This window comes from Lonchura striata, chromosome 6, assembly GCF_046129695.1.
Source record: "Lonchura striata isolate bLonStr1 chromosome 6, bLonStr1.mat, whole genome shotgun sequence".
Classification (NCBI taxonomy): Eukaryota; Metazoa; Chordata; class Aves; order Passeriformes; family Estrildidae; genus Lonchura; species Lonchura striata.
In genome coordinates this window covers 61,620,154-61,692,242 of record NC_134608.1, presented here as the reverse complement: position 1 = coordinate 61,692,242, position 72,089 = coordinate 61,620,154, and the positions used below count along the sequence as shown (strand labels likewise).

Below are 72,089 nucleotides of genomic sequence, written 5' to 3'. Positions count from 1 at the left end.
CCCATGGGAGTCGGATATTTCTCTAGTCAGGGCAGACAGCTCCATGATTGATCTATCACCAGCTAGACCTGAACCTTCCAGCAGGACCTGCAGCCCAGCAATGTTTTCACTCAGCCATTTACTGCTATTGTTTCATGCTTTTCTCAGACTTGTTCCAAGCTTGACAAGAAGGAAAGTCTTTAAGTTTCCTCACACATCATTTTCTGCCTAAAAGGTGTTGAAGCATTAAGTAACTACTGCTAGGATAGTTCAGGACAAGCATTTTTGTGTACATGGTGATAGCAATTGTCACTGTTTCTGAATGTTGAACTCATAGTGCAATGAGCCATTACATTTTTTCCCTTTCTGTTGGGTATTTGGAAATACTTGGAAAACAAAAATTGTCACTGCATTGGGTTTGCATGGCAAGCTTGTGGCAGCAGAGGGTCTGCAGGGGTGGCTTCTCTGAGAGGATGGCAGAATCCTTCCCATGTCCAATAGATCCAATTCCAGCTGTGTCCCACTGCTGGCCAAGGCTGGGCCCATCAGCAGCTGTGGGAGTGTCTCAGGGTGAGATTTAAATGGGGGGAAGCCCCAACCAGTGCAGCAGCTGCTGGACAGGAGTGAGGATGTGGGAGAGGAAGGTCAGTGCAGGAGGAGGGGCAGGAGATGCTCCAGGAGCAGGAAAAATGTCTAAGGAGGAGGGAGCAGCAGGGACAGCATGTGATGAACTGACCACAACCCTGCACTGCTTTGTGGGTAGCAGGCAGAGAAGTCTGGAGTGAAATTAAGCCTCTTATTAAGGATTTTATCTTATTACCCTACTCCAATTTTATAGGTAATAAATCAAATTCATCTTCTCTAATCAAGTAAGTCTATTTTGCCTATGAAGGTAAAATAGATATATAATAATATGCTGAGTGATTTTTCTGTCTTTGCACTTTTCCCCAAGATATGAAGTGCATGCTGCTCATATGCCAATGGTAGCTGCTATGAAGTTGAAAAAAATGAATATATTTGGAGTATACTGAGTGATACAATAAGCCCCAAAAGCTTTCCTCATCCATGTCATCCACCAACACTGGCATGTTTTGAAAGTGGAACATAGAAAAAGGTGGAACATGAAAAACACAGAAAATGCCTGGAAGAACTGGGAGAATTAAAACATAACAACAAAAAGAAAAAAAAAAAAAAAAAAAAAAAAAAAAAAAGAAAAAAGTGGAAAAACTAACATTTTGAATAATTCTTTGCTTCTTTCAACTCTTATTGCAGTATTCCTTACAGTTCTTCCACTTGGCCTTGGTCAAATCATCATTCTCACTGCAGGAAGGACAGCAAAATTATTGCTGTAAATTAAAAGGCCATGGACAAGGAATGGAAACAAAAAGAATATATCTCCAGGAGCTTCCTCACTGTAGATGAAGCTCACTCTACAGAGAACAGCAAGATGCCTTCCTCCTTTTGTTTGCTCCCTGTTTCTCACCTCCTGCTACTTTTTCAAAATATTCTTTTCTGAATGTTCTGAAGTTTATCCTGTGATTGTTTTGTCAGGTGTGTAAATTCCAGCCTACCAAAGAAACACAGAATCGATGTCTAAATTGACTTACTAGAGTTCAACACATCTGGGGAGATTCCTCTGAGGTATTTTTACTTTATTTTTTCATTCAGTGCACCTCCAAAGGGTGGAGGGCTGGCAGTCACTGTTCTAACAGGCACAGCAGAGTAATAACAGATGATCCTGAACAAAGTTGAGAGGTCTGCAGTCCTCTTGGCTGGAATCTGAAGTGCAGGGAGCTCTCAGGACTTTGGGCCTGTGAGCCAAAGCTTAGAATTAAACCCAGGTTTTGATCTGAGACCTTGGAAAAGGCTCCCAAACTGAGGTGCTAGAAGCGAGAGTGTGGATTTGTAGTTTAAGGCAGAGACACATTCAGCTAAGTAAAGGAAAGTTTAGAGTTTTAGAGTTTAAGATATAGAATAAATAAAAGTAGTTACAAAGGTAACAAGGAGTTTAGAATGCAGCACTGTAGGTTTGTTGCCATAACAGGATTGGCTAAGAAAGTTGCAGGGGTCCATAAGACAAAATATTTAAGGATGGGGTCAAAAACATAAAGATCCTTTTTGGCAGTGTTTTATTGGTCAATAAATCCTTAAAAGGTCTTGTAACTTAGGGTCTTGTGGCCTTCTGAGCCACGCAGTGAAGATGTGAGCCCAACTCACCCTTCCTGCCTGTGTAGAAGATAAGAAAAATAAATCCCATCATCAAAAACAACTCAGGGATCCCATCTCTAACTCATTCAAAACTCCCACACTCCTCAGCACCATGTGGATTCAAATTTGTAACAGTTTTGTGACAGGCCTGTAGGGACCTGAAGGCCCTTCTCTCCCCTACCCCACTGCCCAATAAAATCTCCAAAAATACTTCTGAGTGTAGAGGTAATTAAACACTCAGGTTAAACCCACTGAAAGCAGCTGCAGAGGTTAGAAGAGAAATACTATTAATATGCAGTGCTACTCCTATACCAACAGCTGATAAGCCCTCAGAAAAACACAAATAATCTAATTAGAGACAGAAAAATCTTCAGTGTAACGATGCCCAGTCAGGCACCGCACCACCCTCTTCGATAAGCAAGGGGAAAAGGAAGTGAACACAGTTTCACTTTCAGGCATGTCAGCCTTTGTCTGGGTAGCTTTACCTGTTGGTATGAGATGGTGTACACAAGCCAGTTTGGATAGCCAATTACATACAAATTCTATCCATCCATCTGCACATTTTTTATTTTTTTTTAATTCATGAGAGCTGCAACAGTTTATAAATTCCCAAAGGAGTGTGTGGGAATGCTTGCCACCTGTGAAATAATACTGTAACAATGAAGTTTTCAATGCCTACAACAGAACACTGAAGTCAAGTCGTTGTACAAAGCAAGAGCATCTAGTATGATTTAATTGCAGTATTTCTGCTGTTGATTTCAAAATTTTGCAATGCTTACATTTCCTGGCTTGTATGCAAGATTACTAACCAACTTTTAGCTGAAAGGGCAAAAATTCTTGTTAAATCTTATGTATCAGACAAGGGAGGAACAGGTGAAAAGGGGAAAGAAGAACTCTACAAGATCTAAGAGATGACTCTTGCAAGATCAAGCATGCATATGGATGTATGAACATGCATCTGCCTCTTTCTGGTCATTAGATTTAATGACCAGATTTAGATTTAATTCTCTTCAGATGGAAGTTTATTTTGTTCACCTCAGTTTCTTCCTTTTCCATTTCAACACTCCCATCACAACTCAGGCGTGGACCAAAGCTGGGTGATTCAGCTCAAAAGCACACACATGAATTGCACAGTCTTATTAGCAGAATACTTGATTTTCAGAATAAATTGCAATACCAAGGTATTCAGTAGTCACAGTAAAAGCAGAATCAAAATATAAATGCTGCAGTTCAGATCTTGTGCTGTTTTTATGCAGAGATGCAGATTAGCTTTAATCATCTTATTAGTGGTGGGTTTAGTTTAGGTCAGGATGTGCTCTGACAAAGATCTTCATGGGATATTAGAGGTATAGATATTAGCAAATTTTGTAAAATGAAGAAAGCGAAAATCTAAAGCAGAAAAGTGATTTCATTGCTGAAGAAATAGCCAAGATATTCTCCCAGCTATAAGTACTCCTAAACTCAGAGATCTGCAAAACTATAATTGTATTTTTTTCTTGTCCACCTAGGAAATATAGTATATATTCTCAGTGATGGGTAAAAACTGGTTATTAACTACCTGCAACTTTTCCATTGGCTGTGGAACCACAGTGCCAAAACCTCCCCCAAGTCTTTTGCAAAGTTACTTAGTGCTCAATAAAATTAAAACCAATGGAAGATTTTAAATTTCATAAAACTTCATGCACTCAAGATTTCAAAACAAGGAGAACTGTGAAAACCTTGAAGGAACACATTAAAGAATAAGGTAGGGACTCTTTTCTGCATTCACCAATAATGATTACACAACTGTGGAGGGAAAAGAAGTGTGTTAGCACTAATAATCTGCCTCCCATTAATTGTAAAAATCAGCATAAACCTCTCTACAGCAGAGGAAGAGCACTGATTAAATATCAATATCAAATATTGGACCATTCATCCCCTCTCAAGCTAGGAGGTTAGGGAATGTGTTCTAGCAGACACTGGCAGCAGTTGGAACATTCCCTTCATCTTAAAAAATATCTCAGGCACCCACTACTATCATCTTTACATTTATAGTAACCTGCCAGTTTCTATTTTTATTTAAAGTAAGTCCTAATTGTACATGAGATTTTAGGTCTCGGTTTAAATTTGAAATATGAAACAGTATTCTCCTACAGATTTTTCAAGGAAAGCTGAGAAGACACAATTTTTTAAGAATACAAGTAAAAGAGATGGGAAATAGAAAATCCTTTTTTATTTTTTCCTCAGTGTTGGGAGAAGAATAATTTAAAATAGAGATGATCATGAGTAGTGCTTGAAAAAAAGACAGTTTCATTCATAAACTTGCAATTGTATTTTTATCACCCAGAATTTAAAAACTTGCCCCATGAATTGCATGATTTATTTTTTTATCATTCAATATTTTAATATAAAAAAATTCTACTGATAGGAGTATGATATTATTTGCAAAAGAAGCTCTTTATTCCCCTTGGGTTTTCCATTCCAAGCAGGGAAATATGCTGCTAATATTTAGTTGAGCTCCAGAAGAGGAGCAGACAAATATCTGGATGGGAAAAGAGTGTAGACAATGGGATCAACACATGCATGCACCTACCTCAAAGCAGCTCTTGCAATACCTGTGTTTGTGCTGTCCCTGCTGCTGCCCACTCCAATGAACAAGTCCTGCTCTTCACCTTGGCAGCTCTCACAGCATCACTGTGCAGGGAAGGTGCTGCTGGCAGCAGCACTCCTGGCCCACAGAAGGATCTGTCCATTCTGCTTCTCAGGGGTTTAGCTGACAGCAAACTTGTAGAATTAACATACTGTGGGTTTTATTTCTCACAAAAGAGAATATCGGATGTTTTCTTCATTTCAACAGGTTCCACTTGTCCTGCTAGCTCCTGTGAGAACCCCGTTTGCAACATATATTGTAGCTTTTATCTATAGAGATCCCATACAAAAAAAAAAAAAAAAAATCCCAAAAAAACCACCACCATCACCAACAACAACAACAAAAAAACAATCAAAGCAAACAAAATGAAAGGATTGAAAAGTGAATCCAGATTTTGACATGGCTAAAATATCCTGGTTTGAGGTAAATGGTTATCTCTCCTCTTTACCCCTCTTTAACAAAAAATAATTAATCAGTTTTCACTGCATGGTATTCAGAGTCAGGACACCAGGGAAAGTATCTAATAGCCTAGGAACTGGAGTTGCCTTTAAATAAATAAAGGTAATTTAAAAAAATTATAACAAGACCAGGAGCTTGGGGAGAGGGAGCTCCACTGAACAAAAGGTCCCTACCTTATCCTCCAATGCTCTTTGTGGCTCATGGAAATACAAGTTCTGACCCCCTTCCTTTCACCTGCTGAGAGCAGAGGTAGAAGCAGCACATTTCCTTATGCCATGAGGTTCTCACTCATCATTGTAATTTTCCAGGTGTAGGTAATATATTTGATTGGGATCATGTGGCCAAAATTTATATGAAGGCAAAAATAGAAAAAAAAAAAAAAATCAGTTGTAAAGTTTGGAGAATTGCCTCAGAACTTAACACCACAGTCTACAAAATATACAAGCCCAATAATATAAATGCTATATTGCATTATGTGCCCAAGCTGCTTAGCAGGGAAATAAACACTCCCATATACCTTATTGTGTATCTTATATCTATACTTGGGTCCAAATTTGCTGAAGACTATTAAACACCATATGGGATTTATGGGTTTCTATACATTGTCCAGCAAGATGCATTATCATGTAAAATATTGCCAGGTCTTTATCCCCATATTACTAAACAATTTTTATACACTTACTTGCAGCATCATGGAATTTATCAAAAAACTCACAATGTAGTAGCCAAAACTGAAGAGGCTAAATCTCAATTTAAAGACCAAAAATGACATGAAAGGAAGATTGGGTAAAGTTTAAGCCAATGAAAGTATGAGTCATTATTATATAACAAGCAAGTTGGATATATTTTAAGCTGAAAAAAAGATAGGTTGAGAGGGGAAGAGAGCACAGAAGTGGGAGTCAACAGGGGAACTGAGGTAAAGTAAGTGGGTATGTAAAAGTTTATGAGCACTATTAGCAACTTGCATGTTCTCTTAATTCTTGTTTACCTCCATTCTTTAAAGTCTCAGGTAGGACTGGTGCAAAATGTTAACAGTTTTCATCCCAGGGGATGGAGAACCCATTCAAATCGTATCAGTGTAATTAATTGCCACTGGGTAGCTATTAGGCAACTTTTAGGTAACTTTGACAAACTTCTTCTGTTCATAGAAGACACAGCTGGGTAGAAATTAGTCTCTAAAAATACTTTCACACAACCTGCTTGTTTTCTAGTCACTGTCTTCTTATGTTATGCTCATTCCATCTGTCAATAGATATGAGTCACACATTCGACCTTTCAGTTTCACTTGCGCACATAAATTTCTTCCAATTTCCTGTGAAACAAACACTTTTAACTCTTCCTGGGCCAGCACATCACACGGACAGCAGGCTGGCGTAGCTGAGCCAGAAGGAAACTTTCCTGGTGATGCTCTTATTTTTCCAGCCTGTACTCCCTTTTCGGGGTAGATTGTCCCTGCGTTTTGCTGATCACCCTTCTGCCCACACTACCATGACTTGCTCTGAAAAAGCAGCAAATAACATGGGACTCCAGTTCAAAGAAACACGGTCTAACTGTACTTTCAAAGAATGCTAAACAGCAGAGGAGCAGATCCAAGTCACTCCTGACAATACCAGCCATGACCAGCAGATTCACTGGAGTAAAACTGTAATTTTACGAGTAAAGCTATAATTTTACAGTTTTTAAACCTGAAGCAGTCAACATTTGATTCAAAGCTAACCTAAAAATAGAGACTCATGCTTGCCCAAATGCTACCCACTGACATAAATCATGATGCCTTTACCAACTGATCTACTTTGTTCTTTCCCAAACACTATAAACACCTCCAGCATGAACAAAGAACAAACATGGCCACGAAAAACACAGCAAAAAAAGTGAAAGTTGGAACATTATTTTGGGATTTGAGGGTTTATTACCTGACTTTCTTTCAGGCGTGGGGCACAATTTAATTCAATCTTTCAGGAAGCTTTAAGGACAAAGGGGAAAGAAATGAGTTATAAGAATCACAAGGCTGGACTATGGCGGGACCAAATTCTGCACAGTGACCTGGTAAAGGATGATGGAGACTTGAGGGGTACAAATGGTTAGCACCTCATTGGAAAGCTCATTTCACTGACAAGTGCAGGAACAGCAGCTCTGCAGCTTTCACAGAACAGAAGACTCACAGTCTGTCCCAGTTAAGCCCTATAACAGTAGACAAGGCTTTGGCATCATGGTTCCTGCCAAAACACACCAGGCCTGGAATATTGTCCCATCAAAACACCCAAGCAAAGTTGCTTTTCTGCTCTGTCTGAGATTTCCCTATTGCAAACTGTAATTTCCCTATTTTCAGCTGTAATTGGAGGACGGTTTTAAGGGAGAAAATAGGAGTACAAAGTACAAAAGTAGAAAAGCACAAAGCCCAGGGCTGCAGGCAGGGATGAGGGGATGAGCTGTGGCTGGGGTGGCACTGGGGTGGCCCAGGGTCCTCTGCCTGTGCTCCAGTGTCACACCTAAAGGGGACACAAGTGAGGAGAGGCTTCAGCACTGAAAAGCAATGTAGGAAAAACTCTAAAGGTGGAAGCACCCAGAAAAACTTCTACTCACTTAGGGATGAAGACTTTTTGACCTTGGGACGCTGGCACATTAACACAAACAGTAAAACAGTGTATGCTGCTATTACAGATATGCCCCCAGTCACTTATTTAAGTGCAGACTAACCAAGTCAGTCCAAGGTGACAGCATAAATGTGCATATCTGGCCTTTGTGTTAAAAATCTTCTGTTTCCTTACAGAAAAAAACTCACTGAAAGGATTGATTTTACTTCTGATGACTTATTCTTACTGCACACTTTAAGAAATAACTAAAGAAAGAAGAATTTTCAAGTAGTACTGAGGTCACTAGCAAACAGGAACTTTGTGCATTGGTTTCTGAACTGAAAAAAAAAAAAAAAAAAAGCATATATGGACAACCAGAGCCAAAATTAGCAATAAGCAATATTAGTCACCATTTTTTTCTTTTTGTTAAGTGGGGTGGGGTGAAGTGGAACAGTTGTTATGTTTTTTTATTGTGTCAAGAACCATTCAATCAGAATTTGTATCCTGATATTTTGGTCATCATGTGCCAGTGGGCTAAATTAAAATCAGCAGTCTTCAGGTTCTTTATATTTATTAGTTCAGATAAACAGCTGCCATTGGCACACAGCTGACAGTAACACCCACAGTGTTAAAAAGGAACCAAAAAACAAAAAAACACCAGCAAAAAATCTGTTAAGTGACTGCTCAGGCAGTTTTAGCAGGCAGATTTTGTGTCAAACTTTATCTTTCAAAAATATTTATGATACACGATCCATTTACAGATGTACAGCAGCCTACTATTGCTTCCTTAAGGCTTTAAAATCTCTTGGCATTTTCCTTCAACTTCCTAAAGCATGTATGTCCATTATTGCTTAAATTTCATCTCACTGAAGTCAATTGAATGTAGAAGTTGAAATGTTAATATGAAAATTTAAAATATTTTTTTCCCAGGAAACCATTATTTATTTATAATGTCCAAATTTATTGTTAATTGTGAGACTATGACCTGGTACGGACTGTAATTTAAGGCTAATTTTAAATACAAATAAGTACCATTTATATTTTAATTAGTTGAAGTCAGTGGTCTTGAGATTAAAAGAAATTAAGTTTAAATATGTATTTTAAGTGCCTGATTTAACAACTTTTTTTAGTTACTAGCAAAATCCAAGACAATCAGTACAAGTAGAATGAAGAAAAGAATTAAATACACACAAGAATTAAATAAACACAGTCTGAGCTTAGTTTTTCTTAATGGGTGCTTCCCAAAAACCCAAAGTGGTCCATATATTGATAACAGTAACATGAAGAATATTAATATTATTGTTATTAATATTATTTAATATAATATAAATTTGCAGATTCTTTACCAGATATGCATTTCCATCAGTTGAAACATTCCTTGATACAAATTTTGCAGCAGATCTGCAGAGATCCAGTAACTGTAGTAATTTATTTGTGTCAGAGAACTCCTGTCTAGGGAAAGTAAAATTTAAGAACAGTCTTTTGGTTTGAAACTCTTATCTGAGGCAGACACCACCAGCCTTTAATTCCATAACCAGGAATTAGAAAACTATTCTGCTATTAGAAGTAATTATAGTAAATACAGTCAAATTTACCATAGTAAATATCTGCCATATTTACCAGAGTAAAACTATTCTGCTTTTAAAAGTATTATAGTAAATATAGCAAATTTACCATAATGAATATCCACAGTACTGAAATTCTCATAATATTTCTAAAAACATTAAATTTTAAAAATAAACTGAAAAAGTTCATTACTGTGTGTTCCTTCTTTCCTGACAGTTGCATAACAGGCAGAACCGGTCCAAAGCAGCCCAAAATGGCCAAGTGTTGTTTCCAGCAATATTTCCAACCACAGCCACCAGAAAATTTATTAACTGATTGCAAACATATAAGGAAAAACTTCATCCAAATTTTTAAAGAGCAACAAATTTCACACATCATTCAGTTTCTGCAGGTTGATCTGGAGCCTAAAGTTTCAACAAATGATGAGAATGTGAACAGACTGCTTATGATTGAGCATACTGATATGGCCAGGCTCCTTCATCTGTATGCTGCAGAGCTGTGCAGCTACAAGCTGCATTAAAATTGCTGAAAGGCAATGTAACTCCTCTTGGATGATTCTGTGAATCTTTGAGTTAACAAAACAATGCAGCATTTCTAATTTTTGTTCACAGGGAAACCTCCCAAATATTTTGCTGGTTTTATTTAATGAAATAATTTTCTCCAAGTAACTTGATTTCCTGCTTTGATGCTGATTCACTATTTCCACTCTTAGCTCATTACATACTCTACCTGAGGACTACAGATTAAGGCACTGTCAGGTTAATAACAAAAAAATTATTTGCTAAAATTAAAGGATATGGGAGGCGTGTAAAATCTTTCAAGTCAGATGTTGTAAAATTCTAGAATGAAGGATGGCTTAGAAAAACCCTCCCCTAAAATAAATGAAGTACATTTAGTGATTCATTATTACACGTAGAAGACAAAGTTAGACCTGTGTGCTTGACAGATGTGTAGAGGTGCACTGCAGAGGAGGAGGGTGACATGCATGGGGTAGCAAAGAGGTTTTGTTTTGGGATGGGAGGGCTGCAACTGCTCTGCATGCCTTCATTACACTGCAAAGGCACTTGTGCCCTCAGTACTAATTAAACCTTGGGGAACAATTTGTTGAGGTAGCTGGAGAAAATTTGGATGAGAGCAAGAGAAGAATTTTAATGTTTTAATCCCAAGTAGGAGCAGAAGCATCCAAGTTGTAATATTCTGGGGTTCCAGCAGAGGAGCTCCCTGACTGACACTGCAGAGAGGCAGAAGTCAATTTACCAATGTTTGCAGCACTTTGCAGAAGTGAATCCTTTTAATGCATGTACATTATTAAATGAAAAAGAAATTTATAACTATCCTTTTATATAGTTGTGCTGTCACAAAACACTCTTCAGTTCATCAGGGTGGAATTGGAGAGTTTATGGTTGATTTCTAGAAGTACCCCAGTAGTGGCTTTGAGCCACTAAATATTTTCCTGTTAATTTTTCTAATTCTTATTAACAAATGAAGGAACCACCACTCTTCCAGCAAAAAAGTACCTATTGTGATTGGAGGTTTTTTGTCACAAACAGGATGGGACTGCTGGGGTACAATCCTTGAGCTTTATTGCAGCATCAGCCTCCTCACATGGCTGAGACAACAGAAAGATGGCAAAGCTCACACACAGCCAGCAGCAGCCAAAGATTTCTTTCTTTTGGAGCATTTTAAAAATTTCTAGCCAATAGCACATTGCTAAGGCTTACAGACAGTTGTTCTAACCAGTCACTAAAAGCACACACACACCTGCTGCACACAATGATGGCTTGTCTGCTCTCTATTTACAATATAGCATACCATTATAATACCATTACCATTGCTATATTATTGTTACCAATGCCATTACCATTGTTATATTATTGTTACCAATGCCATTAGCAATACCATTACCATTATTATACACAATTCTCCATTATTTAGATTTAAACCTTCTCCTATCTTGCTAGGCATATTTTCCTGCAGTCTTAAGGTCTATCTTAGCCAAGCCTAAAACTCCAGCTGTGGTTTCATGTCCTTGCTTGCTGTACCATTGTAACTTTTTCTGCTTTCAGACTTTGCATCTAGTTCTCTGTTCTTTCTGTTTCTGAGGCCTTTCCCAGCTTTCTAAAAATCTTACCTTTACCTATTACTTCTATTTGCTTTCACTAATGACAGCAGCACCACTGAGGGCTGCACTCCCATGCTCTCACATGAGCTTCTATCAAGGATGGGCTGCCAGCACAGCTAATGTCTGATCCCTCACCTAAATGTGAATTTAAGCGATGGCTGCTTTCTCCTCTAGGTCATAGCTTAGAGAACTGAGCACAGATAAAAGCCAAACAGGATAAAAGAGACTGCTTGTTTCTTGGCTGACAGAAAAAGTGGCAAACTGGGAGGGTGTCTAGGGATCAAATTAAAAAAAAAATCAACTAGCAAGACTTCCCCGCCAAGGAAGGTGAGGAGGGATAAAAAGGGAGGAGAAGGTGTTTTCTAGATTGGCTAGCTGAGTTAGAGCAAGCAGCTGTGAGATACAAAAACTACAACTTTGTTACAGATTTTAAAGGGGTAAAAACACCAGAGAAGTAGAGTGAATCATCTGCGGCCAGGCAAGAGAGAAACAAGTGTACACAGGTTTGTGTATTTGGGGACAACTTCTTGCTCAGAAAATACTTTATAACACCAGAGATTAAAGAATTCCCTTTTTTTTTAGACTTGCAAGAGCCTCAACACTTTATAATCCAGATAAAGACAGATAAAGCAGAAAAAAATAGTACAGTTGAATTCTTTGCTGGGAAAACCCATGGCAGAATAACAATTAAAAAAACTAAACAAACCAAACAAAAATTTTCCTTTTACACACACAGGTGTCCCTCCCCATTTGGACTTCTCAGATACTTTTAGTTGCTAAAGAACAGTTGAAACACTGTAGTTTACCAAAGCCCATTGCTCTGTTAAAGTAACCTCTTGTGGGTTTCTTTCTTTCCAACTTCTCTTTAGCTTCTATTTACCTCTACAAATCCATCACTCCATGCTCTTCTTCACAGTGCTGCTGTTCTTTCCTCTCAAATTGCATTTCTACACACACCTCCTGCATTAACCTTCTCCCCTCAGCTTCCTCCTGCTATTTCAGACTGCAGCCATCCTTCCTTGAATAAGATTCCTCTTGTTCCTTAAGAGAACAGTGCAGGAAAATGACTATATAGTATAAGGATCACCTCAGCTTCTGTTCTCACAGGATGAAGGGCCATACTAATGATTTTTAACAGTATGTAGGAAAAGGTGGTCTGTAAGTTTGCTCTTGAAGTGAGACCTTTCTCTAAGTTTGCTCTCTGAGACATTTTCTGTCTTAAACTACATTTGATATTAAGAAGAATTTTCAAAATAATTGGCATACATGTGCAACTAACACATAAAATATGTTTCATTTGTTTTGAGGAAGGAAAATAAACCACCAGAATCCTGAACACACACATAAATAACCAAACTCAACCTTAAGTGATGCCCAACACTAAAACCCTCAGGAGCTTAGTGGATACTTAGCAATTGAATCCACAAAATACTTGCTTCTTCATGTAGAAGAAAACCACCTAAATATTTCTCCTTTAATGTACTCAAATATGTTTGGGGATTCTGTCAGCACCTAGAGGCTGCAGTCTGCCTGGGCACCAGACAGAACAAAACACTGTTTTATTTCAGGTACCTAAAAGTTTTCGTGTCTGGCCAATAGCTACATCTATCTAGAGTTTTAGCAAAAACTACAACCACCCTCCCTCCAGAGAACCCCTCTCCTCACTTCCTCAGGAACATAAGAGCTTGTTCATTGAAATGCTCAGAGGACCTACTATCAAATAATTGCAATTTATAGCAAATAATCCAAGAACTTGTTATTAAATTTATTTTTAAACGAAGATTGTGCTCTAAGCTGGGAAAGCATAATGCCTCTTATGCAGAAAATAAGCTGAATCTTTTTTGTCAAAAGAAGTGAAGGATGCACTCCTGACCATAAAGTTGTTTTCTGGACTTCCAAGATGCAAACTGCCTTTTAGTTGTCATCTTCCACAGAACCCATGCTCAGAAAACCCAAAGCAAAATGGCAATGAAATAAATTAACAGGTGCCTCAGAAAGCAAGGAAGAGACACTTCAGAACTTCAGCATTATGAGATCCATAATGCCATTCCTCTCAGCAGAAAAAGTGCAGCCAATAGGAAAAAAAATCTGGTTGGTCTCTTTCTCTACAAAATAATTTATTACCGTGCCAAGGTGCTGCATATAACTTTTCTGACATTTAAACCTTCCTTTGAAGGTTCAAATGATCCATAATTATAGCTCTTTACAGAAAGAGGAAGAGTAAATCCCTGGGTGATAAAGCCTTTTGAACTAATGTTTAAGACCTCCTCTCATGGATACTCATGGATATCATTTGTCTGTTTCAAGAGATCAAGGGTAACAAAAGAATGTGGAACAAATTAAAAGCCCAAGAAATAACTGAAAAAATATCAGTAAAGTTGGAGAAGTTATGAACATTTACCCACCAAAAGTAGTTTGGCAGAAATGCCCATTCTGTTCCCAGAGCTAGAATTCAAAAGTTTGAGCTCATTTCAAAGCCAGCACTTCTCTTTAAGCATGTTTTCTTGGTGCAATTAAAGGGTTCAAGGCAGCAGGCATTTGGAGCTGGGCTGAAGATGTGCCAGGACTAGAAGGTCTGCAGAGAGAGACAGGTGAACCAGAACACACCTGCATTTCTCACAGCAGCTGGATTAACCTTGTCACCCTCGATTGAAATTCAGAGGCCTCAGAGAGAAAGAGCTGGTCCCAGCAGAAGTTAAAGCTGGGGCTACCAGCAGGGCTGGGATCAGAGGGAGGATTGTGTTTATAGCAAGGCCTTTTGAACCACTGCCCAGGCCTGTGCAGGAGACAAGTGATTACAGCAAGTAAATAGGCAGACAAGTGATTTAATATAGAGACAGAAAGGAAACAGGGCTAAGATTTGCTGTTTAAGAGAGCCCAGGCTGAGAGGGGAGCTGAGCTGCTTGGAGGAGGCTCTGGGCAGCTTAGATAGACACTAGAAATAGAAAACAGGTCATGGTAGAGCCTGGCATTGGGAGGTGTCGAAACCAGACCCAGGCTCAATCAGACTTAAAGCATAAATTATAAAGCATAAAGTAGGATTAGACTTAAGAGGACGAAGAATCTTGATCCTCCAAACTGGGGGATCAGTTCATCCCACAGGGATCCCAAAGCAGATTGAACACTAGAACTGATGCAGATTACTAAAATCAGGCCTAGGGGTCTGGAAACTTAAAATTAACAAAAATCAAGATGCACTGACAAGAGTAATGCTTGTTACTCAATCCCACAGGGTAAGGCAGGGCACTAAGAATATATCTATGGCTGCAAATAAATTTTGGAAGTGCCAAGAGATTAGGATGAAGGCTGTAAATCACTTGGGAACTGGATTACATCCTGTGTGGGCAGAAGTTCTCAGGTTGCATGGTTGAGGGTAGGGACAGAGATAATGTTGTGAAATTCAGGGATTTAGAGCTAGATTTATATCACAGTGCTGATGTGGCCCCAGGTCTAGGACAAGACTTCATGCTGACAGAGGCTGGGATTAAGGTTGAGATGGGCAGAAATCCCTATGCTCATCTAAGAAAAAAATGTGAGCTTCTTAAAAAGATTTAAGGCACATACAAGTTGTAAATTGGTAAAAGAAGAGTTTAATAGAGATTTGAAAGCTCCAGGAGAACCAAATATTTTGGTGCAAGGCATAACAGTGTGATACATCTCATTAGCCAGGGAAAAAGACCAGTAAAAATTCAAACAAATTCCATGAGCACCTAAAAGAATGGAAGCAAACCCAGGGTTACCACATGCCTTTAAGAGCATTTATTCTGCAGGTGGCCCATTTCCCCAAGACAACTCCTTGTAGGTGGAGAATAAATCCAGGAGTCATAACAGCACTGCACAAGTTATGGCCCAGAGCTCAGTGGGACTGTTGTAATGAAATCCCAGGTCTTGATTTCTGCATTCTCATGTCCCAGTCAGAGACTAAAAGAACTAAGGCATGCAAAAGACTATTTTCAACTTTTCACAAAATATTTATATTAAAATAAATATCAAAAAGTAAATATAAATGTAGCTTAAAGTAAGGAGAACATAGTCTCTGTCTAGATTAGGGGAATGGAGACAATACAAGGAAAATTGGTAAAAGGAAAAGCATTGCAGGCAAAATTACATGTTTATTTTAAGGTTTGTTTTGGTTTGTCTTTACTCAGAGAAGTAACAACAATAAGCATCATAGAAAATTACTCTTGAAAGATGTTTTGGGTTCTTCTCGCTACCTTTATGCACTGTTTCTGTGTTTCATAAATCAGATTCATATGAGGATAAAATTTCTGTATATAAATTCTGTTCTAACTAAAACACAAACTTGGCTTTTAAAGTCAACTTTAACTAAAAGGAAACAGGCAGAAGTGATTCTCAGCTAAAAAAATAAAGTTAATTTTATTTAAATGCCTTAACATGCAGAAAAGATTTCATTAATGTTCCACATTTTCATGCTCTCTGTATCGTTTAGAAATTGTTTATTGAGGAATGTTACTGTTTAGAACTTTTAAAAGCATAGTTCCTGATCTGACAAGCTTGAGAATAAACACCAAAGAAAAGACTTGCACCATCTGAAGTCTAGCAAGCCTGTATAATCAGTAAGACGAATTATTTGAAAGAAAGGAGGAATTAAAATAACATGAAGTTCCCACAAGCAGGGCAGGATATTTTTTCCATTTAAAGACCCAGTCCAAAAGCAAAGCATCTCAAATTAGTCATAGATCAGTAGTCAGGTCCTGGGTGTTTACCTCACCCGTGTGATAGTATAAACAGCTGCATGTTCTGCTTCTCCTGTGAACCCCACGCCTGAAAAAAGTCTGTTACATCAGCTGTGAACAGCAATCACTCCAGGGCCCAGCTCTAAGCCAGTCTGGGCTCTGATGAATTGTTTTTGTCCAAGAAATGCACTGCCTTAGAGCCTGGCACCCAACATCACTCTTTCTCCACCTACATAGCATTTAGTCAACTGGTGAATCACCAGATCTCATCAGCGTGGCTTGGCAGCATCTCCCAGGCACAGCACAGCTGCAGAACACTGCTCAGGCCACATGGTGTGAGAAAGAGAGCCCAGAAATTTCCTACTAATGCCTTTGGGGCCAGGTTAGGAGCCTCTGGGGCCAGCAGAGCCCTTTCGAAAACCCTGCAAGTGAGTGTGAGCACTGCAGCAGCAGGCACAGAACATCCCAGAAAGCACTTTTAGGAATAAACAGTCAAATGTCTTCTCTTTCAGCACTTGTAAGAATAAACAGTCTACTTAGAAGAGTGGTGGAAAACCCAACAGAGCTGAAGGTAATACTTCCCCTCAAATACTCCTGTAACGAAGGAGGCAGCTGGGGTGGAGGAAAGAGTAGGAGAAGGGCATGCAGAGAAAATACCATTTTTGGTGGGAAGAAAGAAACAACAACAAAAACGAGATAAAATGATCAAGCTTCAGCCTTCTTAGAAGTAGAAAAACCTTGATCCTTCTGCCAAGAGATTTCCTGGGTAAGGCAGGCTTGGTTTGCAGTGTCCATGAGAGAGCTTGGGCAGTTCTGGCATCACTCCACTGACATCTGGCTGATGGACAGTCTGCAGTGCAAGGCAGCTCCCTGCCGTGGCTCACTGGTGTTCACTGCCTGCAGCCGGGACAGGACATCACTCCTGCTCTAAACTCATGGAAGATGTCTGATTTCTCCTTTCTGCCAACTGGAGCCTGGTAGTCTGCAGTTCCCCAACAAACCCTAAACACCCCAGAAACTTTTGAACAACCTGCCACTTATCAGCTGTGCTAGGGATGCTAAGATTTTTAGCTTTTCTATTTTTCACATTCTGTGCTGCTTTAGTGTGCACTTCTGAGCTTCCCATGAGGGGATGCTGAGCTCTCTGCACAGAGCAGGGACACAAAACAATTCCTGCTCCAGCTGGGCACCAAGGACAAATGATCCAAATCTCAGCCCAGGAGCACAAACAGCGTGGGCTGGAGAGAGAAAAACAAGCAGGATGGGGCTGCCTGGGCTGAAGCTGGAATGGGACAATGAACTCCAAGGTGCCAATGGAGCAGAACTGATCCCAGGGAGAGCCCCCGGGAGCGCTCGTGCATTTTGGGACCATTTTGGGTCATTTGGGTGCAGCCCTGGCTGGGCTCTGGTGCTGCCCAAGGTGGATCCATGGAGGAGATCCTTTTAATCAATCCCTGCTTTATTCTTTAGCTCTGTTCTAGTCTCAGTTCTAATTCAGTCTTCTCAAAGCATCACTAGAAATAAACATTTGAGCTTTGGTGCTTTAAGAAAGGGACCTGCATGTCCGTGGTGAAACATTTTTACTGCTAGAGCTGATTAAAAAGGAACAAACAAGGTGTGAGGGGTCAATAACTAAGCAAGTTCTCCACATCTGACTCATTTACACAGAGGGGGTTTTTGCTATGCTGCAGTCAGTACAGAAAACTAAGGAGTAGTTATGACTATACACTACACACATGGCTGAATGGAAAAACTATTCTTTATTCCCCATTTTTTACCTTCTTCACAAATGCAACAAGAGGACACTTTGGATAAATTTAAGGTGTGGGTTTGTGACAGTCAGACTTAAGCCATCTTGACGACTACCTTGCTACAGAGACAAAGTTCTGGATGCTTTAATTCAAAGGTGGACTGAGTTTACATCTTAAAATTTTGGCTTTTGACAGAGATAGATCCAACTGACATGACTGAGTCCTAAACCCTCGTTCACTGGCAAGTCCATGAACCACCCAAATTTCTAAATGGTTCCTAAGTAGAGGACTCATTTCTGCATTGGCCTTAATTTCATTCTGGCTGACCATAGGAAATAGCTCTTTAATATTTGTCTAACATCTCAGGTAAGACATGGAACATCTCCAGAGCATTCCTTCAGGTAACAAATTGTTGGGCTGCTTATATTTCATGCTTTTATCTCCATTTCCTAAGTGGGAGTCCCAAATTTAGAGGCCCTACTAGCCAAGTAAATTCTCACTGCCACAACTCCGACGTTTAAAATGTGCAATTATCCTCTTACCTTGAACCAACAGCAAGGTCACATATGAGACTTGGAGCACAGAAAACATATTAAATCTGAAAAGACAGAGTAAGCCATCTGACCTCTTCTCTAGCAGTGCCAAACATCTCTCCTGTTACTCTGCCTCTGAAGGAAGCTTTGCTTGAGAAGCCACTTCACACCTGCAGAAATATCTTTCCTGAATGATGGGGTGGTTAAAAGCATAAAATATTTTTATTGCTCAAGTTTCCTCACAGAACCAGCGTCTGGCTGCAGGGCACTTCCACCTACAGACCGACATAAAAAAGATCCTGCTGTATATAAGCTGTCCTCCCCCACTGGGCAGGGGTAATGGGAGAAGGGAATTCTTTAGTTACTACTCTGCCTCACTGGAAGACAGACATTCCCGTAAAACTGTGTGTGGGAGCATTTCACACTGAAACTAAAACAGTGTTAAAAGTAAATTCAGCGAGCTGCTCCTCATGCAGCGCAGCTGCTCTGTGGAGAGATGAAGATATTTTATTATACACACACCGACTGCCAGACACCAGCCCCACTGCAGTGCCAGGGAGATGGCTCTCCTGCTGCTGTCCAAGGGATGCTGCTCTTAAGGCTCTTGGCCAAGGCACACCTTCACATGCCAGCCCCAACCTGTCCCTTCTCCCCCCGAGGAGCCGAGAGCAATGGGCTGTTTCTGATTGCAGCTGTTTTAATCCAATTAAATTCGTGTTTGGGGACTACACAATCAGCAGAGTAAATTGACGTGACGCCCCTGACTTTGTAATTACACCAGATTTATGCTGCTAGGAGAAGGAACATGGGCCAGCCTTAAAGCATGGCCATGAACCTATTGTGACAAATCTGCTTCACGGGAAAAACCCATTGCAGCTCATTGCTTCATGCAGCACTGCTCCAAGGACATAGTGATGCCAAAAACAGGTCTTACTGCAGCCATGAGGCACCACATTTTAAACAGAAAGATCCTGCTGTGATGGTTAGGTACCTGAGTGACACAGGGTAACATGGATTGTTTTGTTTTGCAGGTTTTTACCTCAACATGGGAGAAGAGGAATGGTTTATTCTCTGTATTAGACTAAATTGACAACATTGAAATACTTCATGTGTAATATAATTGATTTTCCACCTACCAAGAGAATAGTTAAACACTAAAAATCAATGCCAATCTCTAAAGTCCTACCTTTTTGATCACATTTGACTGTTCTGTAACAAGTTATATTGAAAAGTGTCAAGCTAAAGGGAAAAAGGTAGCCAAAGATATAATGCAGTCAGGACCATCACACCCTTCATAATAAACAGAATATCAAAATATTAATGACAAAATAATTCTGCCTGGAAATAAAACTATGTTGGCAGTTTAGGAGACTGGTATCCTATAGCTGGCCTGTATTCCTGTTTCATAGCAAAGGTGAAAAAAAACTTACAACATTGCAATTCTGTGAACATCAGTGGAGTACAATTCTGGCTTCGTACTTTGCCTGGGCAAGTCCAACTTCTGTTTATCTCAAATTTCTGGAATTGCTAGCCCAGGAAAACCTACTTTTCCATTAACTGCCAAGGGAACTTCCTGTCTCAAACATTTGCAGCTCAGATTTCTCTGTCCTTCAAGGCATAAAGATTATTATTTGCAAAGAAAACTTGAAGAAATTTTGACTTTTTAAACTCTAGTGCCATTACCAAACTATATTCATAGGACAATCTAAGAGAATGACACCAATAGTGAGGTACTATTTATAAGGGATGCTTGTTTTTGGAAGGTCATTGCCCAGGTCATATTGGAGATGGTGCTAAAACTTTAAACATAAGAAGGAACAAATAGATATTAGATATTAACATTATCATGATCCTTTACAAACAGTTCACCCACAACATAATGAGCTTTGTATAAGAAAATGCTACATACTCTGTGTCCATGACACAGTTTCATCCAGACAAACCAAGAGAAGCTTCAGCTTCTACAATTTTACAGCTCTGCATCATTGTCTCTGCATGGAAATCCTGTTTTCATAAAGAATGCTAAAGCTGCCATCACACCCTGGACACGTTAACCAAGTAGCAAGCCTAGAGCTAGCACAACCAGTTAAGAAAAGTCAGTCTTCCTCATTATTATCAGCATTGGATAAAGATACTTTTAATTTACATCAAATGTTTGAGAGTCCTTTATTAGTTAATAAATGAGCATGTTACTTGACCCACTGATTGGTCTTTGTTGGCTTGTGTATTGACTAACCCTAAGGAGCAGAAAACAACCCAAATTTTGGATTGGAGTGGGGATAAAGCAGAACTTCAGGGCTGTAGACACCCTGCACTTCTCCCCAGTTTAAAGAGATGATGCCAGAATGGAACTTGTGCCACCAGCTCCAGCCTGGGGCACTTCTGTCTGAAAGGTATCACCACTGAGATTGGGATGCTCAGAGCCATCCATGCCAAGCCCACTGAAGCCAAACCTCCCTGCTGTGCCAGTGGAAACTCCAAACAAAGGCACTCTTTGAGCAGAGCTCCCAATAATCTTTACAGGGAACTGGGTCAAAGAAGCCCCAAGGCCTCTCTGAGCTGCCCGAGCCAGCAGAGGCCTACAAAGGGATATTTCTGCAGCTGAGAAAGCCTTGTGCAAAAGAACAGCCAATTAAGGGTCTTTTCCAGGCACACCCGTGCACGGGTAGCAGGAGAAAGGCAATGCCCCAGCCACTGCTCAGTCCCAGAAACAACCCGTGGGCTTGCTGGGCTAGCTGGGGGCAGGGAAGTCTCGCCAAAAGAAATCCCAGTGGATGCCAGAGAGCCTCAGGCTACCCTTTGACACCAGCAGCAGCAATAGCCAAGGATTTTACCCACAGGGGACTGAGAGGACACCAAACTAATCTAAGAGCTGTTACAACCTCATTGCAGTTTGGTTGCAGTGCCCTACATGGAATTTTTAACAGCAGCTTGCAGTTGAAAGGTTCTCTAACCACTGTCCAAGTCGTGGGATAGCCAGCAAACTCTGTTTTCTTACAGCAAGCTATGACACACCAGGAATTTTTCAGACAGCTTAACGGAGAGATAGAGGAAAAAATTTATTTTAGGTATGACATAGAATGCACTTGCTCAAATACTATTAATGGTAAGAGTGCATAAATACAGCAAAACAACTAGGAAGGAACACGAAATACAGCTTGGCATGAAGGAAGAAGCAATTTTCTTAGACTTCAGCATCTTGCACTGCTCCAGTCAAGACTGCAACCTGGGTACCAGACTACCTGTGTGGAATGATACAGAGGGGCACTAATAGTAACATAATACCTAAATATATTCTCTGGGAACACTGCTTCCTACACACCAGTCAATTGTATCAATAGACAAATCGTTTAAAGCCTTTTTTTTTTTCCTAAATTAGCCCCACCAAGCACATCTTCCCCACAATCATGAGCACAAAACTCCCATAAGAATCTCTCATTATTTTAGAAAACACAAAATGGCCAGTCCCAGGTGAAGATGTAGCAATGACAAAACCTGTGGCAGGTTTGTATCCAGACCTACCCAGCCCTTCTTTCACAGCACACAATTGTGTGTGAAATCATTCCCACCCTCCTGCTGCTGCTCCTTCCCAGAAGTTTTAGGTAGCACAAGGGCTTTCTCTGCTCCCTCTGAGCAGCCCCGATGGCTCTCTCCAAAAACACCCAAGAGAAGTTTGAGAAGCAACTTTCCCCCACATATTTATGCTTGCCAATGCTGAAAAAACAAGAGGGCAGCAATCTGAACTCAAAGATGTACAGGCTACCTATCCTTCCTCATATTGTTATTAACATTCAAATTCTGAATAATTTTGGAGTCTAGGCATAGAAAGAAATTAGGCAGTAGGAATAACCACAAATAAAGAACCCTGAACATTCTGAAAACTTCACTTTTTCTTTAATTAATTTCAGCTGTATTTTGAACATGTAGAAACAGCCAGGCTGCCCTCCTCAGTCTCTCTTCCCTGCACTCCAATATATCCCTTTTCCCACCATATTTATCTTTTGGAACACTTTCCCCTATTGCCCTGATGTGCCATTATCCTAATTTGCAACAGTCTTACTTTCTTACCTAGCTTTTAGTGGCAGCTGTATCTGATTTTTTTTTTTTTTTTTCTGTTAATCACTTTAAAGAAGACATTTTTTCCTGTTCCTCATATGAATGGGGCCTGGCACAGCAGACTCTAGTTTCAGATCATCTGCTAAATAATACATTTTACCTGGGTTGGATTGGATGAGGGGAGAGCAGTGGATATTGTCTGGCTGGACTGGAGCAGAGCTTTCAGCACCCTGTCACAACATCCTCATGAGCAAGCTCAGGCAGTGTGGGCTGGAGGAGCAGACATTTCAGGGACTGAGGAGTGGCTGCACAGCAGATCCCAAGGGCTGTGGCACAGGGTCTGGCTGCAGGCTTGGCCCTGGTGCTGTCCCCAAGGTTCTATACTGGTCCCAGTATTGTTTAACTTACTCATCAGTGACTTGGACAAAGGGGCAGATGCCCCCTTTGCTGATGATACAAAGATGGGAGAAATGGTCCCAGAGTGCTGTGCATCCCTTCTGAAGGACCTCAACAGGCTGGAGAGATGGACAGAGAAGAACTGTGTAAAATTCAACAGTGGGAAATGCAGGGTCCAGCACCTGGGGAGGAATAACCCCATGCACCAGCATGGGCTGAGGACTGACCTGCTGGAAAGCAGCTCTGTGGAAGAGGAGCTGGGGGTCTCTAAACCCATTTAAATCTATAAAAGAAGGGATTAGTTTTTTTCATTTTCATTTATTCTAACCAGGCACACAAGCAAAAAAGCCTGATGATATCCTCTTGACTCCCCCTATCCCTTCTGCACACTAACAGGTGGGGCACAGGACAAACTGACTAGGAAGAACAGGTGAAGCCTTGTGGAAATGTCACCTCCTGACTGCACAGAAATACTCTAAAATCTCCCAGAGAGGGGTGGAGTCTCCTCACCGGAGATATTTGAGAACCACCTGGGCATGATCCTGTGCATTGTGCTCTGGAATGACCCTGAGTGAGTGGGGAGGTTGGACAAAACCTGCTGTGGTGCCTTCCAACCTGACCTATTCTGTGGAATTAATGGGGAAACTTCCTGGTGGAATAATAGCTCAGTATGGTGAAATGTGGGACAGCAATGTCATTAAATACTCTGGCCTGGCCATGCAGAAATGGTGGGAAATTGAGATTTTGGGGTTTTTTTTAATACAAGGGGTGGGGTGAGGAAACGGAAGAAAAAGACATTTATGGAGTTTTGAGAGGCAATTTCTAAAAGTATTATTTGTAGGCTAGCTACTGAGAAGAAAGTGACATGTTCTAAAAGAAGAACATTACAGAGGTAAGTAATGTTAAAACAAAATGAACACTTGATCAAATTTATAGGAATGATGTGGTCAGGAAACTGCCTAGACACTGGTGACATCAGGGCTCCTGCCATGAGTAGTACCAGTCATATGTAGCCATAGAAGGAGTTACCACAGAATTTCTGGGGGTTTATTTGCAGGTCTCACTTGAGTCTTAACTCCAAACATATGGGAATGCTGCATGCCACAGTAAGTTCCTATATAGAATAAATAAAGTTCCTTTATAAAGACTACAGAATGAGAGCAAGGACTTACATCACATCATAGATAGCAGTAGGTAAAAAAGATGCATGTTAAGTTTCCTTAGCCATGGTAGCCATACAGGAAGCAGGAAGGACTAGCATTGTACAATATTCTACAACCTGAGAAACACAAACTTCAGCAATGCCAAACAAACAGAGCAAAGGATTACTCACCCTGGTATTTCAGCAGCTCCCACTACTTAACTTCATATCTGCACGTACATGCCATGCAGGTCTCCAGACATCCAGAAGCCCAAATTTTTCAAAAACCAAAGCTGTACAAGCAACACAGTACTGCTGCAATTCCTCATTTATCAACATCAGGAAAAAGACAAGGAAAATCACATATGTTAAGACTGAATTCAGAGTTCAAAAAACCAAGGAAATTAAAAAAGTGTTGTGCTCACATGCTCTGTAATCTGATCAGGAGTACAGATTGGGTACAGGTGTAGGCAATTGGTTACAGGTGTCACTCATCTGAGACCTGACCCAAAGGAACATGATGGCTTTCATAGATGCCTCTGATTCTTGCATTTGGGCTGACCTGAGTATCTGTTTAATCTTTTTGCAGTTGAAAGAACACAGTTCAGCTATTGACATTTTCTTATCTGAAGTTGATAAAAGTGAAAAAAAAAAAAAAAAAGAATTTTAAAATTAAGTGTACTCGAGTTTTAAGTTGCAGTGCACAGAAAATTTTAAAAAAAGTAGCATGTGCTTATACACATGTCAAAGCCCAGAAAAAGAAGTAATTTTCATTGGACTGTACCTAGGGATTTGGACTTTTTCATTTTTATTTTTTGTTTTAATGTTATAAACTTTAATCTGTGACTACTGACAAAATTCAGTGGAACGCTGATTCCACCCAGTAAACACGCTCAGAGCCTCCCCCCACACTCAAAGTCTCTTGATTCAACTTACAATTAGATGAAGAGCTTGACAAATTCAATGGATTTTGTTCCCGTTACAATCCTTCCGAGGGAATGCCTAGGTTTTTTTTGCAGCTGGTGTCTCAATAGTCTGTCTGTTTAGACTCTGTGCTTTTACCAGAGATGAAACACTCAGCATCCAGCTGCCCATGCAGCCTCAAACCTCCAGTTCTGCACTTGCACAAGCCATGCCAGGGAGTGGCAATTACCCTTCAATGACTTTATTGACTACAAATGATTAAGACAAGCATGACTGACAAAGCCATACTGACCACTTTTATTTTTAACCCAGCACCATTCCGTACCCATCCAGAATTAGCTCCCTGTGATTCCTGCATGAAGCAATGCTTCACCACTTCTTAAGTCTCTGGGGCTTTTTGTAAAAGAAGAGTTATCCTTTCATAACAAGTCACAATGGCTTTTGGAAACTTCTCATGGCTTTTCAGATTTTGGGGTAGCGCAACAGAACTCTATTGTTGGCAAGCTATAATTTTTTTATTATTTTCTTCGTTTGTATTAACTTATACTGCCATCATGTGGGCAGGAATAAGAACAAACAATTGTTCAGCGAAATCTCCCAACTTGAAAGTCTTCTTTTCCTTTTAAAACCTTCTTCTCATGACCAATATGAGCACTTACTCAAGGTTATTGAAAAAGGGGGAAGACAACCCCTGATTCCTGGTTTGTTTCTGTTGTGACCCCACCAAAAATGTGTCAGTGCCCAAGGACCCAGTGGAAGGAGCTGTGTTGGAGCTGGGCAATAACTGAGTAGCACAAGTGGTAAAGATCTCTCCTTGATGCCTTGTGCAGGCTGCCCTGGAACAGAGGCTGGACAGAGCTAAGGAATAAAGCAGGGATTGATTCAAAGGTTCTCCTCCATGGATCCACCTTGGGCAGCACCAGAGCCCAGCCAGGGCTGCACCCAAATGACCCAAAATGGTCCCAAAATGCACGAGCGCTCCCGGGGCTCTCCCTGGGATCAGTTCTGCTCCATTGGCACCTTGGAGTTCATTGTCCCATTCCAGCTTCAGCCCAGGCAGCCCCATCCTGCTTGTTTTTCTCTCTCCAGCCCACGGTGTTTGTGCTCCTGGGCTGAGATTTGGATCATTTGTCCTTGGTGCCCAGCTGGAGCAGGAATTGTTTTGTGTCCCTGCTCTGTGCAGAGAGCTCAGCATCCCCTCATGGGAAGCTCAGAAGTGCACACTAAAGCAGCACAGAATGGGAAAAATAGAAAAGCTGGAACCTGAGGCACCATCCTGAGCACAGAGCTCCAGCTGCTCTTCCTGAGGCCCTTTGTCTGTACAGGACACAAGTCATGGGGGGCAGAAATCCCAGAAAAGCACAGAGCAGGCAAAAGCCAGGCAGGGCCTGATGCAGCATGGCAAGTACAGAGTGCAAACAGAAGTGCCAGCACTGACAGGCTTCCAAGCCATGCCAGGACTCAAGAAAGCAATCAGACCAAGGACCAGCTCCTTTCCTTTCTCTCTCCCAAGGTCTGTGTGTTCACCCTCTTCCCTGGGTGCTGGAAGAATCGATTTATTCACCTTTTTGAGTATTACAAACTTCACCTGCTGTTGAGTACTGTTGAGGATAAACTTGGAAATGACAAAGAATGACCCTTTTTGTTTTACAAACAAACATAATTTGAAAGAAAATGACCACAGAATTTTAATTATTTTATACATTTCTTATTATTTAGAATAATTTAATCATTTTGGCAAAAAAAAACTAACCCTTCAGTTGTCAAACAATAATTATCTGTAAGGACTAAAGTTACTTAAAAAAAAATAAGACCTGTACAGTTTAAAAAAAGTAATATAAACACATTATAGTGCCAAGAACCCCAGAACACAGACTGAGATAAGAATATGCTGGAATTACAGAAATTATACTTGAAAGACCAGCAGTTTTTTAGTTTAACTACATGATAGAAAACCAGGGCTGGGATGTTTGCATCCATATATATATATGTGAATATATACCTCTCAAATGTAGCTTACCAAAAATCTGTAACAGTCTTCATTGAAGTAATAAATTGTCACAGTAAAGACTGAATTTGCCAGCTTCATGCTCTCTCTCTGCACAGCCCTTATAAGCTGTTTTTCATGGCCCCAGTAAGTGGCAGCAGCCCTCACAATGAGCAGCACTGTATTCCAGAGGGTCCCACTGCTCACCCTGGGCTCAGCACAGCAGCATCCAGCAGGCAGCAGAACATAAATAACATATTGATTTCCTTGCTAGAGAAGCTTTGAAGATGGATGCCCCAAAATCCATGGAATATTCTTATTCAGGAATCTAACCTATAGCAGAAAATAACATTTAACACAAGAAAACCACATCCAAACTGTACAGGACCCAAGCCTGTATGTCACAATCACGTTGTAAACAAACTTATCTTGTCTAATGTAAAGAATGTACACAAAAACATCCATGTACTGCCACACAAGGGTTACTTGAGAAATCAATCTTCACTAAGACTGAAAGAGTATTTCCTCTGCATTTAGGTACTGTGGTTACCATAGCTTTTTTTCTTTCCAACAACTATTAATAACTGTTTTATTAGGACATGTAGATTATAAAATCTTGGTCAGTTTAATAGCTCCATGATTGAGCTTTTTAACTATTGAATGTGCAGGAGTAACTCCATTCGTTCATTTTCCAGGTGCCATTTCCCCCCTGTGTTAAAATCAGGTATATTCCCACAGCTGTTCTGGGGCCTTCAGAACTTGCTGTGTCATATATTTCTGTTATACATGTTACAGCTAGAGGTGAGAGATAATTGAATTTACACCAGGTGTACTTATTATTGTCACATTGTAGGCAATAGGTAATTATTGTTACTTAATGTAACAATAATTATTTCCATTTCATAGCATTATTTATATGAAAGTCAGGTTAGTTCTCTCATTCATTAGAAGCGACAGCACTGTTCTCTCATTTGCCTTTAGACACAAGCTTGACAAACTAGACTAAAGGAGAAAATAGATTAGGATTAATAGATTAGATAGATTAGATTTTTCAAAAAAAGAAGGTACAGTTGCAAAACCAGATGAGAATTAAAAAAGGGAGGTATGCAAACTCTATACCAAGGATTCCATCAAAGAAACTGACAAATTAGTTATCTCCAGTACATAATTAATTTGCTATGTAATGGCAAATTTTTGTGCCATTTCTGTCAATAAGGCTAAGGTTCAAGCTTGACAGAAAACACAAGACTCCATCTAACCCATGGATCAAGCCTATGTACAATAAAATAAGCAGAAAAAAAAAGGAAAAGAAAGCAGGCAGCACTTTTTTAATCTATCCACTTCAGGTTCACTCAGTCTTAATACTTTACATGAACAAGCTCATAGTCTTCAAAGGAAATACCTTGATAAAAAAGCCTTGTGAACATTGGGCTGGAGGGCATCCAACATGTGTTGCTCATTTACCAGTGAAATGCTCGCCAGCCTCAGCTGCAGCTCCTTATCTCTCCCACCACTTCCCTTGTAAGCAGAAATAATTCTCAAGAAATGGTGTAGGGAGTTCAAGGAAAGCAAATACCAGCACAAATGTATCCCATCCCTCTGCTCACACAATTTCTGTAGTACACAACGTGAAGAAACTCTTCTGGCTTGGCTTGAAGGGAGCTCCATGGATAAACACTCTGCATTTTCACATGGATTTCACATGCATTTCACTTTTGAGAAAGAAGAAAGAAACATTCTTTTACATTTCTTCTTTTTAGTTTCTTTTTTAAAATATTTAAAATTGCTATCTGGGGTTCTAGGTTTACAATTGAAAGATGACAGAAATAATTTTGTAACCTCAGTGAGACTCATTCTCTTCAGTTAGGTCCAAGAAGAATGTATCACAGCATATCTTGTTAGTTACCCAGCAATTCCATCAGAAAAGGTGATGGAATATCTGAACTCTGATACAGAAAACCCACACTGAAATATAGCCCCTCCAGTAAAGAGGGACCAGACAACATACACTGTACCCTCAACAGAAAAGAAGTTTATCAGCATGCAGAGAAGCAGCAAGTGTCCAATATTCCTAGGCAAACTTCTGCCTAGATAAGACATACAAACAAAGAAAATAACTCTTCAGATCTTTTCCTACATTTGATTATATGGCAGCAATCTCTAAAGGCTCAAAGAGGCTTGGGTCAGTATCTTCTCAACTTGCCTTAACTTGTAACAGACATTTAAAGTTCTCCTTTTCTCAGTCAGACCACAACATGCAACAGTGGTGAGAGAAACAAATTATTTTGGTTAATCAAACCTAAAAACCTATCTTCCCTTCTTTCCATGAGGAAACAAATATATTTCCATTCTTCTTCCCTAAGCATCCTAGAGGTGAGCCCATATTTCATACACTGTTTCCTGGGGCTGTCTGGCCATTTCCTTTAAATGCTCAGAGCTGGTTGAAAAACAGGCAAGGGCTCCCCAGATCTGAGGGGATTCCTTGCAAAATCTGGCTCCCCAAAACTGAGGGGATTCATTTCAGCTCTGGGAAGAACAGAACATCTGAGCTGAAGCAGAAGAGGGGCTGCTCAGACTGGGCTGTGGCCACGCACACTCTGTGCCCTACAGCTGAACCCCTCAGCAGGGCATTTCCCCAGAGTTACAGGAAAGAAAGGAGTTAATATTTCACAATCTTTGCATTCCTCAGTTGTGACCCTCAGAGCCTGGCTGCTTGCCAGTTGACCACTCACAGAAACCTGAGAGAGCTCCAGGCACTGGTGCTCCCATTCCAGTGTTTCTGGGAAGGAGAGTTCACACCAAACTGATGAAATCAAAGCTTGACAAACTCAGAATTAGCTTAATGGGAATTAGCTTTATGATAAAGACAGGTGGGTTTGACAAGCTAACTGTTCAAAAGGCTCAGAATTAGACACTGCTCTCTCACTCTACATTTCAGGGATGTGCCAAGGATTGGAAGCTCTGTCCAGGTCTGAAACTTTCTGCAGCAAAACTAATCTTCTGAAATCGTGGTTAGACAAACAAATCCTGGGACAGATTGGGTGTGTTCATGGAAATACATGAAAATACCTGCAAAGTACAGAAGATGTGTATTTTAGTAAAACTCCCTCCATTCTCTTTCTTTCTTCTGAATGCTGAACTCCTCTCTCTCAAAGAACTTGGGTCTAAGTGATTAATCTGTTTCCTGAGGTGATGGAAAAGAATCCCAGGTGCTTATGTTATAGTCAGTTAAGAACTGAGTTGTTTATACAAGGCTGAAACTGAAAAGACTGATGACGAAAACTTTTTTATACAAGGTTTCTGAAATTCCTATCTGAGGGATAAGGTGATCCTGTCATAAATTCTCTTTATTTAAGTAATATTTATCCAATTGTATCCCATAATTAACTTTAAAAAGCTGTAATTTAGTTATTATTTGTCTTACAAATTTCCTAGAGGTCCAGACCTAAGGACAATTAACAAAACATCAGCCCTAACTGATTGTCTATGCTTGAATGCATAGACTATAAACACTACTCCACCAAAAGGCTGTTTACAAACCTGAGAGCTGGATACAGCCTTGAACCTGGTGTCCTACAACGAGAGTGCCCAAGGCTATGCCATGGCAACTGCTCTGTCCTTACACACAAATATTTATCCATGCAAGTGTCCAAGCAGACCTGTGAGCACTAGTTATTCTAGTTTTAAAGGCTGTCAGCCTGGGCTCCAGAGGAATTCCATTGTTCAGGTGAGTAAGGGCAGTGCTAGCTCAGAATAAGGCACAAAATTTGCTTTTCTGATCTAAAAATACAGCTCTTCCAATGTGCTGTAAGTGTTGGCTGCAGCCACAGTTTTGGGGAAGTTCTGCCTTTACACTATTTCTCCACATCCAATGAAGAAGCCATCCTTAGCAATGTGGGTCTCAGATTCAGTCAAAGAGAGAAATGGAGAGTTTCTAGCCAGGCAGAAGCCTAGGAAAGAGTTGAAGAATGTAAATAATTCTTTATCTCTCTTGTTGTTCATTATTTATAGTTAAGTTCCATCACTGTTTGTCAAGCACTGTGCACCAGTGGTTTGGGTTGTTTTCACTTCAGGACCAATGGAGTTGGTCCTCATGAAGCTCTGTATAAAAGAGCGGGGTATTTTGAATAAACCAGAGTTTTACTTTCAGCAGCTTCTGAGTCAGTCTTCTCATTCCTGTTCTGCCCCAACAGCAACATAGCAAAACTTTTTAATCTAAAGTAAAAGCCCTAAGCTCTGCTCTGCTCTTGTTAATTTGGCCCCTTTGGAAGAAACAACACAGCCACAAACAAATTTTTGTAAAGGGCTTTAAAAACAAATTCATTTGCTTACCCTTTTGGGCCCCCAAGACTGAAATGTAAGCTGGCTTGGTCTGCAAGGTTCTCCCAATGGCCAATGCCTTCTTCCAGGCTCTGACAGAAGTCAGAGCAGTCGAGCTGCACCAAAAGCTTTGCAGCTCCATGCTCTCTCTCTTCCCTTCTGTCTTTTCTCTGGACTGCATTACGCACTGCTGGGTGTATCCTGCTCTCCTCTCCCTTGTGAGGGAACAAGGCTCTGCCCCAGTGACAGCAGGGATAAAACTGTGGCTCCACATTACCTTTCATGAGTCTGGAAAAGTCCTATCTTCTTCTCTGACTTCCACAGGCAGAATATCCAATCCCACTGCTGGGTAAGTGGTGGCCCACTGAAAACTAAAAAAACCATGAGAGCGTCTAGGCTGAGCTTTGGGCTCAGAACCACATAGTGCTGGCTTATCTAGAATTAAGGCTAGACAAGCTAGGAGACATCAGGCTGCCATAGAGCCTACAACAGAACAGGAGAGACAGCACTGGCATCCAGATTGGGAAAGGGTTTGGAGGGTGTTGCATTCTTCATTTGGGGATTACCATAAGAAAAGGGACACTATGGCAGATGAAAAATAAATTAGCACTTTACAAATTAACAAATAATAGTTTCTATTTGTTATAACATTATTAATTGCACTTGCAAAAAATAATCACCCAAGGTTTAAAAGCCAATAAATTGTCCAACAGGCAACGTTTTCTTAGGATAGGCAAGAGAATAGAGATGATGCAGCATAAAATGAACCCATCCTTACTGTTCCAGGAGATGGGATGGCAAACTGTTGTTAAGGGAATTCCCAAATGGAGATTTCATATGAGCTACTGCATTTAGTAGTCCTTTGAAAGAGAGCTCTTCTGTCCCCTTTTTTGTCCTATATACTTTAGCCTGTGTACCTCCCTTCCTACTGTTGTTTTCAAACAACATTTTAGATAGCCTCTTCTTCAAGAACCCTTTCCAGGACTATCTTTTTTGTCTTTCTCTGTTGTTTTTACTTGTACTAGGAATGAGGAAGTTACTGGTGACCGTACTCAGGAAATGCTTTCACCAGACTGCTTTTTGAGGTTTCTTTTGCAATAAAATCTGAGAGAAAGTCACCCATCCTTTTAAGTGACTGAGATGTACTTGGCTTAGAAGTGCTACTTTACATCTGAGAAGGATGAGAGGCAATGCAACAAGTGCACATCAGCTGATGGAGCATGAGATTCTCAAAGTAAAACACACTGTCCTTTCAGCTTTTAAGAGGCAATATTTTCTATTCCACACAAGTACCTCCACAAAGGCTCATGCCTAAATGCTGCTCCCAGAGAAACAAGAATATCAGATATTCTGTATGTTGAGGGACATTATCTGATGCACTGCAAATAGAAAAGAAAAAACAGGTTGTCATTAGGCAAATTTTCATTCTAATAGGACAACTTAAGCTGACGGGTAAATTTTTATTTTCTTCATGATACACATGTGAAGTAACTCTTCTGAAGGCTGTAGATACCAAAATGAAATCTTGATGAAGTATGAGTCAATAGTCTTCACTTAGAGCAGAAGTTTAGCTCTTCACGTCTCTCTCATGTAAAAATCCCCCAAAAGCAGGCAAAGGTAAAATGTGATCTTTTGAAGAGACACTGAGCTAATGATTCATGTGTAACTGATTCAAACACTTACAACACCGTGATTAACTGAGAACTCAGAAGACTTGTCAGGTAAATGAAGGCAATTCTTTTGGTTTGGTTGAGAATGCAGATGAGACAGTGACAGGTCAGCACAAACACAATAATATAGGAGATCCTGTGACAGACGCATTAAATTTAGATGGTGGACAAAAGAATTAGTTACATTAGAGTAATTGAGATCAATTGGAACATTGTGTCCTTTCTTGATCACAGTTTCCATGTAGTCTTGCAGAACAACTACTGTTTTATCATATAGGGATCAAGATAAAGAGCTTCAGAGATGCATGTGCCTAATTGAGTTGATACACAGCTTGTACTGGAATCTTTCTTCACAGAAAAAAACCCTGAGTTTTGTGGTGCATCACCTTAACTGGTCATGAAAAAAAGTACTTGTTTAAAAACTCTGTTCCTAATCATATAAAAAAAGAGCAGGTAGGTTAAATTGTAGTTAAGAATATAATAATTGAAATCTTATATCCTCATGCTTTCCCTAACCACAATCTCTATAAAGTGTTCTTAGCCTTGCAGCCCAAATGAAATATTTTCAGATTTACTTAATTGCATTTTTTTTAATATATCTGAGATCTTCCCCATGGAATTGGGCAGAGCAGAAATTCACAAAAACAAATTTTCAAGGAAAAAAGTTTTTGGTCAATCTTTGTCAAAAAAAAAAGTAGGAAGAAGAAGGGAGACATTTTGAAACTGTTGAGCAAACTCAACAGTTGTTCTGAACAGTTGAATTGTTGATCTTAATCCACTTTGTTGAATAATAGGGAGTTTTTCCACAAAAAATAAATGTCTTCTGTAACACACCTTTAAAAAGAAAAAAAAAACACCAAAAAACCCCACCAAAACCAAACCACAACCTATGTCATTTATTTGAGCTAGACCACATTTTTGTAGGTTATATTTAATTCAGTAGTTTCATTTCCATGAGAAGACAGGTTTTCTTCCCTCTATTTCTCAGCACGCATCTATACCAGAAGCACAAATAATCTCATCCATAGCAAAATTTTTCCAGCTGCCTATTAGAAGTGCTCATTTTTAATGCCTTTTGCTGTGTATGTGAAGCCCCTAGAATGTAGGAGACTTGTTTGTATCTTCCACTGTTTTGCTGGCACCAGTGATTAGAATGATCAGCAGCAGAGGAAAAGCTGAGATACATGAAAAAAGATCTCCAGCAGCTCCAGTTATTTGGGATCATACTCAGGAAATGCCTTCAACAGACTGCTTTTTGAGGTTTCTTTTGCAATAAAATCTGGGAGAAAGTCACCCATCAAGTGACTGAGATGTGCTTGGCTTAGAAGTGCTGCTTTCATGGTACACGTGAGGATGAGAGGCAATGCAACAAGAGCACACTCGGCCATAGCCCAGAGTAGTCACAGGTTTCTTCATTATAAGACACTATATAACATTCTAATCCAATGGAAAGCTGCCACAAAGTTTATTTTGTTTTTCTAACCTATCACCTTTAATTCTGCTGCACTATGGATGCTTTTATCCAATGGGCTGCTATTAAATGTACACACATCTTTCTATTATAATTTCTAAACTCTGAGCTTACTCCATACAATTCCATCCCTACACTATCAACCCTTCACCATCTTACCCATCCAGTTTCTCACTTACTTAAGGCACATTCTTACTTACAACTGTAGAAATATAAGTTTATAGTTTTTCTGCTTAATGTCTGTGTACTTTTATTTTTACATCAACCCAAGCTTCTTCCCAAGCTGCAGATCAAACCCCCCAGTGTCTGTGGAAGTTTCTGTCTTTCCATTTCCTACAGGTACGAGATACCAAAAAACCCAGATACATTTATCTGCCCTTGCCTGCCGCTCCTCATTTACTGAAATTCACAGTATCTGAGCCTGGACTGAAACAGAACAGACCTGGACAAGCACAAACTGGGGGAGAGAGATGTAGTTCATACAAGAGAAACAAATATGTGAGAAGTGGGGGAAAAAAAAAAAAAACAACAACAAAAAAGCTCAAAAGAGCATTCACTTTGCAAAGTCAGGTAAAATAAGGAAATGTCAGGTGTAAAGTCTGATGTGATCTTAATTTGACTTTGCCACATAAAGAATAAAATTGCTTTTAAGCTTAGTTTAAATTCATGACTGAAATTAGAGTTGAAGTCCTCTGCTATAAATTTATAATTAATTAAGTAATATTAACAAGGCAGTAGTGAACAATGTTTAAAAACTTGCTATTTTGAAGTAACTGAAGCATGAATATGATTTTGTTGCCTCTAGACAAGTGAATGATAAATAGTTGCTCCGAATCAGTGAGGCTCATTTGCATGTGGAGTAAATATTTACATCTGAATGATGAATATCTGAAAAGCAGATTTAGCATGAAAAGCATTATACAGGCTGTTAATTGCAGCACTATTCAAGTTGTCACAGAAGTAGCATAAATTACACATTTCAAAATGAAAACACAGGCATTTTTGATACTTCTTTTAGATTAATTTACTATCAACATTATAGCTTCTCACGGCAAAACAACATGGAAGAGGAAACATGATGGTTGAGATTAATTACCATAAAATTATGAGTGGACAGTGTCTCATCACAAGGAATAGATGTGCTTTCTTGCTGATGAGATGAAGTCAAACATCTGTAAACAAATCTATTTCCTTACTGCTGGGCTGGAGATAGATATGAAAATGGCAAAGGCTAACTGCAGATTGTTCAGTGCCTCAGAGCAGAAATATTGAAGTCCCCTCACTTTCCAGATAGTTTTAATTAGCCAAGTGATAAATAAATAAATAAAGAGCAATAAAGACCTGCTGAGGTCTTTATTTCTTACAAATATTTCTTGCCTGTTTCTAGAAAACCACTAGTTTTGGTACATTTATTAGTATTACTGTAGCTTTGGAGCATCTCAGTTTTGCCTATTAACTGTTTATATTCTCATTGGTTTTTTCCAACATGCTATTGGTACTTAAAGGCCACTTTCACCAGTTTTCACTCATGTATGACACGACATTATAAACTAGAACTTTCATCCTAAATGCAAGTTTTATTAAAAAAAAAAAAAAATCCATGTCAATTAAAAAGTAACTTAAACCAGAAAAAAAAAATAAAAGGTGCTGCATCTTTCTTTGGTGGGAAAAAGGACTATATTACACTTGGAATTCAACATAGTCACAAATTCCTACAGTGAAAAATCTGCAATTTAGAGATTAAAAATTTTGTTATGAATTCTGGAAAAAAAAGTAGAAACATGTTCAATTTTTTTGCCATATTTTCAGACAGATTATAAAAAAACTGGGTCCAATTAAGACCATAATTATGTTACACATCTACTTCTAGCTTGAATATTTTCTGAGTTTAAATCAACTGCATCTGGGAAAGAACAGAATCTCAAAATATTCAGAAAAAGAACAGAAAAAAAAAAAAAAAAAATATATATATATATATATATATATACACAATTTTTTTTCAGGAAAAATATCTCTCATCTGTTTGAAAGAAATGTTCTGGCAAAGGAAGGCATTGGAGCAGTATTACAGTTCCTAATGGAAAGATTAATCTTTAAGTGAGATCACTCACTGCCACTTGGGAAGACAAGATGAAAACACATGAGAAGCCACTAAAACAGTGGATTTTTCTGTTTTCCTGATATACTGACCCTGGTTAGCTTCTCCTGAACTTGTCATGTATTAGAATACATAGTGCAACAGTGATTTCCCAACAGCGCTTGCTCTTCATAAGAATAAGTGAATTAAAACACTGTATAATGAGAGAATAAACATTTTTATTTTTAATTTTTCTCCCTAAGCACCACTTCATGCTGATAACCCACAAAGTGATGCACTTTTAACAGGTACTGCAAGAGTGAGGGGTGAAATGTCCTGGATAAGCTCCTGGTTTATCTTGGGTACTTGGGACCACAAGCTCCAGCTAATGTGATTTCTCTTGCATTTCCACTGATATGAAATCATTTCAATCAGGCTGGTAAAAAAGGCAAAATCCCTCTCACTTTTAAGTCACACAAAGTACACAGGCATTGTCTCAGGAGTGACCACAGATTCTGTTGTTATGTTTCTGATTGTAGCTGAAAGACATGGCAAAACCAGCAAAGCTTCTCATACTCTGTGCAAGCCAGAATTGTCAGGATAGTAACAGTAGTAGTAGTAGTAGTAGTAGTAGTAGTAGTAGTAGTAGTAGTAGTAGTAATAATAATAATAATAATAATAATAATAATAATAATAATAACAATATACTCATTACAAGCCAGAATTATCAGAATAATACAACAATAACTGCCATTTGTTTAGAAGCTGCAGTGAATCAAGGCATGCAAAGGCCAAGTGGTAAATTGTTATACACCGTCTGTGGATCAAAATGGAGCTGAGGTGCTTCAAACCCAACTTAATTGTGTGTGATAATCAAGGTGAAAGACATGATGGAGCAGTACTGAGGAGACCCTCCAACACCTCCATCATAGTCCAGGTGCAAAGAGGGGGGAGTTATTTCTGCTCAGACTGATTCAGGTACCCTGAACCTCTTAGCACACATAGAACCAAAGTTTTCTAGGGGAAAACAGACGTGCAAAGTTTTGCTTTGCAGGCTGCAGGGCCCCCAGGAAGCACAGTGCTGTCCCTTCACCTGTCTCACATGTGGCAGCAGAACATCAGAGACCTCAGCACCACAGACCAAACAGGGCCTGAACCACAGAAATCCTATTTCTGTTCCTGTCCAGACTATGATTGGGCCTGCTCCCAAAATCATCTCCCTACTCCCGACTTTGCACAATGTTCAATAGCAGCTCATACCTGGGGTGAAGCTGGAATGGCACCACCTTCCAGTTTGGAGGGTATCCTGCCAGATCTAGGACTGACTTTCAGCTGAAGAAAGATCCTGCAGAGCTCATGAGCTGGGGCTGAGCTGCAGCATGGCTGGGACATCTCCCTGTGACATTTTGGAGCTGCAGCATGGCTGGACATCCCCCTGTGACATTTTGGAGCTGCAGCATGGCTGGACATCCCCCTGTGACATTTTGGAGCTGCAGCATGGTTGGATATCCCCCTGTGACATTTTGGAGCCCAAACTCAGGTCCAAGAGAGTGGCTAACACTCCCTGGTGTCTGATGTCCTGAAGTCCCACCAGGCAGTGGTTTTCCTCTCTGGCCCTAATAAATCTGCTAGTGGCAAAGTTGTGATTAAGGACTCTGAGGTCACTCTTCAGATCCCTGATTCCAAACAGCACAAACTGAAAACAGGCAAGAGGTTGAACTTTTCCCCAGCCTGATGCACCATGTGAGTGTTTCAATGCTGCACAGGAAGGCAGATGTGATACCAGGCAGAGCAATAGTCCTCTGAGCTCTGAATGCTACACATGCAAAACCACGGCCCAGCCTTCAGCAAAATCTTCCTAATTCTCATGTTCTGTCATGCAGTTTTAAAAATTGGAGAACAGGCTGTCAGAGGAGAGAAATGAAGGAGGCACAGATGATTTCATCAGGGTCACCAAGCTGCTGTTTAACTTACGGCACAAAAGTTACTGATAATGTTTGAAATTATTCCTTATATTTGAGTAATCTGACCAATCTCTTCTCTTTTTCCTTCTTTTAATTTTATATATATGTACATATATATATGCATATTAAATTATTATTTATTTCATAAAAGTATACAAAATTATATATATTATTTTCATATTTGTATATGAAATCATATATATAGATACATCACAAAAAATGTAAACAATAAAATGAGAAGCAGGTAAACATGAGTTAAGAATTATATCTAAAAATTAAATCAGGATCACATTATTTTTATCTGAATGTAAAAAATGCTGTACTTTTAGCTACTGGGAGTTTTGGTCAGAACATAAATAGTATGAACTATAGGTTAGGGGCCCTGAGTAAACAAGAAAAATGTAAGTGATGATTTTGTCTCTTTCCCTTTGAAAGCAAAGGGTGAAACCCACTACTATAAAATAAAATAAAATAAAAAAAGTTCAAATTGTTTTTGGAAAATGAAAAATGAGAGTGAAAATTATATGCCAGACTAGAAAGCATTAACAGTTCTAAGGTCTCATATTGCAAATTTTTCTTTTGTTCATAGTCTAGTAAATCACAGTGGGAGCCTTGTAATGAGAGAGAGATGTCAGATGAAATCCACTGTGTTTCCAGAGTTATGTATCCCTTTCCTAGATGGGGCACCTTTTCTTTTTCCAGGCTGAAAAGTTATTCTCTAGTGGCTTTTTCCTAAACACAACAATTTGATTCATGACAAGAAGCACGAAATGGCAAATACAAAAATGCTGGATGATGCTGTTTGAGTTCAAGTTCTGCTTTCACTGCTATGCCTAAGAGTGCCAGAGGAAGGCAGACGATGAACATATTTTCAACATCAAATTGCAGTAAAAGCATTCATGACTACTCTACAAACAAGATCTGAATAATCCACAGATTGTATAGAGTCCCTGAAATCTAAGAACTATATACAAATGATAAATTTCAGCCTTGAAAAGAAGATAATCTGCAGAATGATCGAGACTAAGAGAGAAAAATTAATTACAACAGGAAAACAGAATTACTTTGCCCACATAATGCATTTTAAAATTCAGATATGTGTGTGCAGACATCACTTTGCCCTATGTACAATGGTATCAGCTTACAAATGACAGTGTTGCATGAGTTGAAGCCTGATTATGGGGAAAAACAATTGGTCCCTGTGCTGACTGTACTTTAATTTTATATTATTGACTGGACATGAGAAGGAAAAAGTCTTTTGCACTTGTGGAACTGAGTCATAACTGAAAATAACACACTTGTCTTCTGATATAGAATTTCTGTGTCAAGATTTTGATTTCTATTTCTCTGTGAAGAGTTTACAGTGAGTTGACACAGTTCATAATTTTACAAAAAATATTAGGAACCTGTTGCTACGGTAGTACAGTCAAAGAATGTAGGTGAAGTATTAACTGCAAAGACAAGAAAAAATCCAAAGCAACCCATCAAAAATATTTTTTAAAATTATTTTTTTAAGGATGTAAAAATTCCCACACCTGATTTGTGCATTCAGTTGGCACAGGATGGTAAGATGGGGTGGTAGTGGATCATGTTAATGTGGGTGATCTCAGACCTGTTTCAGTCAGCAGCTGACAGTCAGTGCAGAACACTCCTCTCTCTGTTAGTCCCACTTGCAGGAGCACACTGAGAGCTCCTAGAGAGGCAAACTGTCTGATATTTCCAAAAGTATTCCTGGCCAGAAATTTGGAGGAGGCAGGAGGAAGTATCAACAGTGTTTTTTATAATGTGTCTTTCATCCATGCTTTTGGAACAGCTTCCAGACATGACCTTGTCCCAGCTATTTGTGGCTGTTACACAAAAACTCTTCCTCACCCTACAGTATCCTGAATATCCTGAATAACCTCCCTTAAACATGATCTTTTGCCACTCTAAGTGACACATTTCCACTTTCCAGGATCGAACATATAAAATACCAGCATGTGAAAAATGGAGGGGAGACGAAGCCCTTTACCTGAATTTTTTAAAATGGAACCAGCTGTGGTGTAATAAGCTAAATGCAGTGGACAGCAGTGATTCTCTGCTGTGTTTCTGGATCCAGACATGGAAAACCCTTAGAGAGGAACCAGGTATTCTTTCAGTGCTGATAGCTGTGCTCTCTCTATATTATGTATCATACGAGGCATAATGCTGGGTGGATTGAAAATGGGATGAAAATTCAGACCAAGAGTAATTTAGAGACCAGTAACCACTAGTGAACCACAGGGTCCAGTCCTATTTAAAATAGAATCACAAAATCATTTAGTTTGGGATCACTGAGTCCAACTCAGCACTGCCAAGTCCACCACTGAGCCACGTCCCCAAGTCCACATCATGGTTTTAAATTATCTACAGGCATCATGATGGCACCAGCTCCCTGTTTCAACCCATGGCAATCCTCACTATGAATGATTTTTTCCTAATATTCTATCTAAGCTCCTCTGGGTCAACTTGAGGCCATTTCTTATGGTTTGGATGATGGGGCAGAGTGGTCCCTCAGCAGGTTTGTGGTGCCACAACCTTGGGAGAGTGGCTCCTATGCCAGAAGGTCATGCAGGACCTTGATCACCTGGAGGAGTGACCTGACAGGAACATCCCCAAGGTCAGCAAAGTGTGAAGTCCTGCACCTGGAGAGCGAGGCACCAGCAGGGAACTGTGTCTGGAATTGTGACCAGCTGGAATGCAGCTTGGTGGGACAGGGCTTGGGGGGCACCAAGCTGAACGTGAGCCACCGATGTGCCTTTGCAGCACAGCAGGGTAATCATGTCCTGGGCTGCAGCAGGAGGATTGCTGCCAGCAGGAGCAATCACAGCACCAGAAATGAGGGGATCCTCTGCTCTCCTCAGCCCTCCTGAAAGGCTGAGAGCTGGAAATGTTTAGCTCTATTAAAATTACAGAAAACTACATTTTACAATGTCAGATTGTATGTCCTTTGCTCTTGTCTCTCTCAAGAGAGAATATCTAGAACATCCTCTGCACCTAAACCCAATGGACAAATCTCAGGACAGGCTAAGGCTTAGCAGCACACTGCTAAAGCCCTACTCATTGTGCTTGGGCTTTTCTGTTTTTTTCTTAGTTGACAAACGATATGTCCTACATGTATGTATTCTTCCAATTTCATACTCGTATCATCTCTGTATTAATATTCCACATAAAGTCACGTTAAAGCTTTTCAAGTGTACTTCAAGAGTAGAACAATTGATTTTTTTTACTCCATTTTAACTTAAAGATCAGAGATAATATTTTTTATTATGACTAATAATTTTGAAAAATAAAAACTACAATTTCTGTTACAACCTAATCTAACAACTCCTGGAGACAGATTCCTAGATGCAGCTTGCAGTTACAAAAGCTCAGATTACCTGGTGCTTCTACCATTAATCATTCCAAAGCCCTTAAATGGCTCTAAAGGTAAGTACACTCTCATGGTACTGAACTCTTTAAATTCTAATTGATATACCTCAAAGTCCTGTACACATCTTCAAGATAAGGCTCTAAATAAAACAAAACTCAAAAAGACCCTCTAAATTACAATATTACACCAAAGGCTCATGGTTTCTCACAAACCTACCTGGTTCTGTTGTCCTGGGGAGTTGTCCTTGGGAACCTGCAAGGATTTTAAAACTACATGTCCTTCACCTTAATTTCCATCTCCATGCTGTCATTTTCATGGTTAATACATTTCTCTTCTCTTTGAAGATGCTTCATTATTTTCTAGTTGGATTAGTCACTTCTGCTGGAGTAACTAAAACCAATGACTAAGGGCATAGATTATTCTAAAAATAAGAAAATACAACACTAATTACCAGGCAAGAAATTAATGTTTATAGATTTTTCACTCTTCCTTTTTACATGCTTAACACTTTCCTAGCTTCAACAAGTCTAAATCTACTCAGCAAGTGTTGAATATTTACTTCCAAGAAAAAATAGATGGACAAGTGTGGGAATAATCATTGTAAAAACTGTCAATGTTCTGAAACGTAAACTTTAAGGAATCTAGAGATTTTAGAGGAGCTAAGATTTTAGTTAGAAATAAGCCTTAGTAGAGTTAATTAAAATAATAATAATAAATGAGTAGGCCTTGATGAAGTAAGGAGTTAGTAGTTAACTAATAATTGATTGCTTGTCAGCACAATATTTAATTAGCTGGGTTTATAATGAAGAATACAGAAACTGACAAAGAGCTTTAGGAACATAAGACAATTGTGGGCCTCCTCTGTTCTGAAACCAACTGAAGACAAGGAATGGGAGTTCTACCAAGAGTTCATTTCTCATATTTGCATTGAAAAGGTAGAAAGGTCAGAACGAGGAAGACTTCATTTACTTCCTCATTTTGGGACCCCTCCCCATGAAAGGGACACCGACCCATTTCAAGGAACAAACTACGCATGCTTAATAGCTTTTGGAGTAATTAGCATATGAAGCGGGGAATGGGATGTACCAAAATGATGAATATGTATTTGTATTTTGTGTATTCAATACTTGTATGGATAAAAAGACTCTGTAATCACCTGGAAGGCACGGTGTGTATTTGGGAGCCATCCCACACGCTGCCCAGCGTCGAATAAACATACACTTTCTAACTTTAAACTGTTAGAGAGTTTTTGTCTGTCACAGTTGGATATCGGTACTAGGTCAATATCCATTTTTTCAATAAATCAGTTCTCTTAAAGGAAAATGGAACTACAGTAATCAGAAGATGTAGAAAAATGCAATTTTGCAGTAAGCACTTTTATTTACTTCGAGTTTTGCTTTATGTACTGTACGATAAGGTTCAACAGAATGTACCACACCTTTCCTTGATATAAATCAATTTCTGTATTTCTATTGTGTCATGGTTTGACACTGGCACATGCCAGCGCCCCCATTAAAATGCAGCCCCTCAATTGAATGCTGTGAAATGTGATCAGGAAACAGAGCAGAGCAGGCCCAAGCTTAGTAACAAGGGAAAAAAAACTTTATTAAGCTACTACAACTACTATAAAAGAAAAAAAAGAAAGCAGAAAAACTACACAAAAAATTCAAAATTAAACCCTTTCAAAACATTCCTCTTCCCACCATCCAACTCCAACAAACCACAGTGAGACACAACCTGGACCCCAATCAAGTTCCCACCCTCCAGACAATCAATACTCAGTCCATCGAGGGAGAGAGGAGTCCCTCCCATGCCACAGACCCCCAGGAAACACAGCTGCCACATCCTGTGTTTCCATGTCACACATGGCACTGCCCGGAGAAAATCTGCCAGTGTAACACTCTCCTTTCCATGCACAGTGCTCTCACCATCAATGCATGGACGGACAGACTGCTCTTAGGATTTCTCTTCCAAGGATGCCCTGCCAAGAGGGAAAAAACAACAGTTCAGTTTTTTCATTTTTGGGACCGCAGTACCCCCCATATTCCCCTGAGGCCGAGGGTCCCAGAACAGAGATCTTTCTCTTCTTCTTCTCTGAAGACGGGGGGCACCACCACCAACCTCTCTAACTTTTTCTCCGTTCACTCCACTTCTGTCTTTTCCCAGCTGAAGCAGGTCTCTTTGGCTCACCAGCATCCTCCTAAAATACAGTCTCTCTTGGAGGAGAAAAACAGTTCAGTCTGTGGCAGTTTAAAGAACTTTAAATTTCTATCCAACCTCCATTTGCCAAATGGAACCACCATCAAAGGTATTGGCAAATGGAGGCTGGATAAAAATTTGGGAAAGCTCAAACTTCCAGAGTTCAATGGCAACGTTTCCTCGGCTATTTACTGTGTAGATAAAGCCCACAAAAGAAAATTGATTACACAATCAGTGTAAAATAACTCACATGGAGACCAAAAAAATAAAAGGGAAAAGGGTAAGAGAGACTGTTCAGACTGGGCCCTCTTGCCAAACTTGATCAAGAGATTATGTTTGAAGGATTTAGCACAACTTAATCATTGACTAATTTAACACTTACCAGTGAGCTCTGGGCAGCAGAGGGGCACAGGAGCCCCAGGGATGTCAAAGGACATCCAGACCTCTGCTTATAGAGCTGCAAGATGCACCTGTCTGTCCCCAGGTTCATTCACGTGTACCTGTAGACAGGAGAAATATTTTTAAAAGGCCTTATGAAGTCAGGCCTGGCTTTGCTAAATCACCAGAGCTGCCCTGTCACCTCTTCCACATGCAGCTATCCAGCAGTTTGCACATTCCCATGTGAAGTTATTTTGAGGATGAAAACTTTGCTAATTGAAACAACCTATTCTGAGGGTGAAAAACAAATGCACCTGCAATAACAAGGGGTTTGTCCCATAAGAACCAGCAGAAAAAAATATGTAAACAATCCAAGAATGGAGAGATCTGATAGAAAAGTAAAATGCTATTTACTAACAATTAATTAGGTGGCAAAAAAAACACTAACCAATGGGAGCAACACATGAGGTCTATGAAAACCATATAAAAATCACTATGTGAATAAAGAACCATCTTTCCTGCATGAAGAAAATGGATTCTTGGCTGATTTATTCCATTAGTTCAGGCACTAATGTGATGTCCCAGGGGCACTGGGGATCACCAAACACCCCTTGTGCTGCTCCTTGCTCAGAATGGACAGGGCTGACCCTGACTCAGATGTGCAGGAGTTTCAGGAAAGGACCAGGAAACAGCAAAACTCCTAAATCAAGGCTTAATGAGGATCCCTGGATTCCTGGAATTTTAGGGTCTGGATTCTCGGGATTGTAGGGTGGCCAAGAAGCAAGGGGGGAGGGGGCCAGGGGAGGGAAATGCATAGTGTATGTTCTTTTAAGATTACTTTTCTACTTAACTTCACTTACTTTTCTACTTTTACTTCAGTGTAAGATTACTTTTCTACTTAATGTTAGGGCAATCAGGGTTGGAGCCAAGCTAAGTGGCAAGATTAAGCAAAGATTTGGTGTAGTCAGAGCCTGTTAAGAGTAGAGAGTCCTTTAATACATCCTGAGTGAAGGGAAAAACTCAGAGTGGACAGTTGTTTGGATAGAGGATGGATTTCACTGTTGCTCCATTACTATTTTTCTTAGAAATATACAGGTATTTTTTGATGAATTTATTCTTAATACAATTATCAATTGTATTAATTGTATTAATTGTATATGTTGTATAATAGAACAAGTAATCAATATGCTTTTCCTCTTATGTTTATTCCCCCAAAAAAAAGCTAAATTAATATTGTAACAGCGCTTCAGGCATCACTTAAACCACTTTGAAATTAAAACCCTGCAGCATCGTGTGTTGTATAAAAGCAGGAATGGTGCTGATCCTAGAGTAGATGATGACAGCAAGAAGAAAACGAGCAGCAAATCGAGTGAGAAAAAGATGGCAATCTAACAGGCAATACACCAAACACTTTCTGTACCTGCTCCTTACAGTTTCATATATCAGTCACAGGAAATTAACTTGCTTGACTGGATAATACCCAGAACTTGTTCCCAGCTGGGAGAATTGAGGTCAAGATCACAGAAATCTGTCAATACAGTAAATACAGTAGAATAACTACCTTACACAATAACTACAAACAACTACTTACAAATAACTACACTCGCCTTACACAATTGCTTTGGTAACAAGAGCAAATTTAATCTAATGTAAATGTCGAGGTAGAAATGATAGCAGAGGAAACTATTACTGTTGAATGCCATCTAATAAACCTAAAACATAATATTATCATATTCTACTATTTCTCCTCTGAGTCAAGGACTAAGAAATCATAATAAATTAATCCTTTGAATCAGATTTTTACGCTTGTTGCTTGCAGATTAGGTAAACATAGCTGGAAAAGTGTCAGCATGTATTGATACTGCAATATCAATATTGATATATTTGCCCTACCAGTTTGATGCAGTTATCTTCCTATTCAAACAGTTAATAAAAGTTTTATTAACTATTGGCTGCTATTCCACATGTCCTGTTTCTATTTTAACTACTGTTCACTCACTTTTTTTGGGGGGACACTTTAGTTGCTAATATTGTTGCTCTTATTGTTCATTTTCTTACCTCATTTCTGCTTCCAGTAAATTGTTCTTATCTCAACATGCTATTTTTCCCTTTTTAATTCTCCTCTTTGGCCACCTTTGGGTGGAAAGGAAGGGGAAAAGAGCAGCGAGTGAGCAGCTGTTGTTTCTGGATCTCAGTGAGGATGTTACCAAAAATCAGTTAAAGAAAAAACTCCTTAAACCTAATTTAGGGTGTTATTATTTTACTGCACATTGGGAATTAGATCCAACATTTGGGACACCTTTTTCTTTTTGCCACTGACATAATTCCAATTTTTATGTTCAAAACTACATTTTTAGTGGAGTAGGCATGAAATCCTAGAGAGCAGCGTTATTGACTGGGATTTATTTGGATTGCAGACAATTGGTGACACAATTTTAACATTTTTTCCACTTGCATGTGCACCCCTAGAGGGATGAAAAGGCAAAGAAAAGCACAAGAAATAAATCAGTGTTGACATTTATTGTCCTGGCAACCAATTATATTTTCATTGATATTAACTGGATTTTGGGAACCATAACAAGATATCAAACTGAAAAATGTTGAAGTGTTAATTCTACACACTCTGTTGTGCTCTTCCAGTACAGCTGACAAACTTCTGCATATAGCAAATTCAAACAACAAATAAAAATTAAACTTTCCCAGCCCCTCTAGGAATGCATGCAGAGAAGAAACACAGTTTTATTTTAGCTGAAGGAATGTAATACCTGGACATTTTTTATAGCCTTGTTGCCTGTAACTCATCTGCAACTTTAACACTTTTCTCTGCTCATTGGCAAGCAGGAATATGTTCAGATGAACACATAGGAGGTAAAGAAGTGAATGAAAATTGTATTTGAAGTGGGATATTTTTTCTGAATGCTTAAAAAAACTACTTTAATTTTACCTGAGACTATCTGGAAGTAAATCTGATTTTCAGCTGAGAAATGGAAATCTCATTAAAGGCTATTAAAATGTTATCTAATTAGTGTAGATAATACACATATTACATAAATAATATAATGTTCAAATTCAAAATCAACATTATTTATATTAGTTCTCTTCATCATCAGTAGTATTCCACCTGATATTTCAGAAACATTAAGTTCATCTGAAATTTAATTTATTGATATTCTCTATTGTTTGAATATCTTAGTATTTTAATTCTTTCATCTGAACTACTCTGACTCTGGTTTAATAGAAAAATGACATATGATCATAAGACAAAAAATATTCAGTGATGATTGTTAAAGCACCATTTTTTCAGCTGCTGGGAAAATACATTAAATGGCAAAGTCAGTAAGGAATTGTATATCTAGAAACAGAGACATTTATTAAAAGATTTGGAATGCTAACCAGCTCCTTTTCAAATGACTCATGCGTAATTCCTTCAGCAGATAATGATACACAGCAATATTAATATTGCTATTTTACAGCCAGCTCTAGGGGAAAATTGACATTTTAGCTCTATTATTTGAAAACAAATTCAGATTTTGTTTCAGGGTGGGTAGGTAAGAAATACCACGGAGTCATTTCAAGTCCTAAAGAGTCACATGCTGTTGTGCTTTCACATTTGGAGTAATTCTCCATACATTCATTGATTCCTATGACTACTTTTGCAGATGAAAACAACAAATTCAGCAGAAATAGGCAATAATATTTTGTCACATTCTGCTCCTCTTTCAATAATATAAAGTAACTCAACCGACTTATAGCAGCATTACTGAGAACAGAATTGTCTGGGCTCTTTGCCAGCTGCATTTCAAGCTGAACACCAAAGGTTAGGGACTCAGAAGTACCTGAAACAAACATGGTAAAATGTCTTCACTGAAGAGCACAGGTCTGATTTCCATTCAGCATAATGATAGTGTTTTTCTGTGTCTGTGGAACATATTTTTGATTAGTATACAAACACTAGTGCCAAGTTTATTTTTAAATTTATATAAATCAGTCTTTATTTATATACTTCTACCTATTTTATATTACTTATAATACATTGCTATATTGTTTATATATTGCCATCAGTTATATAATATTATTAAATATATCAATATATTGATATAATTGATGGTAATATAATATAATATAATATAATATAATATAATATAATATAATATAATATAATATAATATAATATAATATAATATAATATAATATAATATAATATAATATAATATAATATAATATAATATCAGCATACTAATATATTATTGAGATAATGCTTTTATCTAAAAAATTACACTTCTACCTCAGCTTTCTACCCATGGGAATTCACAGCATGATCTCATTGAGGGATTTTAATTCCTGCAGGGTAATTCACAAATTAATAAAAATGTTCCATTTATCTTCCATAAATATGGAAGGAGCTATATATAGCTCATGCTATTGTGGGCATATGTTGTGCCTCCAGGAGAATGTGATTAGATGAGATACTTGGAATAATTCCATGAAACAACAAATTGAGATGAGTGCTGAATAAGCAAAGCCTTGCAGACATTTATGGACACGCTTAAATTCATGCACACTACTAATCCCATTTAAATCAAAATATGCCTTTGCAGAGACAACACGGAGCTGGATGCTAAACTGGATATTTTTAGTGTGTATCAACAGAATATCTTCAGTCCTACAACACTCTGAGCTAGAAATGCACTCACTTTAAACAGAATACACTGTATTAAAGTCTGTGGCTGAACCACATAGTGAACCCAAATCTCAGGAAACCCAGTAAGCTACTCTATATTTTAGATTATCCTTGCTAAACTAGACCTCTCAACATATTGTAAAGGCCATAAACAAAGGGACATTAATTCCTAGATTTGTCATTTTGCTAAAACATTCCAAATCGCAGAACTGTAGAAGACGTATTAATAATGTGCTGAATTTCATCTCTTCAACTTCACAATATTTTATATTTTTTAAATTTACTTTTGTCACTATTATCTAATTAGCAAATTAAGGTCTCTATGTTTTATGTGGAGCCAAGAGCCTGCTATCTGAAGGAAATACTTTTCATTTTCCTTAGATATTAAAAAGAAAAACAACCTCAGTTCCAAACCTCAAGACACATGCTTTTCCCTGCATACACAGTAATCTAGTGACTGGAAGGTTTTCTCTTATTGGAGAATCAGAAGTATTGCAAGCTATGTACAAAACTGAAATAAAGAATACTCTTTTACTTCTATGGGATTGTTACCTGCAGGACATCAGCCCTAAGATCTGTGGAGTGAGAAAAGACTGACATTTCTTTTTCTGTTTCTTCATCATCCCACTGCAATGCCAGCTTATTCAGCTTTGAAGGATGAAACTCTTGCAGTCCTGTAAGCACAGAACTGTTTCAGCTGGAAGGCACCTTGAAGCCCATGCAGTCCCAACCCCCGCCATGGACAGCTCCTTCATTTCCCCAGGACTCCTTCACTATCCCAGGCTGCTCAGAGCCCCTCCCAGCCTGGCCCTCAGGCTGACTGACCTCAGGAAACCATCAGAATCACTAAATTGTGGTCGGGACATTAAAGCTCGTCCCATCCCACCCCTGCCATGGCAGGGACACCTTCCACTGTCCCAAGCTGCTCCAAGCCCTGTCCAGCCTGGCCTGGGACACTGCCAGGGATCCAGGGGCACCCACAGCTGCTCTGGGCACCTGTGCCAGGGCCTGCCCACCCTCCCAGGGAAAAACTTCCTCTGATATTTCATCTAACCCGGCCTTCCTTCATCCTAAGGCCATTCCCCTTGCCAATGGCTCCGAGTCCCTGTGAGAAATCCCTCTGCCCTGGGCCACAAGCGCTCGTACAGAGCAGCCACATCAGAGTTCCAGAGGCTCTGGGGGCACACGAGCACTGCGGGCCCTCGGCCGGGCGTGACCTCAGCGCCTTCCCCGGGGAGCCCCGGCGGTGCCCGGCGCTGTGCCCGGCTCTGTGCCCGGCGCTGTGCCCGGCCAGGACCGGCACTGTGCCCGGCGCTGTGCCCGGCTCTGTGCCCGGCTCTGTGCCCGGCGCTGTGCCCATCCAGGACCGGCACTGTGCCCGGCGCTGTGCCCGGCTCTGTGCCCGGCTCTGTGCCCGGCGCTGTGCCCATCCAGGACCGGCTCTGTGCCCGGCTCTGTGCCCGCCGCTGTGCCCATCCAGGACCGGCTCTGTGCCCGGCTCTGTGCCCGGCTCTGTGCCCGGCTCTATGCCCGGCTCTGTGTCCGGCCAGGACCGGCTCTGTGCCCGGCTCTGTGCCCGGCCAGGACCGGCGCTGTGCCCGGCGCTGTGCCCGGCCAGGACCGGCTCTGTGCCCGGCGCTGTGCCCGGCCAGGACCGGCGCTGTGCCCGGCGCTGTGCCCGGCTCTGTGCCCGGCCAGGACCGGCTCTGTGCCCGGCTCTGTGCCCGGCTCTGTGCCCATCCAGGACCGGCTCTGTGCCCGGCTCTGTGCCCGGCTCTGTGCCCGGCTCTGTGCCCGGCGCTGTGCCCGGCTCTGTGCCCGGCTCTGTGCCCGCCGCTGTGCCCATCCAGGACCGGCTCTGTGCCCGGCGCTGTGCCCGGCTCTGTGCCCGGCTCTGAGCCCGGCGCTGTGCCCGGCGCTGTGCCCGGCTCTGTGCCCGGCTCTGAGCCCGGCTCTGAGCCCGGCGCTGTGCCCGGCGCTGTGCCCGGCTCTGTGCCCGGCTCTGAGCCCGGCGCTGTGCCCGGCGCTGTGCCCGCCCAGGACCGGCTCTGTGCCCGGCCAGGACCGGCTCTGTGCCCGGCGCTGTGCCCATCCAGGACCGGCTCTGTGCCCGGCGCTGTGCCGGGCGCTGTGCCCGGCCAGGACCGGCTCTGTGCCCGGCTCTGTGCCCGGCGCTGTGCCCGGCCAGGACCGGCTCTGAGCCCGGCTCTGTGCCCGGCTCTGTGCCCGGCCAGAACCGGCTCTGTGCCCGGCGCTGTGCCCACCCAGGACCGACTCTGTGCCCGGCGCTGTGCCCGGCTCTGTGCCCGGCTCTGTGCCCAGCTCTGTGCCCGGCCAGGACCGGCGCTGTGCCCGGCGCTGTGCCCGGCCAGGACCGGCTCTGTGCCCGGCGCTGTGCCCACCCAGGACCGACTCTGTGCCCGGCTCTGTGCCCGGCCAGGACCGGCTCTGTGCCCGGCCAAGACCGGCTCTGTGCCCGGCTCTGTACCCGGCTCTGTGCCCGGCGCTGTGCCCGGCTCTGTGCCCGGCGCTGTGCCCGGCTCTGTGCCCGGCGCTGTGCCCGGCCAGGACCGGCGCTGTGCCCGGCTCTGTGCCCGGCGCTGTGCCCGGCCATGACCAGCCCTCCCCAGCCGCACTCGCCGGGCGGCTCGGAGCGCTCCCGCCCCGGGCCCGCGGCGGCCGCACCGCGGCGGGAGGGAGGGAGGGAAGGAGGGAGGGAGGGAGGGAAGGAGGGAAGGAGGGAGGGAAGGAGGGAGGGAGGGAGGGAAGGAGGGAGGGAGGGAGGGAGGGAGGGAAGGAGGGAGGGAGGGAGGGAAGGAGGGAGGGAGGGAGGGAAGGAGGGAGGGAGGGAGGGAAGGAGGGAGGGAGGGAGGGCGGGAGGGGACGGGCGAGGCGGCGGCGCTGGCACTCACCGCGCAGCGGGATGCGGCCGCTCCCCTCGTTCTCGGAGCCCGGCTAGAGGTGCCGCCCGCAGCCGGCGCGCCCCGACACCGCGGGCACGGGGCCGCGTCCGCCCGCCGCTCCCGCGGCTGCCGCTCGGCCCGGCCGCCGCCCGGCTCCAGCAGCGAGTGCTCCGGCTCCGGCCACAGCGCCATCGGTCCTGCCCGCCCGCCGAGGCACCGGCAGCGGCCCCCAGCATCGCCTTCGAACGGCCCCGAGGGAGCGGCGGTGCCGGCGGACACCGGCCCGGAACCGCCCCCGCCGCCCGTGCGGCGTTCGGGCCTCCTAAGGGCACGGAACCAAAGCAAAGCGTGTGGTTATTCCGGTACATCGATTTAATATCAGGCATTTTATCAGGTCACTCCTAAGTCAGAGACCCTCCTGAGCTGGAAGGGACCAGCAGGGACCATCCAGTGCCACCCTTGCCCTGCCCAGACACCAGCAGTCCCACCCTGGGCATCCCTGGCAGCGCTCTCCAAAGGCTCCTGCAGCTCTGGCAGCCTCGGGGCCGTGCCCGTGCCCCGGGGAGCCTGAGCAGTGCCAGCCCCTCTGGGGAAGAGCCTTTCCAGATCGCCAACCTAAACCCCTCCGGATCCAGCTCCAGCTGTTCTCTGGGTCCTGTCCTTGCTCACGGGCAGCAGAGAGCGGAGCTGCAGCTCCCGGTGAGCTCTGACCTCAGTCTCCTCCAGGCTGAAGAGGCCAAGTGTCCTCAGCCACTCCTGGCGTGGCCCCTCCAGACCCCAGCCCTTTCCATCCAGATACATTCAGGAATGTTTTCCAGCCCGGCTGTGCTCGGGAGCTCCCAGGAACAGTGCACTGCTCGAAAAGAAGGGTTTGTGATCCAGCTGGCACTTGTCCACCCTGTCCCTAGGTTACAGGGCACTCATCTCAGTTTAAAACGTCCTGAGAAATAACATGAGTGACTGGCAAGAAGCGAGGATTGCATTTTCAGGGCTGCTCCTACATCTCTGCCATACATGAACACTCATTGCCATGAGATGTTTTCAGTCCCAAGGCAGCCCTTGAGCTGCGGGACCCCAGAGTGACTGGCACAGGCACCAGTTGTGCAATTGTCTTTCTGAGGGCGCTGCAGTGATGTGAAGCAAAGTAGTGGGTCGGAGTTCTGAGCTGGCTTAAAAGGCACCACTGACATGGCTAACAGAACAAACTCCTCTGAGTATTTCTGGTCTTATGAATATTACTGGGATTACCTAGATCCAATTCCAGCAGATGGAAGCAAGTTGAAGGTTAATAAATGTAAGTATTGTCGAGTGGTAGGTGCTAATCTTGCACAGGGAAAATGTTGCGTACCTTTTCTCAGTGACCTGGTTTTGTTTCCTTTCGATAGAGTCTATGCCAGTGCCCGGTTTGTGTGAATGGGTGTTTGCCTTCAGGCTGGATAGTTACTAACAAACACCCTGGGCTTTACCTTACAGTACTTGAAGCTATAAGTCTGCTAACACTAATTCTTCTTTACGAGGACAGATTTTTTTTTTAGTCATTTGCTAAGGGGAAATTTGATGACTTGTGAATCTGTAGTGTGGGATGCTAGTTACCTGTGTGCTGCCGTCACCAAAGTTCACTGAAAGAGCAGAGGTTTTCATAAAAATACTGTGTTTTCATCTTGGGACAAGGCTGACATTGCAACTGGTAAGCATTCAGACTTTTAGTAAAGGAAATGTGTGTTTTCCAGTAGCCAGGAACAAGAAGCTGCAAGCATATTCTTTGACCTTCCCTCCTTTGATTTAGTGCTGCTGAACTAATAAAGTAATAGTGTCCATTATTGTGCAAATGCATTGCTGCTGTGGAAACTGATTCTGCTGGGCTTTGCAGTTTATTTCCAAAGTAGCATTCACCCATCTGACCTTGCCATAGCTCGTTCCATTTCACACCTGGCTTTGCACAGTGAAACAGCAGTGTCTTGTTATGGCTACTTGTAGTGGCAAATGATTTTGGTTTTTCTAATGTAACTGCACTGGTCAGGTTTCGCTAAGATAAAATGACAGGCTGCGTCCCAGCGGATTAACCGAGGGTGATGGGTGGACTGACAAATACCAAGGGAGAGCAGGCAGGGTGTGTTGGAGTCACTTGGGCTGCAGACAGTGCTTTCCCTTGATTTCTGTCAAGCCTCTGCCTGTGGTTGTATATTCAGTAAATTAACAAAGTTACAGGGTTTACTCATTGCTCTTTAGGCTGCAACTGTTCAGATGTGGATTCAGAGACTAAAATTGTTTCTCCCAAGGTTATCACAGTGAAATTATTACATATTCCAGGAAAATGTGATGGCCTTTCAGAATATCTTCAAGTCTCTCTCACTAACAATGCAAGAAACTGCCTTTCTGATGGTGAAGGTTGAATTCTGTGTTAAGAGCTGCTTGTCTTTCGCTTGCTTGGACAGCAGTAGGAAAAAGGAGCAGAAAGTTACTCTGCACCACCTCTAGGAAAGTTCTGCTGTGCATTCAGATCAGCCGAGGGCTTATTGCCTCTGAATTTAGAGCACCACACCTTAAAGAAAGTGGTGTGATTATCCACATCCTTCCCTACAGAAAATCTTGCACTCTAATGTTGTAGAGCAACATTTGGTGCTGCTGGGAACAGGCGAATTATGAGCAGCTCCTCTGATTCTCTTAATTTTAAAGTTAGGGCAGATGATTACCCCCAAATTCCACTGGGGAAACCCCAAACTTCTTAGCTAAGCTAGATGTAAGTCTCTGGCATGTGGCTGGTGTAGCAAAACCCAAAAATCAGGAATAAACTTTCCCCCTGTTTTCTGCTTAGTAACATTTTTCTACCATTTGGATCACCTGGTGCGTAACAGAGGTGGCATTTGTGTTGTGGCACTTCCCTCCCCGGCAATTGACAGGGTATTTTTCTTCAGCTGCCTGCTTTATTGAAATTTGTAGAAACTGTGCTTGAGGCAAGATGCTCACCCTCTGTTAAATTTAATTGAAATTTGCTGACAGTTTTGTGGAGGAAATTACCCCATATGTGCCTAAAGAGTGACCTAATCAGCCGTATTTCCATTAAAAAGCATGGTAAACTGATCTCATAGTGACTTTTTAGTCCCACTTGTTCTTATGCCCCCCAAAAGAAGTAGAGAAGTCTGCCACCTTTCAGGCATTCTTATACTCTAAGAAGATGAAAATAGACATTTTTCCATGTCAGCAGCCTAGGAGGAATAGAGAGTGCATCCTCTTGGTGCTATTCTTCCTTCTCCAAATATCAGTGGGAGTACAGTGGGTTATAAGTTCTGATGAAAACACCAAGGGAAAAAATTCCCAACAGCTGGTTGGGATTTTTCATTGTTTGGAGTAAAGCAATGAATAGACTTTGTCTGTCTTTGCATAACATTTACATTCTTATTCCCTGAGAAGCTGCTGCTGGGATTATCGGCTCCATGTGCTCAGGGCCATTGCTGGGGCAGCCCCAGGGAATTTACAGCTCCATAGCCCTGCAATGGGATTGCAGTTCCATAATTCTGTTTTGCCTGCTAGGGGATTTTTTATTTTTTTAATGAGAAACACAGACCTGAATCTCTGCACTTCTTTTCCTCTGTTATGTGGCTGGTCCCTGAAACTTTTTGAGACTGAATTTGTCTTATAAAAATAAATCTAAACCCAGAGAAAAAGCCATGGTCTTGCTTTCTGTTTGTAATGTTGTGCATCTCTCTCAATTTTGTACAAAAATAATGAAAAATCTTAATTGGCCTATGTTCTAATAGGCTATTTATAAGCATGCACACACATATGCACAAAATGTGATGGTAAAATTTAGCAATAGGAAAGCTTTTTATAGATTGGTAAAATATGAAAATACATTATTCCAGTTAAAGAAAAAAAACCCAAAAATAAAAACACACACCAAAAAAAAAAAAACAAAACAAAAAAAAAACCCACCCACAAACAAAAGCAAACAAGCAAAAACCAACTAATTGCAGAATTTAAACCCAGGAAATTTTGGTTCAAGTTCCACTTGAGTCCTGGAGCCATTTATTTGGCTTCAGTGAATTCCATGACATCTATTATAACTGTTTTTAAAAGATAAAGCCAAAATAGCTCTGACAGGGAATTCTACAAATCCAGACTCTTAATTTCTGTCCCAATGGTATGGAATGCTTCAAAACTTTGGGCTTTTCAAAATGTTCCTGGGCAAAGGAAGAATAAAATAAGCTGCCCTCCCTACTGATATTTTTCAGTAGCCCAGCCTAAACTCCTGTTTCTGATCAGGGAACAACTGGGCCAGCTCTAGTTTTGGGTTTAAAAGGAGCTGGGTTTATTCCCTTAATCTCTTTGTGGCTTTGATGTCAACACATACTGAACTTTTTCACAAAGAAGCACTCAATCAAACATACTGGACCTGTTTAAAGAACACAATATTTTCTCTACTTTCAGAGGGAAGATTTATTTTGTCTTGGTCAGTATTTGTCTCCGGAGTCAGTGACCCTTCTTTTTCCACCTCATCTGAATTGAGCCACCAGCTGTGAGCATCCAAACTTCCCAAGGCCACCCCCAGCACCACAGTGGCACCAGGAAGGAGCGTTTTTGAACCAGTGGCCAAAGGTGCTGTGGGGGCGGGAGCAGATCCGTCCCCTCCCTCAGTGAGCCCAAGGCTCAGACAATAAAACTGGCACAGCACTGAAGCCTCCATGAAAGAGCAGCTCCCTTTGCTCCCCCAGCCACCTCACACTCCCTCTAAACTGGCTGTGGACACACTTTGGCACTGCCAGCCCTCTTGTTCCTGAAATAAACCATGTGCTCCTGGCAAAGCAGGCAGCATCTTGCCCTCTTCCATGGTGGCTGCAGGGCACTGAAGCTGAAGAGGGCAAGAGGCACATTCTCTTCCACTGCACTGATGTGCTGGGAGGGACACAGGCACTTGGCAACAAACTCCCCTTGCTATTTCTCTTGGTATAAACTGCTCTCAAGGCTGGAATTCCCTTCCTGGGGGCCTCTCCTGAAAGCTCCTGCAGGATTAGGCAGTAACCACTCAGGCTTTCTGCACAGTGGTTGTGTAGAAGGAGCCACGTTCCAACATCTGCACAGGTCCAGTCACCAGAACACTCTCTGGAGGCTTTTCCCAGCCCCTCCCTCATCCCTGCTGGAGGCTCCCAAGACCTTTAACAAATTGGCATTTGGAGTGCTCTCTCTGAAAGGAGAAATGGAATGGATTAAACGGCACACCTTTACTAGAGATGATAAACCACCTTGCTGTGTTTTATTTCTGCATGCAGAATGCATGTGACAGAATTACCCTGCTGTGCCCACAGACTCCATTGTCATTGCCTTTTGGGTCGGCCTTACTGTGTTCTTGATGTTTCTTTTCCTTATTTTGCTGTGTATGTCCTGCTCCGGATCAATGCCAGCAAAATAAGTATAACCAGAGGTGAAGTAAGTAGGTAAGTGAGTAGTGTGAAAAATAACCTGTACTAAAGAAATATTCAGTGCCTCCAGTGACCCAGCAATGACACATAATGTTTATAACTGCACAGAGGGGACACTTCTGTCAATATTTGGTCAGTGTCTCTTAACCCACTGCTCCTCCTTATCTGATCAGAAAATTCAGCTCAGCAGGCTGGGCAGAGATCCAGGATTAGGTCAAATACAAGCAGAGGGAAACAGCAGTCAAAGGGAGCACTAATATTCTCATTTATTGGCACCTTAGGGCCTCTGTCACACTCACAAAAGGTAACAAAAACAATAAAAAAAGGCAGTTTACCCCCAAATAAACCAAAAAGCAGGAGGCAGACTAACAGCACAACAGACACGGAAATGGATGTGGAATTGCAGGGTAACAGAGGCATGTTACCAAAAATTTACTGCTCCTAAAAAACTGTCAGGAAAAGTCTGTGTACTTGAAAATTTCAGAGTTCTTTCAAGACTTAAACAAAGTATTCATTTTTAAAGCTTTTTGCACTTTTTCATCATGTTACTGAGCAAAATACTTGGCTTAAAAATACTTATATTTATCCCTCACGTATTCAATTTTGGCCATCAAAGGAGCCATTGTGAACAAGGGAAGTCTAGAAATGTTTTCTGGAGTGCCCAGAAATCATTAATGAAAAACAGCATTCAATGAGATTTGTTTAGGCTTTGAAACTATCCTATGTTATCATTTTTCTAGGCTTGAAAAATACTGTGAGAAAATAATTTTAGGACTGAAGAAACTATTAAACCCAGTCACACACAAAACTTGTCCTTTTTGCTTGAGTTCTGTTTGTTTTTTAAGCCCCACTTCAATTCCACTTCTCCCAATTCCAGCACAGAAACCCAGTGAAGTGCTTGAAAGGAGCCACTGGTGTAAACTTGCACCCCCTGCCCTGTCATCCTCTCTGCTGTGTCCCTCACCCACTGCCCCTGGCATGACAATCATCCAGTATTTCTGTGGGAACCTCATGTCTCTTTTCTTACAATAATCCTGATACACTCACCCAACAAATGCACGCTCACGTCCCTGGTCAGGGCTGGAGAACTTTTACCTTCACCGTTTCTCTGCTCATCCGTCTCTGTCAAGCCCAGGGAGATGCAGGACCCCCTGTGCTCTCCCAGCTCACCCACGTCCAGAGGAGGCAGGTTCTCTGGGCACCCTGTGCCAGGACCTGTCCACTCTACCAGCCAGGAATTCCTTCCCAGTATCCCATCCATCCCTGCCCTCTGGCAGTGGGAGCCATTCCCCGTGTCCTGTCCCTCCAGGCCTTGTGCCCAGTCCCTCTCCAGCTCTCCTGGAGTCCCTTCAGGCCCTGGAGGGGGCTCTGAGCTCTTCCTGGAGCTTCTCCTCTCCAGGTGAGCACCCCCAGCTCTCCCAGCCTGGCTCCAGAGCAGAGGGGCTCTACCCTTCGGAGCACCTCCATGGCCTCCTCTGTGCTTGTTCCAACAGCTCCACACACTGCTTGTGCTGGAGCCCAGAGCTGGGGAAGCTCTGCAGGTGGGGTCTCACCTGAGTGGGGGAGAGAGGCAGAATCCCCCCCATTCTGCCACCTCTTTTGATGCAGCATTAATGCAATTTTGGCTGTGCACGATGCCCACCTCTTCCCCCACTGCGTAACTCCAAGGGTTAACTCTCCTGGCAAGGTCCCTCCGCCCTCCGGAGCAGAGTCCCTTGTTCTTACCTGCACATCTGCACACAAACCAGGCACTGCCACGGTGCCTTCCAAAGGCCAGGGCAACAGCTCTCTCTGCTCAGGCCACAGTGGATCCTGAGACACGGAGAGGCCTGGACTGGAATCCATGATCCGATTGCAGCACACACTTCTCTGCAATCCCGAGTGATTTGGTGCCAGCTTTGATGGCGACTTAGGGAGAGCGGGGAAGGCTGATGCCTGTACAAGCCCTGCACTGAGGTGTCCATGTCCCTGTCCCTCTTGTCAGCACTGCACGATCCCACAGAAATCAGACAAAAGGTCTGGAGCATGGGAACACTGATTTCAAACCCATCTGCCTGCTGAGGCAGCTGATGATCACACTGCTGTGACGCAGAGCACTAACATTTGCTTCAATGATGTGTATTAACATCCAAAATGACACAGAAAAATAAGGGTTTGTGGCCAGAGATGGTTCCTGGCCAAGGCTGGACCTTCACACAGTGGAAAGAGGACAGGACCAGCTCCTTCCAGGTGTCCCATGCACTTCACTGGAGGTTGTGCATTTCTGATAGCCACGCACAACACAATTCTTCTGGCTATCACCTTCCTACCAGACAGTGTAATGTTGGAGAAAAACCCAAGCTGGATGCCCAGAGAGTTGGAAGATCTGCGTGTCTCATCCCTCATCCCTGTTTCTTGCTCTTGGAGAGGCTCAATCCAGGGCCCCAGAGCTCCCTGCTGGCTCCAGACAGATCTCTTACCATGAGGAACTCCATTCAGTATTTGGACGTGGTGCATGAGCACCCTCATAGTAAATTACAGATGTGCAGCTGCCTTCATCCTTCCAATCACACCTCCCTCAGAAAATGATATCAGACACTGTCACTGCACTTGTCTTCGTCCAAACCCACAGAGTCTGGAATTAGCTTCCCTGTCCTTTGAAAGACTTTTTCAGTTGTGTCTTATCTCAGCTCCAGTTCTGTGATTTTGCCTGGGCCCAGGTCAGTCGCAGCACTGCCTAAGTGACCTGTCCTGACCAGGTGAGTCTCTGGGTACTGGGGCACTGGAACTCTTCCAGCCTCCTCTCTGCTGTTCCAGGGTGCTTAACAGCTAACAGAGCTGGCCAGAGCTCTCTTCAGACACTCCCCAGGTCCCTGGGATGCAAGTTCTCCAGCTGATTTTAAAATATGGATAGCTAGCTGGTGGTATTTGGCTGCTTGATAGTCAGGAAAGAAAACATCCGCTTTTGGTAAGATTTTTTTTTTGTCTTCCTTCTGTCAAACAAAAAGGAACGATGTCTTGAATCCATCTGCAGCATAGCAAAGAAAATTCCAAACCTGCCTGCCTGTGCTGGGCCTGCTGCTGAGACACATGCACAAACAGTCTTTTTGGTTCTTCAAAAAGATAAAAATGCCTGTCATAAAAATTACATAAGTAATATTGTCTCTCAAACTGTTCAAGAAAAGGGAAATTGGAGCTTTTATGTCCCACTGAGAGATGTTGAATCAAATCTTCCCCCTGAGTTTGCACCCAGTAATAAAATACGGATTTTTTTAACCAAACAAGGTAGGTCTATATGAGAACAGCTCATGAGGCTCTCATGGCGATGCAGACGGAGCAGAGAAGAACGTTAAAGGTGAAGTGTTTGTCCCCTGAATTAATGCCCTGATGGAGCCAAATTTTTTTGCAAAGAGACATAACAGTTTCTTCCCCTTGTTTCCGAGTGTCTGAGTCACCCTCTCATAATCTGCACTAGTGCAGATCAATCTGACATGGGTAAGTAACATCCAGCTCCTGTGTTCCAAGCCAAATGTCTCCAAGGTAAATGGAAGTCGGGAATACAGACACAGCTGTGGAAGAAAGAGGAGAGAAAAATCAGAACAGATATGAAAAGCCAGGGAGCCTCAGGAAAACGGGAAGCTGGACAGGACAAAGGCAGATCTGAACCAATGTGGTTAATAAAACGTTCTCCATTTATTCGAGATAAGATGGTAGTTTATATAAGCTTCTACATAGTTTACAAAAACAAAGACACTCTGATTGGCAAGCTAGCATTGTTTACCTTTTCCTTAAGGTGGCCTAAATCTTACACTATAAACCTATACTAATTCACACCCAGACAGCCCAGTGACCCCTATCACACCTTAATACTATTTCTAGCTGCGCCAAAAACTCTTAATTTCTAACTGCGTCAGAGGCTCGAAGGCCTCACAAGGCCCAAATCTGAGGCCTAGACTGGAGTAGCTCAAATCTCGTAATTCATGTCCCCTTTCTCTCAAAAATGCTGCAAACAGATATGCTTCTAATTTCCCACAGGATTACCAAGCCAAGCTCCTTGGTACCTCCAGGACTATGTTTTAAAAGAGTTGCCTAACTTTTCCTAGCTGAAAAATCTGGAGTGGCTTTGCCCATGCAAAGCCAACGATCCTACTCACAAGAAGGAACAAACCAGTTTCCTGTTAAATAAAGCAGCTGGAAATCTGACCTGTCAGATGCTCTCACTGACCAGCAATAGGGATCAGCATCCAGGCCCACGTGGACCTGGGCTCTTTTGCAGACTGTTCTCCCTCTTGGAATTATATTTCTTTTACACCTTTTGTTCCATTTCAGTCCCTGAAAGGAAAGTTTTCTTAGAGGGAGTGGGAGTGTTGTAGTGTCAGAAAACCTCAGTGTTACCACGCTCTATGCTGCCCACTCCAGTCCCACCAAAGACACAGCTTCTGCTTTGGGAAGCCACGAGCCTGGGTGGATACAGGAGAGCTGATTGAATGGATTTAAAAAGCCATGGAATTCCCTAGTTGCTCCCACCACTGCCTCATAACATGAGTGATAGGAACAAGACAAGTCACCTGTCCTGTCCGCATCCTCTTCCACCGTTGGTGGTAGGCGCAGAGATTTCACAAGCTCGTGGAAGGTGCTGGCCCTTCCTAACCCCCACCCCACCCCGGGACCCCGTCCCAATGAGGGCCCCCCCCCTGTCCCCCAGCCCGACCCCCAGTGTGATGTCGGGAAAGCTGCACCCCGGCAGTGTCGGGCCGTGTATTAGACTGCAATGGGGGGACCCGCAGAGCGGCTCCGGCCCCGTGTGGGGACCCCAGCGAGGGCGGGGGGCGCCGGCTCCGGCCCTCTGGGCTTTATTCTGCGGCGCCCCGAGCCCCGCGGCTGCGAGGAAAGAGGGAAAAGGGGAACGGGGAACGAGAACAGGGGAGCAGAGCGGCAGTCGAGGGGAAGGGGACGAGGACAGGGGGCCGGTGGGGAGAGGTCGGGGTGTGCAGGGCAGGTGGGGAGGGCGCTGGGGGGAAAGCAGGGTGAAGAAAGGAAAGGAAGGATGGAAGGCAGGTTTGGGGAAGGAGGCGGAATGTGGGGAGAGGGGAAGGTATCATGGAAAGGCGGCCGGAGGAGCCGGGGGGAGAAGGGGAGCAGGGAGAGGGGGCACGGGGGAGTCTGGCTGGGGAGGGAAGGAAGAGGGACAGGATGGAGGAATAGGGAAGGGTTGGGGTAGTAGGGGAACAGAGAGGGAAGGGAGTGTAGGGGGGAACCGCCCAGGAGGGAGGGGAGATGCCTTGGGGGGAGTGTATAGGGGCTGGGGAGGAAGGGGAGAGTAGATACGAAAGGTATAGAAAAAAATAGAAAATAAAAGAAACGTAGAAGAAAAGGAATACAGAAAAAAAAGACACAAGGCCCAGCCGGCCTCAGCCCCGAGCGTCGATCAACAAATGGCTCTGCCGGCCCCTTCCCTCTGTTTAAATGCCCCCGGCCCGGCCCCGCGCACCTGTGCGCGCACCTGTGCTGGCTCTGTTCCCCCGCCCGTAAATGGCGGCGGCTCCGCGCCCGCCCCGTGTTCTGTGTGGATGCTCGGGCGGACTGCGGCGGGACCGGCGCTCGGAGCTCCGTGCGGGGATCGGATCGGGGCAGCTCCCGGCCTGCGCGGCGTCCGAGGCGCTCAGCTGAGATCGGGATCGGGATTTGGGTCCTGGGCCCGCCGGTGTCTGCTGGGGGAGCCGGGCAGAGCCGCTCCTTCCTCGGCGGGCGGGGAGGGGGTGCCGGGGCCGGCGGATCGAGGCGGGATCGGGGCTGGGATCCGGACCGGCAGCGCCGCGGCCGGGAGGAGCCGCTCCGGGACGGGCGCCGCCGCTCCAGCTGCGGCCGGCCCGGGGCTCGGGTCCCGCCGGGGCTCGGGTCCCGTTCTCGCTGTGGCCGCGGGGAGCCGGGGCTGCGTCGGGGCCGGGACCCCATCGGCACCGCCGCTCCCGCAGCGCCGCCTCCGGCCCCGCGGGCGGACACGGAGCCGCCCCGCAGCCCCCGCGGGATGCCGAGCCCCCCCGCCCCGGTAGCCCCGTGGCCACCGCGCTCCCCTGCGAGCAGCAGCGCCCGCCTCCCCCGACCCGTGTCCGCATCCCCGGGGGAGCCCCGCCGGACGAGCGGGGCTGCGGCGCCGCGGCCGGGAGCAGCCGCTCCGCCGGGGCCGCTGCTCCCGCTCCGGCTGTGCCCGGTGCGGGGCTGGAGGCGCCGGAGCCCCCGAAGGGCAGAGAGCACCTCCTGTCCTTGGCTCTGCAGGGCGGGAGCTGCCGTGCCCTGCCCGTGGCTCGCAGCGTGCCGAACGCACGTCCCTGCACGGGCACCGGCGCACCGGGACAGCGCTGGCACGGACACGGCTGAAGGGCTGCCCGCGGCTCCTCGGCCAGGGGCTGCTCCCCACAGGCACGCAGAGATGCTTCAGCCCGGACAGACGCCACCGACAGCCCACAGGGACCCCAGGGAACGGCTGGCATTACCTGGGAATGGAGGCACGGGCCGTTTGCAGAGGGGCTCTGACAGCAATCCCTGTTGCCGACCTCCCCGAGCTCCCACACAGCTGCCAGGTATGTTCCAGCCACCCCAAATCTCCTCCCTCTTTTCCAGCCTGAGGCCATCATCCACCAGCAGCATTTGAGCCAATGCAGTCTTCCCTCACAGATATTAAATGCCAAGCAATAAGCCTCAGAGATGCCTTGAAATCAGAGGTTCGAGTGGGCTGATGTTTAGAAATTTCCAGCTGGAAGTGCAGAAGTCATGGAAAACTCACAGGTGGGTCCCACTGGAGGTGTGCTGCAGGCAGGGATGTACATCTTTTTCCTGAGGCTCCTGCTGAGGCTCTGAAAGGAGCTGAGCTTCTGGAGAGAGATGTTCTGCCTCAGCACAGGCCGGGAGCACATCCAGCCACCGCCTTGTCCTGCTTTAAAACATCAACTTGAGCCTGAGCTCTGGGGGGTGAAATCAGCTGAATTCCAGGGAACTCTGTCAAGTGACCCCAGAGACATCCCTGGGGCTGGGGGATGAGGGTTTTGCATAGCAAGTCCTATAGAACAGAGACCTGTCCTTGTTCCACTGAGCTTCCCTGGAACCTCTGCTAGTTCCTGACACAGCTGGTGTTAAAGTGACAGCTCTGCATGGGAATTTCCACTCTCCATGAGGCACTGTCAGGTTATTCCAGCAGGAATTCAGCAGAGAATTTGGGGCTGTGGGTATAATTCATCTGAACTAGCAAAGCTGATACTGAACCCCAAATCTGGGCACCACACAGAGAATAATGTTTGTGCTAAAGCCCCTGGGCTGGGAAATTTCAGCAGCCATATGTACAGGATGATCTAAATCCCAGCAGCCAGCATCCCCCAGAGGGACAATCCAAGTGCCAGGGTGGGAGCTCGTGTCCTTCCCCTGCTGATGGTGGGACAAATTCCCCTCGGCACAGCTGGTGGGGTGGGAGCTGAGAGCAGGAGGGGCGGGAACAGGGATGGGAGATGAGGCTGCTGGAATGTCACCTGGAGCAGCTGAACATGTTCTGTCCCTGCAGGAGCCAAAGCAGATCCCTCCTGGCTGGGCTGGATGGGAGATGATGCTGCTGGAATGTCACCTGGAGCAGCCAGGAGCCAAAGCAGATCCCTCCTGGTCGGGCTGGATGGGAGATGAGGCTGCTGGAATGTCATTGGAGCAGCCAGGAGCCAAAGCAGATCCCTCCTGGCCAGGCTGGACGGGAGATGAGGCTGCTGGAATGTCATTGGAGCAGCCAGGAGCCAAAGCAGATCCCTCCTGGTCGGGCTGGATGGGAGATGAGGCTGCTGGAATGTCACCTGGAGCAGCCAGGAGCCAAAGCAGATCCCTCCTGGCCGGGCTGGATGGGAGATGAGGCTGTTGGAATGTCACCTGGAGCAGCCAGGAGCCAAAGCAGATCCCTCCTGGCCAGGCTGGACGGGAGATGAGGCTGCTGGAATGTCACCTGGATCAGCTGAACATGTTCTGTCCCTGCAGCAGCCAGGAGCCAAAGCAGATCCCTCCTGGCCGGGCTGGATGGGAGATGAGGCTGTTGGAATGTCACCTGGAGCAGCCAGGAGCCAAAGCAGATCCCTCCTGGCCGGGCTGGAGGGCAGCTGCTGGATCTGCTCTGGGGAAAACTCCCTGCCCCTGCCAGGAGCGCTGGCTCTGCTCTTCCTCCAGCTCCTGAGCAGTGTCAGGGCCACCGTGAGGGAGTTCAAACCCGAAAAATCCCCACAGCCCACGGAGTGAATGATCCCAGCAGAGAAATGCAGCGCTGTAATGAAAAACTTACAGCTCTGTTAAAAAGACTGTGACAACACTGCAATGGGATTCCAAGGAACCTTCTGGTTTGCTCTTGGATTGCTCTTGGTTCTGTTTTTATGTGTTTTTAATCCCTCAACAGGCAGCTTGTAGAATTTATTCTGGGACTTAGAGGTTGAGCAGGGTTGGCTCAGGATTGACCTTCACCTCTGGTGCCGCTTTGCGCAAACACAACGTGGCCGGGCTGGGTGAACTCGTGACCTCAGCTTTCCCCTCCAAAATGTCCCTCGCTTATTTCCCTGGGGTGAGCTGGGATTTTGGCCCAGACTGTCACTCCTCACCTCCCCGTGCCCGCGCGGTGTCCGTTGTGTTCCCCACGGTGCCCTGGGGACACCGGCGGGTCCCTTTGCCTTTCTCCTGCCCCTTTCCAGCCCGAGGCTCCTCTGCCCTCGTCCCACACAGCACAGGGGCACCGAAGGGGAAAGGCTCCAGAAAACATTTCTGCGATTCCTCAGCAATTCTTTCAATTCCCCGGGGAGAGGAGCGTGAACTCACAGCCACCGAGGCCTGACGGGTTCCTGCAGCGAGAGCTCGGCGCGTGTCCGCAGAGGTGAGTGCGGCACCCGAAAGGAAAAAGCGCGGGAGACAAACGTGATTTCTTTTGCTTCAAAGTTATTGCAAGTTCTTAAAGCCCGACCAACTTTTGCTCTTGCTTTTGGTCGGGTGGAGCAGGAGCAGTGGGCAGAGGTGGTGCCATTGATGCGGACGTGCCCGATGCTTTCTGGGGCAGAAAAAGAAGATTAAGCTCGCCTTACGTCAAGCAGCTATTTAAAAAGATTTATAGCTCTTTAAACATAACACCCTTTAATTACCATAGTGTTTCTTTCATGATTTTAACTAATTCTGAGTGTATTTTATAAACCTTAAAATAACACCTTCTGCCTAACAGACTCATAAACCATTAGACAAAGAGCCCTTGACGCATGTCTCACACTTAACACATCTAACAGGAGACCCTCCCCATAACCAAACAAAACATCAAAATAACGTACCAAAAGTAGTCCTTGCTAACATTAAAAATACAACTCAACCCTATCCATAAACCCCCAATTTTATTTCCTCCAACACCAAATACTCTTCAAATTCTAAATCAAAAACTCTTAAAAAAAACAATAAAAGCCATCAAAACATACTTCAAATATAGAAAAGCCTAAACATATAAATATTTGTCAAAGCCCACAAAAAATATAAAACAATCTAATCAATATCCTATATTAAAAAAACTATACAAATTAGTACCATTTGTAATGTAATATAAATAAAAATCTTTTATTAAGAAACATATCTCCCAATAAATAAAACAACCCTGTAAAGACGTAATAATCATAAATCTAAAATTTCTCCAAAACCAAAAGACTTAAAAAACCTTCAATATTTATACATAATAAAAATAACAGAAATAATAAGAATATGTTAAGTCTTTATAAAATCAAACAAAATTAAATGTCAATACATTTAAATAAATACATTAAGTTTCTTTTTATCACTTTAATGTTCTATTAAAATTAAGTTTATTATTCCTTACTATGAAAATTCATTCAGTCTAAATTTAAATGTTATTTAATATAACTTATCCTAAATTTTATTAAAAATCATTTATCTAAACTATAAAGTATATGGTTAATTTTCTTAAAAAAATAAAGCAACTCCAATTAAAACAACTAAAATAAAACACTAACAAACACCTATTCAGAAGTAAAAGAAACACAGTTTATTGTATCATCAATTTCATTGAAAATTCTGTTCTTCATCACAATCTATTTTTATCTTTTATAAATAACACCAAAAAATAGTAATTGCTATTAATATCACACTATTTTACAATTTTTACTTTATTTCCTTAATATGTAAATATTTTTAAGTTATCCTAACTTCTTCAAACTCCTACTATACAATTATATAAGTATATTAATTTTTATAATAAACATTATTTATAAAATATTATCATAATGTTTACAACCAACTTTCATAGACTTTATAATCTCTTTATATAATTATCTAAGAAACACATACAATTTCTAAATCCTACTTTTTTTCTCTATTTATACATCTCTTAAACCAAGTTAACTAATCTCTACACTAACTCTATAATTTAACCTAATGTTATGTCACACTTTCAAATATTTTCAAAATTCAAAACAAAAGACAAATGCCTCCTCCAAACTGTTCATCTTATCACTTTCCTCAGTTATTATTGCAAAATCACTTGAATAAAAAATCCAACTACAACATTAATTTATTTTTCTGTTTCACACTAAGTAATCGCTCTCTCATACATTTCTTCCACCTTCACACTCTCAATATTCAAATCCAAATTCACAATCCTGTCCATAACCACTTTCAAATCTTAAAAAAAAGTTTATTATATTCAAAGCATCTCTATTCTAAAAAACTTTTTAAAAAATCCAATTATTTAATAATGTAATTCATCTTTAATCCTAACATTTTTGCTCTTAATATATTGTTATATAATGTTTTTAAAAACAGTAGTTAAGTAACATCCACTGATTAAAATTTAAACTATAACCAAACCCTAACTCTACCTAAATAAATTAATTAGCAACAAACCCAAGTGTCTTCTACATCAAAAATAAAATTCAAGTAATTTTAACTTAACAACTTTATCAGTATAACAAATTTATTTTTAAAATAAACTTAAAAACTCATTATCCACACATAATTATCCAAGTCTCCACTAATTTAACATTTATCAACTATTATAAACTCTAAAATAATGTACAATCTTTTAATACTTACTAATTATATAATTTCACCTATGTTACTAATTATAGATATTATCTAAGTAAATCCTAATTATTATCAATTTCTTCTTCACTACATACATTATTTTACTCTTATATTTCTTCATACCTATAACTAAAAAATTATAATAATAACTTACCTCACAAATCTCTTGCCAATTTTATAAAATAAAATGTAACAATACTTTATTTCTCATATCAAAACATAGTTTACTAATATCTCAACAAGTACAAAAACCCAAGTAAATTTCAATAGGAAACATAAAACCAGATCACACAAAAAACACACCCACCACTCCACAAATAAAAAAAACCAATGTAAATACAAACATAAATTACTCTATATAAATACAGATGTAAAGTACACAAATGTAAAATACACAAGAATTGCAACTTACACATAACATCTTGTACGACACCCACAAAAAACTATAAGCTTTATGTTTCTTTATAAATATAAAAATCAATATTATAAATATCTTATTTAATAACTTAGAAATTATAAAATTCTATCAAGTATTATATTTCTACTCTATTTACTTTATTTACTTTTAATTATATCACTTTACCAATTAACCAACCTAAACCAAACATTTAAGTAACTTTAACTAAAGTTTCAAGTTTAAATACTTTGTATTTATCTATCACTACTCAAAAAAAAAATCCATTTTTTACTTACTTACTTAATATACCAATAAAAAACATTACAAATAATCCATATAATTTAAAAAACTCTTACATTATTAACTCAATATAAAAATAATTACCAATTTAAAACTAAAAAGTCATTTATCCATCAATAGTAATCAAAATATAGAAGTAATTTTAAGCCTTGAAACTTAAAATAAAAATGGTAGCATCACTTTTTATACCACCTATTACTTCCACAACACTAAAACAATTAAGTCATTTTAAATATTATCTAAATAAACAATCTAATTCTACATCCCTTACACTAAATAACTTTTTAACAAATATCAAAAATATTAAACACGCAGTTTTACAAAAAAAAGCAATACATTTTCTTTTATTAACACACAAACATAAATATAAGCATTTTAATAAAATGTATAAATTTATCTAACCACACAAAATCTACTTATAAAATTGTACAACTTAAGAAATATCAAAAATAAGAATAACTACTAAAACATAACGATTTAATAAATAAAATTTAACACCATAATTAAAAACACTTTTAACAAAATTATACATTTTAATTATTATAATAATAATGATAACATCCTATTTATGTTAATATATGCAACAAATGCTTAACAAAATCCATTAATAATTTTATTTTTTTTAAATACAGAGGGAGAGGGGAGACGTGGGAACGGGAAAACCAGAAACTCCCACGGACACTGAAAGATTTGATCTGCAGCCTCGGGAGAAGCTGGGATTGATGTGCAAGTACAAGACGCGGGCATTAAGCAGGAAAAGAATGAAATAAAAGACAATCCCTTCTGTTTCTGTGGCTGTCAGTGAGAGCCTGCCCCGGCTGAGCGAGAGAGAAACCGCGTGGGCACGATGGGGAAGGGCTGGCAGGGCAGGGCTGGGGCTGTGTGGGCTGAACGGAGAGTTTGCACCTTCTGACAGGAGGCGCTGAGCAAAAGTCCCCTCGGTGCAGCGGAGCCGAGCGAAGGCGCTGGGCTGGAAAAGCCAAATAAAGGCCGGGGTCAGAAATTCCGGCTGCCTCGGAACAAAGAGCCGTGAGCGCTCCTGAGCCCCGGCAGCTGCTCGCTCTGTGAACCCCCACGCGCCGGGGCTGGGTTTGCCTGAGCCCCGAGTGCCCCCGGCCCAAGAGCAGCCCCGGCCCTTCCCTGCTGAGCGCGCAGCGATCGCAAAGGAAAAAAGGAAACTCTGGCCGGCAGGGCTCTCTCTGCGTGGGTTAGGGCAGGGCCCTGCGGGGAGCAGGGCGCTCCAGCACGGACAGCCCGGATCCAGAGCAGCTCCAGGGCTGAGCAGCGGGCTGGGGACAGCTGGGGACAGCCGTGAGCAGAGCCCGTCAGCCTCCCTCCGGGGCTGGGACTGCCTTGAGCACACAGCTCCTGCCAGGTGTGGCACCTACAGACCTCAGACTCCTCGCCACAAACAAGTTCTGATCTCGCTCTCGGGGTGACCTGCACCTCCTCCCCAGAAACCGCAGGAATTAGAATTTCGGGCCGCTTTTACAAACTTTACGTCAGCTTCGCAAATGCAAATCCCAGCAGGTCCCTGCTTCCCAGAGCGCAGGTCCTCAGCCATCTCCACTTCCCTGGAAAACTGCTCCAGCCCCAGGCTGTACCAAGGTGAGCACAAGTCTGGAGAGGTCAGAACCCTCACCTGGACCGCTGCACTCGGAGCGAGATCCAGCTACAAATGGAATTCCAGAAACAGCCTCCAAAATGTTCCATAATCACACCTTTAAAATGGCTCCACAGGGCAACGGCTCCGGTGCCAGAGCAGCACCTGCACGAGTCCTTGTGCCAGCCTTGGCGCCCTGAAAAACACAATAAACCAACATCACACAGGCCTTGTTTGCAGAATTCCTGATCGAAACCTCACCTGTCCTGCCCAGCACTGAGGGAAATCTGACACAGTCTTCATACGTAACCTTTGCTGAGAGCAGCCATCACCCCAGTCCTCCAGCCTGGGCAAGATTTTGCAGTGAATGGACCCAACTTCTAACCCTGAACCTAAATTTCTGTCAGCTTTTGTTAGAAAGATACTGGAGAGTAAATTGTACAACAGATTTAAAACGTTGCACAAGGAATAACCGGCCCAGACAAAACCAAACCACCCCCATCTCTGCTCCACCCCATTTCTCCCAGTTTTGGGAGAAATACTGATATAGTTTGTAAATACTCCCCTTCCCTGCAGCACCATCCATCCCTGCATGTCCCTGGAGAGGATTTACTCCAGTTTTTGTGCCCAGCAGCAACTCTGCAGCCCAAATCTCACTCCTTGCAGACACGGCCTGAGCAGAGCTCAGGCAGCGTTCCCAGCAGCGGATGCAATTCCAAGTTCCCTGCATTGGTCACGGGGCACTCGCAGCAATCTCACCTCAGCCCAGACTCTGTGCTCAGAGGGAAGCGCAGCCCGATGGGACACAGCTCTGGCCCCACATTCCCCTTGTTCCTGCTGGCCTGGAAAGCCACAGATAAACCCAGTCTCCCTGCCCCTGCACCCCAGGAGAGCTGGAGCTGAACCCAGATCCCGGCACCCTGCACGGCTGCACTGACACGAACACAGGCTGAGCACTGCCAGCAGCAGTTCCTCATTTTCCTCCCTCTGCTCCCAAATCCTGCCAGCCCTCCCCTGCAGCTCCTGCCCCAGCCCCAGCAGAGGCTGTCACCCAGCCCTGCAGCAGCTGGCAGAGCTGGGAATGCACCGAGAGCTCGGCTCCCCGGGCTCCGAGCCCCAGACCAGCCCTTGGGTGCACAACAATGCCCAGCCTGCCCCCCTGGGCACAGCCAAACACCACCACTCCAGCATCCCAAGGGAACTGGCATTTGCCTCTTCCCTGCTGCCCTTTCCCAGC

General features: G+C 42.6%; 1 long non-coding RNA gene and 1 pseudogene across 1 annotated transcript; one reads left to right on the top strand and one right to left on the bottom strand.

The window, feature by feature from the left end:
- Nucleotides 1-50,241: 50,241 nt before the first annotated feature.
- Nucleotides 50,242-51,785, bottom strand: LOC144246544 (uncharacterized; annotated as a pseudogene).
- Nucleotides 51,786-65,899: 14,114 nt separating this feature from the next.
- LOC144246515 (uncharacterized) lies at nucleotides 65,900-70,035 on the top strand. The gene is made up of 2 exons (XR_013340219.1): nucleotides 65,900-66,354; nucleotides 69,882-70,035. It is a non-coding gene; the product is annotated as an uncharacterized LOC144246515 (long non-coding RNA).
- Nucleotides 70,036-72,089: the final 2,054 nt, after the last annotated feature.